Source organism: Manihot esculenta, chromosome 14, assembly GCF_001659605.2.
Source record: "Manihot esculenta cultivar AM560-2 chromosome 14, M.esculenta_v8, whole genome shotgun sequence".
Classification (NCBI taxonomy): domain Eukaryota; kingdom Viridiplantae; phylum Streptophyta; class Magnoliopsida; order Malpighiales; family Euphorbiaceae; genus Manihot; species Manihot esculenta.
In genome coordinates, this window is record NC_035174.2 from 17,609,166 (window position 1) to 17,681,254 (window position 72,089).

A 72,089-nucleotide genomic window follows, 5' to 3' on the forward strand; every position below is an offset into this window, starting at 1 on the left:
GGTTTTAAGCAAGAAAGAAATTAAGTTTTGAATGAAAATAGCCTTGGAGGAAGACCCAGGTTCGGCCGCCGAACCTCAAGTTCGGCCGCCGAACATGCTTGCACTTCGGGTGTGCTTTAGGCCCCCGAAGGCATAAGTGAGGGAAGTCCAGGTTCGGCCGCCGAACATGGCATGCATGCGGAGGCACGTTCGGCTCCCGAATGTGGCCTGGCCAGCCACCTATAAAGGGGTCCCTTAGCCGAAATGGGCGAGCTTTTCTCCCCATTGACGGCCAAGGTGAGCTCTTCGCCATCCCTCGCCGTTTTTGAGTTCCTTCCTTTAGATCTTTCACGATTTTCACTAGTTTTCACTTTGTTTTGAAGATTTTTGAGCATATAGCAAGTTTTGGAGCTTGGAGGTTCAAGGAACTCGATCTCTTCCATCTCCGAGCTAGGATCATTTTTCCTCTCGATCTTCAAGAGGTAAGGGCCGATTTTGAGCTCATTGTATGTTTTAAATAAGTTTTAAGTTGATCTATGGGGTAGAAATACATGTTTAGGTTTTGGTTGGTTTTATGGGTTATGTTAAGTTTTTGAGCAATGTATGATGTTTGTGGTTGCTTGATGTGTTGTAGTTGGGGTTTAAGATAGTTTGAAGCCCCTAGGAGCTTGTATGCTTGAGTATGCATGTTGTAGATCAGGTTTATGCATGTTTGAAAGGTGTGGGAGGCGTTTGTGCATGTTGGAGTTGAGTTTCTGCCACTTTGGAGAAACTCAGGTTCGGCCGCCGAACCCGCTTATGGAGGCAGCCTTCGGCTGCCGAAGCCTGCCCCCGAAAGAGGACTTTCATCTCTGGAGGGCAGTTTCGGCCGCCGAAAGTGCCGCCGAACATGCATGAGTTTCGTCTCTGTCTGGGAGTTTCGGCCGCCGAAGGTGCCGCCAAACCTGCCTGACTTTCGGCTCTGGAAGGACTTTTGGCCGCCGAACCTGCCGCCGAAAGTGCCCTATTTAGCCCTCCTTTGCATGAATTCCTTGATTGTTTTGAGGTGTTTTAGGGGGTTTTTGGGGGATGTTTTAGAGTTATGTTTATGTGTGTTTGGTCCCTCATCTGAGTCCACCTGTGTAGGTTCGGACCCGAGGAACCGAGGAGGTCAGCAGTGCTAGCTGCTTCAGAGTCCTTAGAGCATCAGCCAAAGGTGAGTGGAACAGAACTATGCTTTAAAATTTAATAAAATGTTTAGCATGATCCATGCATCATAAATGCTATGTTTACGTAAGTTGTATTGCATTAGTAATCACGAATATGATGCATTGCATTTTTATTGTTGATGTGGATGGATGTTGGATGACCCACTAGCTCTCAGTATGTAACATATGAAGTCCAGGGCTGCCCATGCCACGCGTCCTGGCACCATGTCATGAAGTCTCGGGCTGCCCATGCCACGCGTTCGGGCAATTGCATTATTGTTTATGGAAATGAGAGTTATTGGCGACAAGTCCGTCCTTGATGTGAAATGTCTGTGCTATGATGTATTCCATGAAAGCATGAATAATTAAAATGTTTTATGGTTCTGCTCACTGGGCTTTTTAGCTCACCCCGTTCCCTTAACCCCCAGGTTTGCAGGTACAGGATAGAGCAGGAGGCCGGATAGAGTAAAGTTTTGGTTATGTAATAGCTAGTAGTGGACATGATGGATGTTGTAATGTAATGTTGAGTTATGTAATGTAATGACGGTATTGAGGTTTAGAAGTGTGCTTGACCCTAGCTGTGTAATCCCTTTATGAATGCATGATCTTTTATTGATGTTTATGTTTTACCAAACTTAATGCATGATTATGGCACCCCATTGGAGCATTGATGAGGACTCCATGGTGGGGTTAATGTTAATGTCTATGTTAATGCATGCACAGGTTGAGTTTGGTTCATGAATGAAAAGAAATGTTTTAATTTTTATGTATGTTGTTGATCATGTATGGGATTAAACAGGTTTACAGGATGTATGTTAGGCTTGCTACGGATCCCGACGGCCTTAACCCGATCTGGATCCTAGCGCCGGTGGCGGTCCGATTTCCGGGCTGTTACAGATTGGTATCAGAGCCTTAGGTTCACATGGTCGGACCTATAGTGTGTCGGGCTCATAGATGTTATAGAAGGTCAAGCATAATAGGAAAGATCATGTCCACTAGGATAGGATGAGTAGTCCTGTCTTTTGATGATGATGTGAAATGCCATGATTATATGCATGAGCATTAATGATATGTTATGTATGCTATGTATGTGATGCGGGTTCATGTGTTCTCACATGAAACATATGATGCTAATGTTTATGTGATGTGTACTGTTTTTCAGAAAACAGGATGAGGGGAACTCGTCGATCTGCACGATTGACTGGAGTACCACCTGAGGATGAGGGCATGAGTGCCCGTCCCCCTGCATTGCCAAGGGCAATGTCTAGCAGGTCTAGCAGGAAAAGAGCAGTAAGAGACCCTAGAAGGTCTTTGGATATGAGCCGAAGTAGATCAGTGAGGGGAACAGTTCAAGGTGGGATGTCAGAGGATGTGGAGGATCAGATGGATGTGGACCAGAGGAGGGATGGCAGTCTCGGAGTAAGTATGTCGGAAGAGGGAATGGGAGAGTCCCAAGGAGGCACTCAGGCCTCGAGATTTGTTCAGCCACCTTACTACCCACCCTTTTCTCAAAACCCCGGGTATTCGATGGGAGGTACATCGGATTACCCCAACTATAACCCTTATCACTCTCAAATGCCATACCCACCTTACTACCCACCATACTCACAGTACCCTATGTATCCACCCCCTCCCTACCATCCAAATCCAGCAAACCCTACCTCGGGGAATGTTGTACCTCCTCCACCCCTAGCAGAACCCACAGTTCCAGAAACCCACATACCTAAACCTAGCTCATCTGAAGGGAGCAAGGTGAAGATAACCGACTACATGAAGCAGGGTGCTCCTCAGTATGACCAAGGGGATGACCCGTTTGAGTACCTTGGAAGGGTCAAAATGATTACAGATGAGATAGGAGCAGACGATAGCAGAGCCATTCAGATGGCTGGGTTCACACTCAAATGCAAGAAGGCCCGTGAGTGGTTTAAAAATTATGTGAACCCGAGGGTGGACAGCATGACCTGGGAGGAGTTTGCAAACGAGTTTGCTGGATGGGCTTTCCCTGATAGCTCCAGGGAATTGAAAATGATTGAGTTTGAACAGTTGAGGCAAACCGATGGGATGAGTGTGGAGGAGCTCACAGACAAGTTTTTGGAGTTGCTGCCGTTTACAGGGCAAACCTTAGATACAGATCAGAAGAAGGCAAGGAGGTATATCATGAAGCTTGATTCCAGGTATTCCTCCTTAATCCAGTCAGCAGAAAGGGAGAGCTTCCATGCCATAGTGGATATGGCCCGGAAAATGGAGGCTAGTGCAATCATCGAGGGGAAGGTTAAACAGTCAGTGGATCAGTCTTCAGCTTCTAAGACACCAAGCAGTGCAAAGTGGGACAGATCCAAGTCCAAAAAGAGCAAGTTCTGGAACAAGATAAAATCTAGTCTGGGAATGGGAGGTGGCTCAAGTTCTGGTTTGGGCGGTCATGTCTGTATGAAGTGTGGTAGACCACACAAAGGAATCTGCCGGGCTGGGACGAACACATGCTTCAGATGTGGACAAGAGGGACATATGGTTCGGGAGTGTCCTAGAGCAGTTTCAGGGGCACAGTCTCAGCAGACGGGTTCTGGTAGTGCAGCCCAACCAGTAGCTCCAGCCATGACTCAGGCAAGTGGCAGAGGCAGAGGGAGAGGAGCAGCCTCTTCTTCAGGTTCCCGGGGTGAAGGTCCATCAGCTCCAGCACGGATCTTCACCATGACACAGCAGGAGGCGAACACATCTAACACTGTGGTGGCAGGTAATCTCATCATTGGTTGTTCTGATGTGTATGCATTAATAGACCCTGGTGCATCTCATTCTTTTGTGGCTCCGAGAGCAGTTGAGAGGTTGGGTTTGATGGTTTCTGGATTAGAGTGTCTCCTATGGGTCAGTGGACCCAAGTGTGACCCGTCAGTGGCAGAGTCAGTCTGCCGGTTTAGTCCAGTGTTTATAGAGGATAGATGCCTGCCAGCCGACCTTGTGGTTCTAGATTTGACAGATTTTGATGTCATTCTAGGGATGGACTGGTTATCTACCCATGGTGCTACCTTGGACTGCTGGGACAAGGTAGTCAAGTTCAGATGTCAGGATGGGTCAGAGGTTGTCTTCAGAGGAGACAGGGGGAGTACACCTAGAGGTTTGATATCAGCCCTACAGGCTCGTAGGCTGCTCAGGAGGGGTTGTCAGGGTTTTCTAGCACATGTGAGAGAGATCGATAGTCAGGTCAAGGAGCCCGCCTCAGTGCCAGTAGTCAGAGAGTTCTTAGATGTCTTCCCAGACGAGCTACCAGATTTACCACCTACTAGGGAGATAGAGTTCGAAATTGAGTTGATGCCTGGAACTAGACCGATCTCTATCCCTCCCTACAAGATGGCACCCGCGGAATTGAAAGAGCTTAAGGAACAGTTACAAGAGTTGGTAGATAGAGGCTTCATCCGACCGAGTACCTCACCTTGGGGTGCTCCAGTGCTATTTGTGAAAAAGAAGGATGGATCCCTCAGACTTTGTATCGACTACAGGCAATTGAACAAGGTCACTACCAAGAATAAGTACCCGTTGCCAAGGATCGATGATCTATTCGACCAGCTAGCAGGAGCAGGTTGTTTCTCCAAGATAGATCTGAGATCGGGGTACCACCAGTTGAGGATAAGGGAAGAGGATGTGCCGAAGACAGCCTTCAGAACTAGATATGGGCATTATGAGTTCCTTGTGATGCCGTTCGGGTTAACCAATGCCCCTGCAGCATTCATGGATCTCATGAACAGAGTGTTTAGCCAGTACCTGGATCACTTTATTATTGTCTTCATAGATGATATCTTAGTGTATTCCAGGAATGCAGAGGAGCATGCCCATCATCTGAGGTTGGTTTTGCAGACCTTGAGGGAACATGGCTTGTATGCCAAGTTCTCCAAATGTGAGTTCTGGCTGAGGAGCATTTCATTCTTGGGGCATGTAGTGTCAGAAAATGGAATCGAGGTAGACCCCAAGAAAATGGAAGCTGTAGCTAACTGGCCTAGACCCACCACAGTGACGGAGATCAAGAGATTCTTGGGTTTAGCAGGTTACTACAGGAGGCTCGTTCAGGACTTCTCCAAAATTGCAGCTCCCATGACCAGACTAACTAAGAAGAACCAGAGGTTTGTGTGGACCGACCAGTGCGAAGAAAGCTTTGAGGAGCTCAAGAAGAGGTTGACTTCAGCACCAGTGTTAGCTCTGCCATCTAGTAATGAAGACTTCTCAGTCTATTGTGATGCGTTCCGTGTGGGACTGGGTTGTGTGCTAATGCAGAATGAAAGGGTGATTGCTTATGCTTCTAGGCAACTGAAGAAGCATGAGTTGAATTACCCTACGCATGACCTAGAGATGGCAACAGTAATCTTTGCACTCAAGATATGGAGGCACTACCTTTATGGGGTTAAATGTGAGATCTTCACAGATCATAAGAGCCTACAGTACATCCTGAGTCAGAGAGATTTGAATTTGAGGCAGAGAAGATGGGTAGAACTACTCAGTGACTACGATTGTAAGATTCAGTACCATCCGGGTAAGGCGAATGTTGTGGCAGACGCCTTAAGCCGGAAATCACTTGGCAGTTTGTCCCATATTGCAGCAGAGAGGAGGCCAGTAGTGAGGGAGTTCTTCGAGCTCATGAATGAAGGTCTACAGTTGGAGTTGTCTGGTACAGGTGCTTTGATAGCCCAGATGAGAGTGGCACCCGTGTTTCTGGAGCAGGTGGCTCAGAAACAGCATGAGGACCCAGAGTTAGTGAAGATTGCCAGGACTGTTCAGTCAGGCAAGGATAGTGAGTTCAGATTCGACAGCAAGGGGATCCTCTGCTATGGGAGCAGACTTTGTGTACCAGATGACATAGGGCTGAAGGGAGACATTATGAGAGAGGCTCATAATGCCAGATACAGCGTTCACCTTGGGGCCACCAAGATGTATCAAGATCTGAAGAAGGTTTATTGGTGGCCAGCTATGAAGAGAGAAGTGGCACAGTTCGTGTCAGCCTGTGAAGTATGTCAGAGGGTGAAGCTGGAACATTAGAAGCCGGCTGGAATACTTAACCCACTATCTATTCCAGAGTGGAAATGGGAGAATATAGCTATGGACTTCGTGGTGGGGTTACCGGCAGTGTCCAACAGATTAGACTCCATATGGGTGATTGTGGACAGACTCACCAAATCTGCTCACTTCATCCTTGTCAAGAGTGGCTATTCTGTGGATAAGTTGGCACAGGTGTATGTTGATGAGGTTGTCAGGCTGCATGGGGTTCCTGTTTCAATAGTGTCTGATCGAGGGCCCCGGTTCACCTCCAGATTTTGGCGGAGTTTGCAGAGCGCTATGGGTACCAGGTTGGATTTTAGCACTGCTTTCCATCCACAGACGGACGGACAGTCAGAAAGGACCATCCAGACAATAGAGGATATGCTCAGAATGTGTGTGCTAGATTTTGGCGGTTCTTGGAGGCAACATCTACCCTTGGTGGAGTTTGCATATAATAACAGTCATCATGCTAGCATAGGGATGGCTCCATATGAAGCTTTATATGGAAGGAAGTGCAGATCGCCTGTCTGCTGGGAAGAAGTTGGAGAAAAGGCCTTGGCAGGGCCTGAACTAGTAGAGATCACCAGCAGGGTGGTGCCCATAATCAGAGAGAGGATCAAGACTGCTGCAAGCAGACAGAAGAGTTATGCAGATGTCCGCAGAAGACAAGTAGAGTTTCAGGAGGGGGATTTAGTATTGCTCAAAGTGTCTCCAATGAAAGGAGTGATTCAGTTCGGGAAGAAAGGTAAGCTGGCTCCACGGTACATCGGACCCTTTGAAATCTTTCAAAAGATTGGGAATGTATCGTACAAGCTGGACTTGCCTGCTTCAATGGAGAGAATCCATCCGATTTTTCATGTTTCTATGTTAAGAAAGTTCGTGTCAGATCCGAGCAAGGTTCTTAGTGAGCCTGATGTGGAGATCCAAGAAGATCTCACCTATGTTGAGCAGCCAGTACAGATTCTAGACACCCAGATTAGAAAGTTGAAAAACAAGGAAATCCCGATGGTGAAAGTCCTTTGGAATCACCACAACATAGAAGAGTGTACCTGGGAGACACGGGAGTCAATGCTCCGGCAATATCCTCATCTCTTCTAAGGTAAGTTTTATGTGTTTTGTGTGTATGTTCATGTCTTATGCTATGCCATGTTTGTTGGTGAACATTCGGGGACGAATGTTCTTAAGGGGGGAAGAATGTAATACCCGGCTAGACTCCAATATCGGAATTCCTACCGTCCGGTGGAATCTCGGATGTCGAAAACCTCTAGAAGGGTAAAACCATGTTTTCATAAAATGTTTTAATGTATTTTATGGTTTTAAGCAAGAAAGAAATTAAGTTTTGAATGAAAATAGCCTTGGAGGAAGACCCAGGTTCGGCCGCCGAACATGCTTGCACTTCGGGTGTGCTTTAGGCCCCCGAAGGCATAAGTGAGGGAAGTCCAGGTTAGGCCGCCGAACCTTAAGTTTGATCGCCGAACATGGCATGCATGCGGAGGCACGTTCGGCTCCTGAATGTGGCCTGGCCAGCCACCTATAAAGGGGTCCCTTAGCCGAAATTGGCGAGCTTTTCTCCCCATTGTCGGCCAAGGTGAGCTCTCCGCCATCCCTCACCGTTTTTGAGTTCCTTCCTTCAGATCTTTCACGATTTTCACTAGTTTTCACTTTGTTTTGAAGATTTTTGAGCATATAGCAAGTTTTGGAGCTTAGAGGTTCAAGGAACTCGATCTCTCCCATCTCCGAGCTAGGATCGTTTTTCCTCTCGATCTTCAAGAGGTAAGGGCCGATCTTGAGCTCATTGTATGTTTTAAACAAGTTTTAAGTTGATCTATGGGGTAGAAATACATGTTTAGGTTTTGGTTGGTTTTATGGGTTATGTTAAGTTTTTGAGCAATGTATGATGTTTGTGGTTGCTTGATGTGTTGTAGTTGGGATTTAAGATAGTTTGAAGCCCCTAGGAGCTTGTATGCTTGAGTATGCATGTTGTAGATCAGGTTTATGCATGTTTGAAAGGTTTGGGAGGCGTTTGTGCATGTTGGAGTTGAGTTTCTACCACTTTGGAGAAACTCAGGTTCGGCTGCCGAACCCGCTTGTGGAGGCAGCCTTCGGCTGCTGAAGCCTGCCCCCGAAAGAGGACTTTCGTCTCTGGAGGGCAGTTTCGGCCGCCGAAAGTACCGCCGAACATGCATGAGTTTCGTCTCTGTCTGGGAGTTTCGGCCGCCGAAGGTGCTGCCGAACCTACCTGACTTTCGGCTCTGGAAGGACTTTTGGCCGCCGAACCTGCCGCCGAAAGTGCCCTGTTTAGCCCTCCTTTGCATGAATTCCTTGATTGTTTTGAGGTGTTTTAGGGGGTTTTTAGGGGATGTTTTAGAGTTATGTTTATGTGTGTTTGGTCCCTCATCTGAGTCCACCTGTGTAGGTTCGGACCCGAGGAACCGAGGAGGTCAGCAGTGCTAGCTGCTTCAGAGTCCTTAGAGCATTAGCCAGAGGTGAGTGGAACAGAACTATGCTTTAAAATTTAATAAAATGTTTAGCATGATCCATGCATCATAAATGCTATGTTTACGTAGGTTGTATTGCATTAGTAATAACGAATATGATGCATTGCATTTTTATTGTTGATGTGGATGGATGTTGGATGACCCACTAGCTCTCAGTATGTAACATATGAAGTCCAGGGCTACCCATGCCACGCGTCCTGGCACCATGTCATGAAGTCCCGGGCTGCCCATGCCACGCGTTCGGGCAATTACATTATTGTTTATGGAAATGAGAGTTATTGGCGACAAGTCCGTCCTTGATGTGAAATGTTTGTGCTATGATGCATTCCATGAAAGCATGAATAATTAAAATGTTTTATGGTTCTGCTCACTGGGCTTTTTAGCTCACCCCGTTCCCTTAACCCCCAGGTTTGCAGGTACAGGATAGAGTAGGAGGCCGGATAGAGTAAAGTTTTGGTTATGTAATAGCTAGTAGTGGACATGATGGATGTTGTAATGTAATGTTGAGTTATGTAATGTAATGACGGTATTGAGGTTTAGAAGTGTGCTTGACCCTAGCTGTGTAATCCCTTTATGAATGCATGATCTTTTATTGATGTTTATGTTTTACCAAACTTAATGCATGATTATGGCACCCCATTGGAGCATTGATGAGGACTCCATGGTGGGGTTAATGTTAATGTCTATATTAATGCATGCACAGGTTGAGTTTGGTTCATGAATGAAAAGAAAAGTTTTAATTTTTATGTATGTTGTTGATCATGTATGGGATTAAACAGGTTCACAGGATGTATGTTAGGCTTGCTACGGGTTCCGGCGGCCTTAAGCCGATCTGGATCCTAGCGCCGGTGGCGGTCCGATTTCCGGGCTGTTACAAATTGCATCCCTATTTGTATGTTTATTCATTGTTGCATCAACATTAAGTTCAAGAAAGAGAGACGTAGGAGGAGTCCAAGCTATTGGTTCTTCCTGTAACTGAGTTGCCACACTTCTTTGATCAATCAAAGGTTAATGTGCTATCATTGCAACAAAGTCTTATTGATGTCTTCTAGCTTTACTCCAGAACAATGAAGGACTAATTCTAATTTCTGAAAATAGAAGTATTTATGCAATTCCGTAAATGTTAGAGAATGAAAGCTGCTACCTGAAGTATTAGTGTATTTGCCCTAGGCCATTATCTTGGACCTTTTTATATGTCGTTTTGGTTATTAATAAAAGAGGTTTTACTATCATTATTATTTATTTGCATGTTACATAATAATGATTAACATTCCTGGTTACTTATTATTATGGTGATAATAATAAAACATTACTAGTATGATTATTGATTGATAATCATGAGATGATTATGTATATGTTGATATAATTCAATAATCATAGATACTTATTAGAGAACAAAGTATTGGATGGACCCGCATTGAGATCACTACATGGGTTATTGTCATAAGTGAATCTCAAAGTAGTTATATCTTAATCCTTTGACTTGAGATTGTCATAGTTTCTAACATAAGGACTGATATGTTTTGACATAACCAAACATTGTCTTTAATCGGATAATCATAAAGGTTATAATTGAGTATAATAGAAATTATATAAAGGATATTGAACAATTAAGATAGAATTTATCCCTCTTTTTGAGAGAGATATCTTTTGGGCCCCTCGATAAGTGAGATTGAGAAATGCATGGTCGTGCTCAAATGAATTGATAGTGTGATCAATATCATTTGATTTTATCAGTCCACTTAAAGATCGAGAAATCATAAGTTTGAACATTATAAGTTTGGCATTGACCATGACTTATGTTCAAACTAGATATCGTGTGACAAAAGCATTAATACATGTTTTATTTATTAGGCTTTATCGGACTATCGATCCTCATATTAGTTGGGTAGTCATAATGTCTTGCTAGAGGCCGCTTATGATTTATGGGTCTTATGGAACTGGACTTATTGCCAAAATTAATGTGAGCCTATTGGGTCACACACAAAAGAACGTTGTTGATGTGTTGTGTCATGTTAATGGGGTAAAAGCCCATTAATATAATTAATAATAATAAATATGTTATTATTATTAATATTAATTATTATTATAAGATAATAATATTTAAAAGATCTGCAGTCTATCTGTAACTGTTACAAATAAAAGATTTTTTGATTTTCTTTATCAAAACAAACTATCACGTAAGATATTTGAGTATCTGTGAGATTGTAATAATTGGTTATGAACACAACTCTTTTACGAAAAGAATTGTGGGAAAATAAAAGACTGAAAACGAATAAAAACCTCTTCTACGAATTGTGGGAGTGACATTTTTGGAGAAATCGTTTTAAGTTGTAGATTGGGGAGCACATAGTTTATCCATCTTTGAGAGAGCTAGCATTCTAGAAGGATAAAAGACTTCGTGTGGATACCATAGAGGGTGTTCATTTCAAAAGCAGCACCATCAGTCCGGAACAGTATCTTCTCGTCGAATCTAACAGGTTAGTCTCTTATTTTTCCTTTCGAAATAAATGAAGCACTCGGATTCTGTAAAGGAAACCAGATATTTTATTTTCCGCTGCGTGTTTTGGATTGCAGTAATTCCTAGGTTTTCTAACATGGTATCAGAGCCAACTTGTACTTTTCGTTTAAGTCAAATATGTCATGGTTGATGTGCTATATGCAATATAAGTTTGCTCGAATGGCATGATAATTAAATTGTTTAGTTCGTTTTACATATGATGTTAAAAACGATATATTTATATGTGATATGAATCCATGATATCTGTAGGTTTTATGTGAAAATCGTTTTCACAAAATATACACACACATATGCGTTACTGTTGTTTGTTAATATGATTAATAGTTTTTACAAAGTATACACACACATATGCATTACTGTTGTTTTTTAACATGATTAATAGACGATGGTATCATTTTCTGTACAGTCAATAATTGTTTGATATGATCAAACAATTAATGATAAGATCAGTAAAATCAATTTAATTGATATGCAGAATAAGAAAATTTAGACAGATTACTACTAATGCGATTAATGGTTCAATTTTTTTAACCAAATAACTTACCTACAATATATATATAGTGCATAATTTTACTTGTAATATTACTTACTGCATTTCTATTGTGAGTAAGTTGCTATTATACTTAGTCGTAAGTAATATTTTTAATTTTTTTTTATCAAATAAACTTACCTATAATATATTATATTGAGTAATTTTCTATGATAATATATCGTTGATAAGAATTTCAATATTTTTAATATTATCTTTTATATCGGTACACCCTAAAATTATGTAAATATTTATTTTAATATTTTTTATAAAATAATATTATCTATGATATTCTTTACGGTTGGTGACATTTCTAATATTTTTATATTTATCAATTATATTATCTGCAAACAGTTGTGTTGTACTTCACATCGACACTTGATGTCGGCTTTTATCTTGTTGTTAGTTGTTATATTAAATGATGCCATATTTTGCAACGAAAATATAAGCAAGCATCCATCTATACTTGGTCAGTAAATTATTAGTTTATTGTTGGTTTATTTTTTCATTTTTTAACTTTATTAATGGTTGATAATCTATCGGTAAAGACCAACGAAACTGACGTCATTGATAATGGCTGTAATTATTTTAAATTTTTTTTTGTTGTGATGGTATTTCCTTATTCCTAATTATATAAAAAAAATTTTCAATAAAAAAATTCTTCTCAATTTTATTTATAACAACAATTATGAATATATATAAATACTATAAAAAAATTTATATAGATATATAATTTGATATTTTATTTGTCTACTATTCATTATTTATAAAAATATATTATTATTTTTATATTTGAAAATATCATTATTTTATTAATTTAATCATTTATCATAAAATAATACTTTAAAATATATATATCATTACTTACAAATTATAAAATTACCTGTAATACAATTATTATAGATTGCAATTTTTAAATTTTTTTTAGAAATATTATATTTTTAAAATTATTATCTTTTTCATTAACATCATTTTATATAATATTATTAATTAAAAACAATTATTTTTTAAGAAAGAATTAAAGTAAAAGTATAAAATTTTATAAGTTATGTTTAATTTAATAACAAAATAATTACTATTTTGTTTCGAACTAAAGAACTGTAAAACTCCCTTAAAGAATTGACGCATTTCTATTTTATATAGCCATGCTTTCACTAATAAGAATTGAATAATTAACCATCAATTAGACTAATTTTATTTATTTTATTTAATATTTTCACAAATTACATTTTAAGTTAATGATTTTAATTTTAATTTTTTTCACTAATTTTAACATGTTATAATTTTTGTTGTTAATATTAAACCAGAACTTTTATCGATTAATAAGAATTGAATAATTAATCATCCATTCGACTTATTTTACTTATTTTATTTAATACTTTCGCAAAATTATACTTGAATTTAATGATTTTAATTTTGAATATTTTTACTAATTTTAACATGTTTAATGCATTGCAATCAACTGCCTTAAATTAGAACATTAAAAGAATTAAATTACATAACATGTGAAAAAGATTTTTTTTTTTTATTAGATCAGTTTTTTTTTTTTTTTTTCTAATCATGCTTGTTGCATTAAAACGACCAGTAGATTAAGTGGAGATATAAACCCAAGTGAAATTCAAACCCCAGTAGAAGGTCCAGTTCAACTCCCATAATCCGCAGGCTCTCAACCCAAATTAGGAGCCACTAAAACTCGAACCAGGCAACCGATCCACCGCCACTCCCCCTGCCTCCACTATAGCCGGAAAAGAAAAAATATTATACCAATTCTCTATTTGAAAATTAACTAAAAATCAAAACTCTTTTTAGAACCTTTCGTTTCAAAAAAAAATATTTTTTAAAAAATATTTTCTATATACATTTAGAACATTTAAAAAATTTAATTAACGAAAAATATTTTTTTAATTAAAAAAAATAAATTATTTTTTACATTTTGATAATTTTATTAAATATTTATATATAAATTTATTAATATATTTTAATTTTTGAATTAAAATTAAATAAAAAAATTATTTTATTGAAAAACATTTTTATAGAAAATATTTTTCATGTAAAAGTCAAATGGAGTCTTAATTTCTTAAAAATATTATTCAGGAAATTTACTCTCTTTTTATATTTTGAGTTGTTTGGATTATTGAAAAAATTGTTAAGTGGAAAGTATTTACTGAAAAGTTAAATCATTTAGAAAATAATTTATTTTTTCCAAAATTTTGAAAATATTATTAAAATCATTAAACTTTTTATACATAAACCTCAGTAATACCATTTATTTTTAATATTGTGAACAAAGAATAAAAAATAATAATAATTTTCTTAAAAAATAAATTTCTTACAAAATGTTTTACAGACAAGTTATTTTTCATGATACAATCAATAAGATTAAGTCATAATATTTTTATAATTTTCAAAATTCATTAAATTTTAATCCAACCCACCCAATTGAATTAATCAGTCATGGAAACCCATTAGTGCATTAGATTGATGGAGTTGCCAAGTGTTGTTGGATCTTGAGTTAAATCTAGCAAATTGTGGGCTTCATCTTCATGAATGTATTAATTACGTGGAAAGACTAGGTTTGCTTTTCAGTTTTTGTCTGAAGAACCTTGTTCTTGGGCCCATTAACCTTTTGAAGATAGGAACTTCTTCAAGCCTATCTATGAATTGGGAAATTGTGTTCATATTTGCCTTTTTATTATTATTTTTTTTTATTCAACATAACACCATTACAGCAGCATATAAAGAGGCACATTCTTGATTGCTTCAACTTTTTTAGTTAACGTTTCGAATTTTAAGTTAGGTAAATGTTGATAGGCGTGCTGACTTGGATTAATTTAAATAATTTTTTTTAAATATATATTGGCACTTCTATATTGATGATTAATTTATTAAATATTTAAGTTAAAATTATGATATATTCAATTTTTAAATTTATAAAAATTATAATAATTAAATATAAATTTAGTCATATATTATCGATAATTTACAAAGAATTATAAAAATTGATTATACACATAGCTAATTGTGTTTTAAATTTTGATAATTATTCTTTAAATTTTTATAAATTCACACGAGTTATATGAATATAACTTTATTATTTTATAAAATTTTAGATTTAATCAGTAAAGTTTTAAGTCAATTTAATATTTTTAATTTTTTAATTATAAATTATTAATAATATATTAATTGTATTTAATTATTATAAATTCAGAGGTTGAATATGTTATAAATTTAATTTGAAGAGATAAATAAATACTTAAGTTTAATATTTTAAAAAGAAAGAGTAAATGATAAACCTGAAATAGTTCATATATTTTATAGTAGGTTTCCTCCGGTTGGTATGATACAAAAATTATGAAAAAATTATTATTTAATTTCTATAATATGAATAAATTTATTAATTAATTTTTTAATTTTAAAAATATATTAAAATATTTTTAACATTTGATGTTTTAAAAATATTTTATTATTTAATTTTTATAATTTTAAAAAATTTATTAGTAGATTTTTTAAATTTTTTTAAAAAAATTACTAATTAAAATTTATTACATGTTATTCAGTACAACCTTTTTTCTAAAAATTTTTTTGATAAACCCATTTCTAATTTTAGTTATTAGAAACATTATAATTCACACCATATAAAAAAAAGAGATGATTAATATGTTTTTAAAAGCCAGCTAAATTTTGTACACAAATTAACTATTATATTATTATTAAGAGAACTAGTGAGAACATTCAGGAGGAAAGCCTTGAGGGAAACGTTTAGTATCAGTGCAATAATTGTAAATCATGTGGTTCTTCTGAACCCAGAGGAGCCTTTGGTGGCTTATTGGATCCAATTGCTGGTGTTGCCAATTGTTATTTGGAGAGCAAGAAGGTCTCCCAGCAGCCCAAGTGCAAGCCTCAGCCTTGAAGTTTCTGTAAGCAGCAGTAAAAGGAGCTAAATTCCAGTCTGTCTTCACAAGGCCACCCCTTGTTGCCCATTGATCTGCGTTCCATATGCTTGAATATATCCTCATCGGCTTCTGCTTTGGAAATGCCACTCCTAGTCCTTCCAAGTTCTTGAACTCTCTCAATGGTGTCCCATCAGCTGAGAAGCTGCACAACATTGAAATAAGGGAGAATTTTTATTTAATCATTTTATTAAAAAAATACATTATTTTATGCAACCGAAATGCAACTAAGAATTTCCCAGGAATAGTCAGTTACTTACATAATGCGCTGAGGATTCCAGAGAATAGAGTAAGTGTGAAAATCAGTAGTGGGATCAAACCATAAGCGAAACTGTTGCTCTCGGTCACCTTTGCCTTGGGTATACACATTTGTATGAACTGTGTAAGGATCTCCACTCACGTTTCCCAAGAACTCAAAGTCTATCTCATCCCACACAGTCCCTGGAGATTTCAACTGAAACAACCAAAACATGAAAAAATGGTCATAAACTCCAGAAACCAATTAATTTAAAATGGCGAAAATGAAAGGCTATATAGAATACATAATATGAAGTGACAGTTCCAGCAGAGTTTCCAGGGACAAGCTTCAGCTGCATATCTATCTTCCCAAACAGATACTCATTCTTTGATTGAAATCCTGAGCCTGAAGCTCTGTCAAGAGACAGAGTCAGAATCTGGCCATTGTTGAGTATGGTTCCTCGGCCACCTCCCCAGGTGATATCGAAATCTTGATCCAAGTTATTGGCAGCTGAAGCAACGAGTGCAGAGAAAATGGAGAATACTGCCAGTTTAAAACTGCTTGATCTACAACAACAGGAAGCCATTGATGTTTTTGAGTGTTGTTTTAAGCAAGTTTGGATGTTGGAGACAAATGACCGGTGTAATGGGTTAAATACATTGTTTTCAAATCGGACCGGTCGATTCAATTCCTATTACTTTATATTTTAAAATTAAACAACTCATAAATATTATCATAAAAAAAATTTATATTTAAATAATTATTTATATAATCAATTTTAAAGAATAAATACTAATATATAAAATTCAAATTCGAATTTAACTAAATTTATAACTGTTACTAATTTCTAATACACTTTTGTATCTTATCTAAATTTATATTAATAGAATTTAACCGGATTAAATATTAAAACACTTAGCTCGTTGCGGTTCTATTCATGTCGGTTTAAATTACACTTATAAAAGGACTGAAAACCAAAATTTGCAGACTGGATAAAAACCCTGTGATCTAGTTGATTTGGTTACAGCTCACACCATTGTTTTTAAATTTGGATATGCGGAATCGATTCAATCGGAAAACTTGAGAATCGAGCCTATAATTAATCTCTTGATTATGAAAAAAAAAAAAAAAAAAAATCTCTTGAAAATTGAAATTGGGTAAAAACCTAATACCCATCTAATGATGGATTCAAAAATTTTATCGAGAGTGGCATAATTTTAATAAATGGTAAATAAAAATAAAATATTTAAAATAAATATATATTTAAAAATTTTATAAAAAATAATAAAATATTATAACTAAATTACAATTTATTTAATTTTTTATTAATTAAAATAAATTAATAACAATTTATTTTTAATATTTACAGATATATTTTTTAATATAAATTAATAATTAATCGATAATAATCCATTTACTATTTTATTATGAAATTAATTTTTAATAATATTTATTATAAAAAAAATTTTATAATATAATTGTGATATCATCCATGGAAAAATAATACTTAATATATTAATGTAATATAATATTTACTATAAAATTTATTTTTTAAAATTAAATTATCTGATTTAGAAATAATATTTTTATTTTATTTTTTAAATTTAAATAATAATTTATTATCTATAAGATTAGGTGCTCTTTTTATTTAAAACTAATTAAGAGAGGTAATTACTTTTTTATTAAAAATAGTATATAAGATTAAATTATGAAAAATTATTTATTGAAATTGAAATTTTAAAGATGAAAAATAAATTTTTTAGATTAAAAAAATAAAAATGAGAGAAATAAAATTAAATAAAATAATTAACATTAAATAAATTAAATAATATTAAAAATAAATAAAGATTTATTTGATAAAAAATTAATTTTATAAAATATAAATACTTTAATTAAATAATTTTAAAATAAAAATTATTAATAGATTTTTTAAATATATAAAAATTTAATAATAACTTTTTCTAATATATAAAACTACTTAAACACTTTCATACAATTTGAAATTTATTGGGAGGCCATGACCCGCTCCGTCACTGCCCCAACTGGGCAATTGATAGTTCAATCAACTTAGTGATCATAGGTTTTCAGCAAGTGTTTGAGATATGAAAGCTTAAATTCAAATCTAATGAATGAATAATATGCTTTTTAATTACTATATCAAATCTTATAATCACATATTATACAAGTAAAAAGAGTTTCAAATGTCTCTTTGTCAAATTTTCTGACATCGTTTTTGTATATGAAAATTATTGGCTAATAATATTAATATATAAAAGGTAATTAGTATAAATATAAACTTAATAATCATATTTATCGAATAATAATAATAGATGACCGCGAGATTTCACGATTCCGGAATAAAATCGAATTTAAGAAGGCAGTATTAGTCCAAAGTCCATGAGATTTCTCCGATAGACCGGTTTAGCACCCTCAGCTCTGCTCAGAACACGCAGAGCGGACCGAATCACTCATAAACTCAGGTCTGATAAAAAAAATTCAGTCCAGTGACGTGACCTACAGCAGGTCCAGTCACTTCGCAGTTTTATCCATAAACACGCCGAAAAGAATTAATATCTTGCGTAAAAAGAGCGTTTAACGTTTTCGTACATACGGATCTATATAACAGAAGCAGATTTTAAGTGTTACTAACAGATAAAAAGAGAAGGAATAAAACGAGAGAATTAATCTCTTTTACAATCAAGTTTAGACAATTATTATAAATCTCATTCTCTCAATTTTAGAAAAGAAAAGGAATAAAACGAGAGAAATACTCCCTTTTACGATCAAGTTTATACAACTATTATAAATCTCATTCTCTCAAAACATTAATAATAATAATAATAATAATAATAATAATAATAATATATCCAAATTAATAGTTACAGTTTTAGTGATATTTTTATTGGTATATATTTAGATCACTATCTCGAAATTTTAAAAATTTAATTACGATGTTGCGGAATGATCATTTTATTATATAGTCAAACAGTAATTATGAGTAAATAATAGTGGTTAGAGAATTACTGTCTCTCTTTTACTGTAGTATAGAGCAATAATTTATTTATTTATTATAATAAATAAAAATATTATTAATATTATAATTTAATTATATTAAAATATATTATGTATTAATAAAAAGAAATTAAATTTTCCTGCAATAATTTTACACTGCCAATTGGCATTGCCTAAACTCTAAAACAATTTTAATATGTAATAATATTTTAAAATTATTTTTAGTTAGGTTTTGCTAAATTTATAACCCAAGTTGGTACATTTTTTACAATTAAATAATTTATAATAAAAAATAATTATCAAATTGTTATTATATTTTTGCCTAATTTTCCATCTAAGTTATCATTAAGTACAATAAAGATGATGAAAATGCCTTAATTTTTATTTCAATTTGAAAAAATTATCCCTAAAATTTCATTTTAATAAGAGAATAGGAATTTGATTTAAACTTTATATTTAAATAATTAAGATATTTTACATTTATTATATACAATAAATATAGTTTTGGAATAAAATATTTATATATTTTTAAATATATTTTACATAAAACGAGCCCTAGATATAATCATAGAAACTAAGTTAAAAAAATTAAAAATATAAACATTAATTCTTATAATTTTAAAATATAATTCTTTGATTACTATAATTTTGAAATCATATTTATTTAATATTTTTAATTTATAAAATAAATTTAAATAATTAACTGTTTAAAAATGTAAAATAAATATATCTATTTTAAGAGATTTAATAATTAATGTAATTTAAATTATGGTGGCTAAATAATAAGTTTGTCTCTTAAAATTTGTAAACTAAGAACTGAATTGTAATAAACTTAAAAAGGTTAATTCACAGTAGAAAAGACGAAAACATACCGACCCGTCATAGTGTAATTAAAGCAAAACGACAAGAAATATGGATGAGGAAATGCTTTTTTGGGAAAGCATTCTTGGCGTTTAAGGGGAGCTGTCTTCAAGCTGTGAACAGCTGCCTTCCATGTCCCTTCCCATATTTATCTCCTTCACAGGTTTATGTAATTTTAATCTTTTATTTTTTAATAAATTATTTTATATTATTTGATTGTAATGCTAAAGGATAAATGATGTTAATAGATTTATGTATAAGAAATTCAATTGATTAATAAAATTTTTGAAATATAAAAAATAATTTATTTTAAAGAAAAATATTAAAAGGAAATTGTTTTTTAAATAGCAAATTACAATTTAATTTTAAAATATTTTAAAAGAATATAATAAATATAAGGATATATTTATAATTTTAAGAAATTTTACTCTCACTTTCCCTTCAATCAACGAGATGAAATTATAAAATTATTTTCTATTTTCTTATTTTTCTTTTGTAAAAATAAAATTATTTTTCTTTTAAATTTCATTTTCTTCTTTATTCTCCTGGTGTAAAGTTATGAAAATATTTTGCGAAACAAAAGAAGCTGGAAAATCAGAAATCAAACAGAGTCAGTTTTCTTTCATTTTATAAAGGAATTATCATTTATTCCCAATATAAAATTTATTAATTAATTTTTCAATTTTAAAAAATATATTAAAATATATTTAATAAATTTTTTATATATTAATTAATCTCTTAATTTTAAAAATATATTTAAATAATTTAAAAAATTTATTAATTAAAATTTAGATTAATTTTAATTATTAAATATTTATAATAAAAATCTAAATATTTTTAATATAAAAGAATTAATTAATATAATTTTTATAAAATTAAGATATTAATTAATAATTTTTTTAAAAATATAAAAATTAAATAATAAAATATTTAATAATTAAAATTAATAGATAAATTAATAAATTTTTTAAAATATTTTTAAAATTAAAAGATTCATTAATAAATTTTTTTATAATATAAAAATTAAATAATAAATTTTTTATTATATATATAATTAAATAAAATGTGTAAAAAGAGAGAATAGGTCAAGTGTTTGCCGCTTGAAAGATGTGATGTGATAGTTATCCAAGTCCAGCATGTGTAATGTGTACAAATTGGCCAACTAAACTCCAAAATTGTCTCCTGTGCATGCACCCACCTCAACCATTTGCTTTCTTTTTGTTTGTTAATGAAATCCCCCAAGAAGTCAATTCAGTCTCTCTATGTTTTTCACATTTTTCTCAAGGCTTGGGTCTGCGCTGTGTCATTGTTGAGTGCACTGCTTTTTTATTTTTATTTTTGTCTTTCTTGTGATATTATTTGAAGAATTTTATTATTTAGTTTAAATAATTTTGTTATTTTAAAAAATATATTAAAATATTTTTAATATTTTAAAAATTTATTAATTAATTATACTATTAATTTTAATCGTCAATAACGTTTATAATATAGTCATTAATGTGGTAAAATTCAAATTTTATAAAAATAACCTATTAAAAAAATAGTGGTTAATTTTACAAAAAATAACTATTAATCAATCCTAATATAATTGTTTTAAGTTATATTTATAATTAATTATATATATATATATAAAAGAAATATGAATGTTTAAATTTAGAAACATCAAAATTATTTTATGGGTAAATTATATTTTTAATTTCTGACTTATAATATAATTAACGGATTAATTTTTATATTTTTAAAATCAAACACTTAAACTCCTTTATTTTTATTATATTCAAATGCACATTTTCTCCATTTATTTCTCGATTGATTCAAAAATAAATGACTATTCAAATCTCTCAAAATTATTTTTTCTTTCTATAATATCCTTATTATATCATATAATATATATAAAATAAATTTTTACATCTAAAATTTTAAATCATTTTTTTTTCTTTTTGATACTATAGTTTTTATGTATAAAAACATATAAGTATGCAGATTCAAAATCTATAATTTTACATCTAAATCCTTCAATTTTTATGTATTAAAATATATCGATCTTTAGATACAAAATCTATGATTTTCTCAAAATTTTCATCATTTTTAATTTTTTTAATATCAAATCAACCTAAATATATAATATTAAATTTTTTTTAACACATATAAAATAATTTAAAATTCTCTGATTTATTGCCATTTTTCAAATTTTTTGAATATAAAATTCAAATAATTATAAACATTACGTCCTTTAATTTTTATATATTAAAACAGATTAATCTTTATATTCAAAATCTATAGTTTTTTCAAAATTTCTATCATTTTTAATTTTTTAATATAAAATAAAACTAAATATATAATATTAACTCTTTTCTTTATATACACAAATACAAAATAATTTAAAATTTTCTAACCGACTATCATTTCATAAATTTTTTGGTATAAAATTCAAGTAATTATGAACATTTAAATCTTTCAATTTTTACATATTAAAATAGATCAGTACTTGAATTTAAAATCAGCAATTTTCTCAAAATTTTCACCATTTTCAAATTTTTTTTATTTTTCACCATCAAAGTAAATATTACAAAATAAATATTTTCATTCATTTAAACCCTTGTGCAACTAAATCATTTTTATTCTTATTATAAGCAATAAAAATATATAAATTAATAATAAAATTTTTAAATTTTCTAATATACATCTATCAACTTGTTATTTTCAAAATAGAGTAACGAGCGACATGAATTGTTTAAAATGTGGTTAATGATCAATACGAGTGGCTAAAGACACGAACAATATGAGCAACGCATATCGAGTGGCAAGCAATAGAAACAATTAATGGTTCGAGCAACGAGCAACTGAAGTAGCGAATGGTGAGTGGTGATCGACAGCGAGTGGCATCGCAAAAATAATTTATATTTAGTTTTATTTTTTTATTTTTAATAATTTAAATTTTATATATTTTAATTTTTATTATATTTGTTGAGTTTAAATCTTAAATTTATTAAAATTTTTATTTATTTGTAAAGATGGAGTTTGAGATTTTTTTCATTTGGATTTTGATAAAATTAAATTTCAGGATTAAAGTGTTAGATTAAAAAAATAGAGGAACAAATATATTAATTATATTATATCTTAAAAATGAAAAAATAATTTTTCCTGGTTTGAATTTTGAATTTATGAAAGTTTTTATTTACTTGATTGAGTTTGAGATTTTTAATTTATTACTTTAATTTGTAAATAGAATTTTATTGATTTGATTTTTTAGAAAGGAAATTATAAATTTACGATAATTAAATTTTAAAAATTAAAAGTGTTAAATTCTAAAAAATATGATTCGATTGTTTTTTTGTCACTTACTATATTTTTATAAAAATTTTAATTTTGACGGAATCAAATTTTAAAAATTAAAATATTGAATTTTAAAAATAAAAAAATAAATATGTTAATTATATTGTATCTCAAGAATAATAAAATAATTTTTCCGCTTCATTTTCATTCTTTGATAATATTGTACAATCTAATTATTTAATCAAATAATTAATTTCTTTTTAATTTAAAAATGCAAATGGGATGGGAAACAAGTTCATTTTCAATATGTAAATTTTAGGATTGTTGAAAAATTAAGAAGAATAGTTCTTCCAAATGAATACAATTCTAGTACTTAATTTTACATTGTATTGTTATTTTTTTTACTAAATTAAAAAGCAATAATTTTTTGTATTTTCAATAGAAATAATTTTCTTATTTTTTTATCTAAAAATTCATTTTCGATGTGTAAATTTTAAATTACTTTTAAAATAAAAAAAAAGAAGAAAACATATATTTTATTTTGAACAAAAGAAACAGTACTAAATAGTGATTTTAACTTTAAAGTCTATCAAATTAAGTCTGACATATGAGATTGGATTAATTCTAACTAATCCCTTTTCCACTTTCCTACATTCATCTCATCTCTATTCTCAACTTGGCTTCATGATCCCTTTTCCACTTTCCCTTTTCCACTGGTATATTTCACTTTAGGCATTCATGATCCCTTTTCCACTTTCCTACATTCATCTCATCTCTATTCTCAACTTGGCTTCCAATGATGTGATTCAGTATCCATTTTTATGACAATACTCTCTTACTTTCCCCACATTACGGATTCTTGTGAGTTCTCTCACCTTTTTATATCATCACAGTTTATACTTAAGAATCCTTTTGCTCTAATTAGAATAAATATGATTCAGTTTAAATTAAAAAAATCAATCGAATTGAGTTAATTCATAAATTTAATTTAATTTTTTGTTTATTTCGATTTAATTTTTATTTTTAAAAATTTTAATTATTTCAATTCGATTTAATTTTAATAAAAAATAAAAAAATAAATCAAGCGATTAGTGATAATAATATATTATTTTTGATAATATAAAAAGATTAGATTATAATCAAAATTAAAATATTTCAATTAAATTTTAGAATATTAAAAATAAAGTGTTAAAAGTTTTTTAAAAATTTTAATCTGATGATCTGAGATCCAGAAAATAAGGTTTTACAAGGGTTCTCTAAAAGTAGCCCAAAAAAGCCCCTTGAGAAGAGAATGTTTCTTCCTTTTATCTGTTTCCATTGTCTGCCAATGACGTGTAACGGCTTGGCTTCCATTGGGCTACATATCTCTGCCATACTGATACGATCGTACGAGGATATCAGATTTCTGCCCCATATGTAACAGCCTTTGATTTTCTCCGGGTGCGCATGCAGATGGTCCCATAAGGCGAATAGGCTGAACTCCTTTCTGGTTCCGAGCCGGACCAGAAGATAAGGTTAAAACTGAGCCCAGAGAGGGTCTGCTCGATGGGCCGTATGGACTTGGTCGGCCCGATTGAGGAAGATAACTGGAGCCCGGTCTTAAAGCTGAGCGGACCGGACCTGGTTCATGCGGGAGACTTGAAGGCCTCCAAATAATAGGCCGGTACTGTGGGCCTGGCCCCAGACCGAGGTGAAGAAATCCAGCGGTCATCAATTGCCCTTTTACCTTTTCGCCAGTTATTGTCCGACTGGCGAGGGGGTAAATACCGAGAATCATTATTGTAACGACTCGAAAACCGATACCCTACCGTAACGGCCCGAACCGCCACCGGCGCTAGGATCCAGATCGGCTTAAGACCGCCGGGACCCGTAGCAAGCCAAACATACCTCCTATCACCTGGTTAAATCCCATACATGATCAAAATTTTAACATAAAAACTGAAACATATGATGTATAGACCGAACTTGACATGTATGCAACAAAACTGAAAACATAAAGAACCCCCCTACTAGAGCCCTCAAAACAACTCTAGCTGGGACAACATAACATACATCAAGCCGGAGTCACATCCAAAGAACCAAACCTACGCATGCATCAAAACCACAAACATAAGACCTCCACTAGGGTCCTCATCAAACACTAGCGTGGTAAACAACACATGCCACCAGTTTAGTTCAAACATAACTCAACACTAAACATAACATACATCATGTACGAAACAGGGACTAACCAAGTCTCAGGGCCAAGCACAGTACTAATACATAAACCAATCTCTACTTTAATTACATTACAATTCATTATCTTGCAATACATTATCTCATTTTACATTACATGTCCACACTAACAGTACTAATCTAATACTATTACAAGACTTTTACCCTTGACGTCTTCCTGAACGACCTCAAACCTGCAACACTAGGGTTAGGGGAGAGGGGTGAGCTAAAGAGCCCAATGAGTAGAAACAAAGAAAACAGTTCATTAATTACATGCTTTCATGAAATGCGTCACAGCACAACTAAATCATATCACGGATTGGACCCAACCCCAAAACATCCCTTCCAGTCTCAGTATGCCCGGCCCGGCTGGGTCTCACAACCTTCGTATGCCTGGCCCGGCCAGGTCTTACAACAACTGTATATGTATGCCTGGCCCAGCCAGGTCTCACAACATCTCTAGGGCTAGTGGGGTCGTCCTTGGTCCAATCTCCATCAACAGTAAAATAATGCAATGCTTCATATTCGTGTAACTAGTGCAATCAACCTATTACATATAAACATGATGCATGAGCATGCTTTAAGCATTTGATTTCATAAAATAAAGATTAAGTTTAGTTCTACTCACCTCTGACAGACACTGAACTGACTCTGCAACTGCTAACACTGATGGCCTCCTCGATCCCTCGGGTCCGGTCCTACACAGATGGACTCGAATGAGGTGCCAACACACATTCTAACCACTCATAAACAACTACCCAAAAACCCCTTAAAACATCACTTAAACATGCATAGAAAACAACCTTGAAAAGGCTGGACAGGGCACTTTCGGCGGCACCTTCGGCGGCCGAACCCTCTCTCCAGAGACGAAACTCGGGCACTTTCGGCGGCACCTTCGGCGGCCGAAAGTCCCACTCTAGAGACGAAAGTCAGGCACCTTCGGCGGCCGAATCCTTCCTTCGGCGGCCGAAAGTCTGCTTTCAAGCCAAAACTCAACTTTCGGGGGGCAAGGTTAGGCGGCCAATCCATGCATCCAAAGGCAGGTTCGGCGGCCGAAACCACCTTCGGCGGCCGAACCTGAGTTCTTCCCAGAAGGGCAGAACTCAGCTTCTCATGCATTCAAGCCTCCCAAACCTTCCAAACACCCCAAAACAAGCACCCAGCCTTACCAAAATATGCATAAACCCTTAACCATGCACAAAGGAGTTTAAACAAGCTTAAACTCCAACAAAGAACATCAAAAAGCATACTTAAATGGCTTATGACCCACATAAGCCAAAACCAACAAAACCACCCAAATCCTCACATACTCTCTCCCCATCATGCATACTCATTCCCACATGCATAAACTAGCTTAAACCTCCTACACATCATCACATAAACATATATAAACATACATTTGCATAAAAACCCACATAAAGCCTAACATGCATATCTACCTATACTTAACCATTAAAACCTCTTAAAACTTCAAAAGACACTAGGAAAGCAAAGATCTACACTTACCTCTTGAAGATCGAGGGTTTGTGCGAGCTCTAACTTGGAGATGGGAGAAACTAACTCCTTGGGTCTCCAAGTTCCCAAAACTTGATCTAAGCTTGAAAAACTCTTCAAAACAACCATGGAGCTCATGAAAACATGAAGGAGATGAAGAAAAACATGAAAATAGCCAAGGGAGGACAAAAACTCACCTGAGCTCGAGAATGGGGAGAAAACTCGCCCATTTCCGATCTGAGGGCCCTTTATAGGTGGCCTGCTGAACCACCTTCGGCAGCCTAACGTGCCCCCTAAACTCATGCATGTTCGGCGGCCGAACTTGACTTTCGGCGGCCGAACCTTGGCTCGTTCAAACAAGACTTTCGGAGGCCAAAAGCGCTCCCAAAACCTTTCCATGTTCGGCGGCCGAACTTCACTTTCGGCGACCGAACCTGGAAAATGCCTCCTTGGTCTTTTCTTTTCAAAACTCAATTCTTTTTCGTTTAAAACCATAAAATTAGTAAAAAAACATTTTAGAAAACACATCTTACCCCTCTAGAAGCCTCTGGCATCTTCAGAATTCCAGATTCCAACGGAGATTTCAACGGAGATTCCGCCAGAAGGTAGGGATTCCGATACCGGAATCTAGCCGGGTATTACATTCTTCCCCCCTTTAAGAACATTCGTCCCCGAATGTTCAACAAACAAACAGGCATAGCATCAATCAAACAAACAAGCAAGCAAAAACCTAAAACCTCTCTCCTAAAAGAGAGACACAGGTACTGCTGGAGTAAGAACTCCCAGGTCTTCCAAACACACCTTTCCATGCTGTGGTGATTCCAAAGGACTTACACCATCAGGATTCCTTGTTCCTCAACTTCCTGACTTATGTGTCCATGATCCGCACTAACTGCTCAACATAGGTGAGATCCCTTGAGATCTCCACCTCTGGTTCTTTAAGAACCTCACTTGGATCTGACACGAGCTTCCATAACACAGGAACCCGGAAATCCGAATGGATTTTCTCCATAGGAAATCACCCTTACTAAAAGAAACACCTTAGCAGTACCCAACCTACTCCTGAACTCCACTGGCTTCCGCTGCGCTTCTCTGATTCTTACTCTTCTCTCTTCATCTTTACTAAGTGGCTTCTTCTCACTGCTAACCCAAAACTCTCTTCATCTACAACTGGCACTGAGGCTGGTTCCTGGACCTGACTGCAAAACTCTCAAACAAGAGCTAGAACCCTCAGACAACCCCTCCTACGTACCCTACGAATCTGACAGGCTGACATCAGACCTCTAGGCATCCCTACTGTGTTGCCTCGGAAGAAAACCCTTGACCCATCCTGTCCTATGAACCTGACTACCTTGTCTCTGTAGACCAAGATAGCACTACGAGTAGAAAAACCCAATCCAACCCTAACTGACGTCCAGACAGCCAAGTCTAGGACCTCAAAGTCGGGTGGAAGGCATCTACTCCCAACTGTCACAGAACTGAATTGGCAGACTGACTCTGCCACCGATGGATCACACTCGGGTCCACTGACCCAAAGAGAACACTCTAGCCCAGAAGCTATCAACTCAACCTCTCGACGGCTCCTAGAGCAACTAAAGAAAGAGAACTTCCAGGGTTCACAAAAACATACACATCAGAACATTCAAAAGTGAGCATACCTGGCACCACTGTGTTCGATGTGTCTGCCTCTTGCTGAGCTTGGGTGAAGATCCGAGCTGAAGCTGACGGACCTTCTTCACGGAAACCTTCAAAAGAAAAGGCTGACCTTCTTCCTCTGCCTCGACCACTAACCTGAACCATGGCTGGAGCTGCTGGCTGAGCCGCTCTACCTGAAGTTGCCCGCTGAGACTGTGCCAACCAGGGCGCAATGGGACACTCACGTACCATGTGCCCTTCCTGACCGCATCTGAAACATAGATTAGTCCCAATCAGACAGACTCCCTTGTGCGGCCTTCCGCACCTCATGCATCTTGAACTGCCTGAGCCAGAGCTCGAACCACCACCTAATCCCAGACTAGACTTCAACCGTCTCCACAACTTCTTCTTCTTCCCCCTCAGGGTTCTGCCCCACTTCTTGCTTTTCGTGGAGGCTGTACTCAGAGTGGAGGGATCAATCCCTCTTGAACCTGAGATTCTGGAATCCTGAGTCTGAACATTCTCCTGAGAATCTCCCATACCTTCTTCTAACACTCTGATTCCCAAACTGACATCTCTTCTCTGAACATCCAACTCCACTTCCCTCATACTAGCTGACATCCTTCTTGGAGCCATTCCTTCTCTGCTTACATCAAAAGACCTTCCAGGGTCCCTTGATGTTCCCCATCTGCTGACTCCCCACGACTGCGCTCTTGGCAGAGCAGGGGGAAAGGTGTCCATACCTTCCCTCTCAGATGGAACTCCAGTCGATTCCACAGATCGACGAGCACCTCGCATTCTGGCTCCTCTGAAGAACAACACACAAGCATACAAACAATCATTAGCATCATACGGTTCATATGAAAACACATGAACCTGCAACATACATAGCATATCATACATAACATTAATGCACATGCATAAAATCATGGCATTTCACATCATCAATCAAGACAGGACTCAACATCCTATCCTAGTGGACATGATTCTTCCTACTGTGCTTGCCCTTCTATGACCTCTAAGCCAACCTCTTTCCGATGTGCAACACACCGTACTCTCGAGGCCCAAAGCTCTGATACCACTCTGTAACGACCCGGAAACCGATACCCTACCGTAACGGCCCGAACCGCCACCGGCGCTAGGATCCAGATCGGCTTAAGGCCGCCGGGACCCGTAGCAAGCCAAACATACCTCCTATCACCTGGTCAAATCCCATACATGATCAAAACTTTAACATAAAAACTGAAACATATGATGTATAGACCGAGCTTGACATGTATGCAACAAAACTGAAAACATAAAGAACCCCCCTACTAGAGCCCTCAAAACAACTCTAGCTGGGACAACATAACATACATCAAGCCGGAGTCACATCCAAAGAACCAAACCTACCCTGTGCATGCATCAAAACCACAAACATAAGACCTCCACTAGGGTCCTCATCAAACACTAGCGTGGTAAACAACACATGCCACCAGTTTAGTTCAAACATAACTCAACACTAAACATAACATACATCATGTACGAAACAGGGACTAACCAAGTCTCAGGGCCAAGCACAGTACTAATACATAAACCAATCTCTACTTTAATTACATTACAATTCATTATCTTGCAATACATTATCTCATTTTACATTACATGTCCACACTAACAATACTAATCTAATACTATTACAAGACTTTTACCCTTGGCGTCTTCCTGAACGACCTCAAACCTGCAACACTAGGGTTAGGGGAGAGGGGTGAGCTAAAGAGCCCAATGAGTAGAAACAAAGAAAACAGTTCATTAATTACATGCTTTCATGAAATGCGTCACAGCACAACTAAATCATATCATGGATTGGACCCAACCCCAAAACATCCCTTCCAGTCTCAGTATGCCCGGCCCGGTCGGGTCTCACAACCTTCGTATGCCTGGCCCGACCAGGTCTTACAACAACTGTATATGTATGCCTGGCCCAGCCAGGTCTCACAACATCTCTAGGGCTAGTGGGGTCGTCCTTAGTCCAATCTCCATCAACAGTAAAATAATGCAATGCTTCATATTCGTGTAACTAGTGCAATCAACCTATTACATATAAACATGATGCATGAGCATGCTTTAAGCATTTGATTTCATAAAATAAAGATTAAGTTTAGTTCTACTCACCTCTGGCAGACACTGAACTGACTCTGCAACTGCTAACACTGATGGCCTCCTCGATCCCTCGGGTCCGGTCCTACACAGGTGGACTCGAATGAGGTGCCAACACACATTCTAACCACTCATAAACAACTACCCAAAAACCCCTTAAAACATCACTTAAACATGCATAGAAAACAACCTTGAAAAGGCTGGACAGGGCACTTTCGGCGGCACCTTCGGCGGCCGAACCCTCTCTCCAGAGACGAAACTCGGGCACTTTCGGCGGCACCTTCGGCAGCCGAAAGTCCCACTCCAGAGACGAAAGTCAGGCACCTTCGGCGGCCGAATCCTTCCTTCGGCGGCCGAAAGTCTGCTTTCAAGCCAAAACTCAACTTTCGGGGGCAAGGTTAGGCGGCCAATCCATGCATCCAAAGGCAGGTTCGGCGGCCAAAACCACCTTCGGCGGCCGAACCTGAGTTCTTCCCAGAAGGGCAGAACTCAGCTTCTCATGCATTCAAGCCTCCCAAACCTTCCAAACACCCCAAAACAAGCACCCAGCCTTACCAAAACATGCATAAACCCTTTGTAACAGCCCGGAAACCGAACTGCCACCGGCACTAGGATCCAGATCGACTTAAGGTCGCCGGGACCCGTAGTAAGCCTGCTATCCTGTCTGTAGACCTGTGAACTCCCATACATGATCATACATTTTCTGTAAAACCATGTGCTATGTTTGTTTGGGGTTTTAGGATAGTTTTAGACCCCTTTGTGCATATATATGTGTATATGCTAGTTGGGAGTAGTTGCTATGCATGTTGGTAGGTTTTTGGGCAAAGTTTGCATGAAACAGAGCAGGGTTCTGCCCTTCGGGCAAAACCAGGTTCGGCCGCCGAAGGAAGGTTCGGCCGCCGAACCCTTTGTGGAGGCAGTTCGGCTGCCAAAGGTTGCCCCCGAAAGCTAGGCTTTCGGTTTAGAAAGGGACTTTCGGCCGCCGAAAGAGGGAGTTCGGCCGCCGAAAGTATGTGAGTTTCGTCTCTGGACGAGACCTTCGGCCGCCGAAGGTGCCGCCGAACATGCATGAGTTTCGTCTCTGGAGTGGGGTTTCGGCCGCCGAACCTGCCGCCGAAAGTGCCCTGTCCAGCTTCCTTTTGCATGTTTTATGTGATGGTTTGAGGATTGTTTAGAGGGGTTTTGGGGAGTTTCTTAGAGATGTTCTTGAGTGAGTTTAGTCCCTCATTTGAGTCCACCTGTGTAGGTACGGACCAGAGGAATCAGGGACATCAGCAGTGAGTTCAGTGTCAGAACCTGCAGAGTCAGTTCAGAGAGAACTACAGGTGAGTGGAATTTAACTTAATGTTTTAATATGAAAACTGATATTTTATCATGCTTCATGCATCATGAATATGCTTTAGGGTGAGTGCATTAGTGTACACAAAGATGATGCATTGCATTGATCCTTGTACTTGGCATTGCTCCTTGTACATTGCTTATGTGAGACGGCACAACCTTTGGCAGCCGAACTGCCTCCACAAAGGGTTCGGCGGCCGAACCTTCCTTCGGCGGCCGAACCTGGTTTTGCCCGAAGGGCAGAACCCTGCTCTGTTTCATGCAAACTTTGCCCAAAAACCTACCAACATGCATAGCAACGACTCCCAACTAGCATATACACATATATATGCACAAAGGGGTCTAAAACTATCCTAAAACCCCAAACAAACATAGCACAGAACACTTAATCATGCTAGAACACCACAAATCACCAAAACCTCACCTACACCTAAACATGCATACTACCCATACAAACTTCATAAAACCTTTCAAAATCATCAAAGAAGCTCAGGATCTTCACTTACCTCTTACACAACTTGAGGATGAAGGATCCTAACGTGGAGATATGAAGAAAAGCTCTTCCAAAGCTCCAAGCTTCAAAACTTGGTTCTTTTGCTCAAAACCTTCATCAATCACCAAAACTCTTAAAACTCTTGAAAGATTTGATGAAAATCATGGAAAACAGGAAAGTCAACGTAGGAGAGGCTGGAACTCACCTCTGGCTGCAAGTGGAGGAGAAATAACCTCCTTCCACCGACCCTTGGCCCTTTTATAGGTGGCTGGCCAGACCACCTTCGGCAGCCGAACGTGAAGCCGCAACCATGCAATGTTCGGCGGCCGAAAGTTACCTTCGGCGGCCGAACCTTTGCATTTCTCCCTTGTTGCTTTTCTTTCAAAACTCAAGTCTTTTAACCCTTCAAACCATGAAAACAAATGAAAAGACTTTAGAAAACATATGCATTACCCTTCTCGAGGGTTCCGACACCCGAGATTCCACCGGACTACAGGAATTCCGATGCCGGACTCGAGCCGGGTATTACACCCTTGACCATGCACAAAGGAGTTTAAACAAGCTTAAACTCCAACAAAGAACATCAAAAAGCATACTTAAATGGCTTATGACCCACATAAGCCAAAACCAACAAAACCGCCCAAATCCTCACATACTCTCTCCCCATCATGCATACTCATTCCCACATGCATAAACTAGCTTAAACCTCCTACACATCATCACATAAACATATATAAACATACATTTACATAAAAACCCACATAAAGCCTAACATGCATATCTACCTATACTTAACCATTAAAACCTCTTAAAACTTCAAAAGACACTAGGAAAGCAAAGATCTACACTTACCTCTTGAAGATCGAGGGTTTGTGCGAGCTCTAACTTGGAGATGGGAGAAACCAACTCCTTGGGTCTCCAAGTTCCCAAAACTTGATCTAAGCTTGAAAAACTCTTCAAAACAACCATGGAGCTCATGAAAACATGAAGGAGATGAAGAAAAACATGAAAATAGCCAAGGGAGGACAAAAACTCACCTGAGCTCAAGAATGGGGAGAAAACTCGCCCATTTCTGATCTGAGGGCCCTTTATAGGTGGCCTAACGTGCCCCCTAAACTCATGCATGTTCGGCGGCCGAACTTGACTTTCGGCGGCCGAACCTTGGCTCGTTCAAACAAGACTTTCGGAGGCCAAAAGCGCTCCCAAAACCTTTCCATGTTCGGCGGCCGAACTTCACTATCGGCGGCCGAACCTGGCAAACGCCTCCTTGGTCTTTTCTTTTCAAAACTCAATTCTTTTTCCTTTAAAACCATAAAATTAGTAAAAAAACATTTTAGAAAACACATCTTACCCCTCTAGAAGCCTCTGGCATCTTCAGAATTCCAGATTCCAACGGAGATTTCAACGGAGATTCCGCCGGAAGGTAGGGATTCCGATGCCGGAATCTAGCCGGATATTACAATTATGACCGCGCCGTCTAAGTATGATTTGCCTCAGAACACCCTTTCACCTTATTGTCATTTCAGATTTCAAATTTCCTCTGTCTTCTCCAAGTTCTTGCATTCCTTTGTTCCCCGAGCACATTGTTGTCTTTGCCTTCCTGTTTTTATTCTCCAGGTACGCCTCTTCTTTTGCCATGGATAGCTCTAGCCTCCCCGATGTCGTCAACCTAGAGTCTAGCATCACCCCGTCCAACATTAGGAGTTTCATCTCCAGGGAATACCTTGATACCTCTTTTTCACATCCGGGCTCCTTACCAGAATGAGAGGATCGTTCTCCCTGATCCTTCTCCCCCTGGCCTAGTCGACCCTCAAAGGTACGTCAGTCTAGTCTTCTTCCTCAAGCAGAGGGAGTATGGTTTGTCTTTCCCCTTTTCTCCGTTCTTCAAAGAGGTCTTCCGGTATTTCGAGATCACTCCTCGAATGCTAACCCCTAACTCCATTCTTTTCATGTCTTCCTTCGAATCTGTGTGTCTGAGCTGAGGGTTCACACCCACGGTTCATCTGTTCGTCAGCTTCTTCAGGTTGGTCAAAGCGAGCCAAAAATTTTACTACTTTGCCCCTCGAGGAGGACTGTCCATCTTCACGGGCTATAAGGACTCTATCAAAGGCTGGGTAAAGGGGTTTTTGGTGGTAGAGTTGAAGAAGGAGACGGGGTTGGCTTGGGAGTTTGATCTCCCCTGGGAGGATGTCTCTCTGGGTTGCAATGATCTGCCCCAGTTGAGCCTTTCCGACCAGGTCGGATACCTTCGACTGACTTCTGTAGACAAGAAGTATGACGTCGAAAAGTGCTTGTTCGCATCCAACCTTCGGGATATTAAGGACGTGGGTATCTTATTTTATCTGCCTGCGTTAATTTTGTCTTTATGACGTTTTGCTGAAAATGGTCCTAACCTGTCTTATTTTTATGGCTCTTGCAGCTTCTTCAGTGAAAATGGACCAGATTAAGCCCCCCAAGAATCTTGTGCTGTCCCGGGAGAGCATGGACGCTGCTCTGGATGCCTTCCTGGCTGGGCAATCCGTGAGGGAGGCTACTCAAAGGGTGGCCGAAGCTATCTCTTCCAGGTCGGCTATCCGACCTCCTCCTCCTCCTCCGGTCTCCTCTCAGGCTCCTAGACCGAGCTCTCAACGTAGCAAGTCATCTCGTCCCTCCAGCCGCAGCAAGTCGGGCTCGGCTCACCAGTCCTCTCAAGCCCCCCGGCCTCGACATGCTTCTACTGAGAGGATGGGAGAGGCTCCAAGAGTTATTTCTGAAGTGGCTGAGGATGCCGGGCTGGCGAGGATGAATCCTGTCCTTCCTCCTGTGGATGCTTCTGATGTGGGGCTCGAGGTCCCCGCTGTTGCTGAGGAGGACATCCCTGAGGTGAGGCTAGAGGCCCCCATTACTGAAGAGGAAGCTCCAGGGAGAAGAATGGAGGCTATTCTTGTGGAAGAAGATGTCCAGGAGGCCCCTACTGGAGATGCCCCCTGCTCCTGAGGAGGTTGGATCCGGCCCTGTTAATGAAGGAGGTGTCACAGAGAAGGCTGGGGACAAGCGTCCTGCCCCCCTTGCAAAGTCCGCCCCAGCTCCTGCTCGGAAGAAATCCAGGGCTTCCAAGGGATCAGCTCCAGCTCTCCCTCCTATTGGAAAGAAAAAGGAAGCTTCCAAGGGATCAGCTCCAGCTCTCCCTCCTCTTGAAAAGAAGAAGGATGTCCCTGTGATACCCCTGTTGTTTGCTCCTGACAACGACATTTTGAACGCGGAGGACATCACTCATCAAACTCCGGCGAGCGTTGTAGCGGAGATCTTGCGAGAGCGGATGTTTGGGGGAATCACGGAGGCTTCAGACTCTCGTCTGCTTGCTTTGACCGGCCATTTGGCTAGCTTCACACGAGAGCAGGCAGCATTCCGGTCTCTACCTCGAGGGGAGCTCGGATATAGGATCAGGGAGATGCTTCTGATGGTAAGTCGTTCGTTCTGGTTTCTGCTCGTATTCTAGTTTTCTTTGTTTCTTCGTTCTGACAATTTTCTCTTTTTGCACTAGGTGATGGGCCTCTTTATGGAGGTGGATGCTCATGACCACTCTCTCCGGGAGTCTGTGGATCGCCGGATTGAGGAGGCACGTCTGGAGGAGAACCTGTCAGCAACTAGTGATGCCCGGAGCAATCTAGCCGCGGCCCATGAGCATGCCAAGTCCCTAGAGGCGGAGTTGTCTCACGCCTGGAGGATTCTTAAAGAATCTGACGAGAGGGCAGCTGCTGCTGAGGTCCGCTGTGAAGAAATCCTGAAGCAGCTGTCCTCCACGGTGGATGCCCTTCGTGAAAGGGACGAGGCTATGAACTAGAGGGACGAGGCCCAGCATCAGTACGAGGCCTTGAAGGTTGATTTTGAAGGAGCCCAGGCTCGTCTTAATAAGGTGGAGGTCCAGAAGGAGGGGGCGCTAGCTCGGGTCGAGGTTCTCGAGCAGGAGCTGAGTAAGAGTTCAGATCGCATCAGAGATTTGGCCTCAGCGGTAGAGGAGTCTAGACTTCTCAGTCAAGGGCTCCGCCATGAGGTCACGGCTTTGGAGCATAGATGCTCGACCCTGCTCGAGGACGCTAAACTTGCCGAAGATAGGATTCAGCTGGAGTGTGAGAGGCGTCTGAGGGAGTATAAAGAGTCAGCTGAGCTGAAAGAGAAAATTCAGCAAGCCTGTGAAGCTTACCTCAAGAATTACAAAGAGTCCACCGAGTTGAAGACTGAGATAGCTGAGGCTTGTGAGAGGCGACTTGCGGAGTTCCAAGGCTCTAATGAAATGAAGACTGCCATATGGAATAAGGGGTTCCGCATGTTCTTCTTTGGGTATAACAGAGGTCTAAGGATAGCTAGATACAATCCCTCCACTCCTTTGGCCAAACTCCCAGGTGCTGAAGAAGACTCTGATGGAGAGGAGGTACTTTATGGGGAGGATGACAGACCTCTGCCCAAAAGAGCTTCTCGCACTGTAGCTGGGCCTTCTGAGGCAGAACCCGAGCTGGGGAACGACGATGCTGGGCCTCGAGGGCAGGAGATCGTGCCTTTCGTGGGCACTGGGGGGTCTGAGCAGGAGGACGCTGGGCCTCCCATGGACAGCAATGTAAACAATGTAAATATAGATAATGTAGATGATAGTGCTCCTAGACATGTAAGTCCTTTAAGGATGGTTTTTCCTCCAATAATCCTAGATGATTAGACTGTAAATTTTCTTTTTCCTTTAATGAAATTTAATTTTCTAACTGTGTTGGTACTTTGAGTTATTTTATTCGTTATTTATTCCTCTGACTTCATCAGATAATCTGTCGAAACCTATTGAGTTAATGCATTAAGAAATAACACCTAAGCCACATTCCCAGCGATAAACACTTGCCCTTTTGGCTTATGAATTTCTTTAATCTTGCAAAGGTATTCTTATCCAAAGGCTTTTTCCGAGCTGGATTTACTTTAAGGGTAAATATTTTTAAGCTGTATTCTTTCACAGGTTCTGACCTCATTGGGTCTTTACCCCGAGCTCGGTTTTTAACAGCTGACTTAACATCTTTCATTTTCTTTCCATTATTTCATTCATACGAGCTTAGGCGTGCAGCCTTTATAACCAAAGTGAAATGTATCACGTACCTTTTAAAGTGGTGAGCAGAGCTGGCCTTCTTGTTTTTAGTTCTGTTCTGACAAGAACTGAAGCTAGGGCTTTAACTGCTCACGCCATTGAATTTCCTTTTAGTTTATAGGAGGTTTTTTGTCTTCGATTTGTCTTTGAGCTCTCTGAGCTCGGTTCTCTCTTGCTTGGCTTTTCGAGTTCGTGTTTTCAGGTCGGCACTTTTGGCCTCTTGTCGTCCTTCATCTGATGATTCAGTTTTTGGGTATGCCCTGGCTGGGTTCTTTGTTGCTTAGATCTTCCTCTAGGTTAGCCGAGCTGGTTTAGTGCCATCAATCAATCTTTGGGTCGGTATCTTACTAGCCTGTAATCCGAGTTCGGATTTAGACTTTTTATATCTGCTTTAGCATATTCTTGAGGTCGGCATGGCGCTTTGCCTCTTTTGGTTGTCGTATGAGATCTGAGTCCCTTTCTCTTAGGGCCTGAGCTCCTTTGGGAGGTCGGGGCCTAACTTCGCTCCGGGAGATCTTGGGAATCTTGCCGGCCGTTATGTGCCAGGAGATCTTGGGGATCCTGGACTTGTTGTTCTGGGAGATCTTGGGGATCCCGGTCTTCTACCTCCCTGAGGTCTCTATGTCTCAGTGAGGTCTTCTGATGCTAGGAGATCTTGGGGATCCTGGACTTGTAGTTCTGGGAGATCTTGGGGATCCCGGTCTTCTACCTCCCTGAGGTCTCTATGTCTCAGTGAGGTCTTCTGATGCCAAGAGATCTTGGGGATCCTGGACTTGTTGTTCCGGGAGATCTTGGGGATCCCGGTCTTCTACCTCCCTGAGGTCCTGGGCATTTATGCCTGTTTCATTTTTGTTTTTTATTTCTTTCATGAAAGCAATGTGAGTAGAGACAAATAATGAATTGGGATGATAATCAACGTCTATTTTATTATCATGCTTTAAAATACAATAGGTCTTTTATATTTAATAACACCTCAGGGGAAGTACCTTTTCAAGTGCTGGATATTCTAGTCATGGGGCTCAGGGTTTCTCTGCACATTTTCAATTCGATATACTCCTGGCTTGACCACCTTTGCTATTTTGAATGGGCCCTCCTAGGTCGGCACCAACTTGCCTACTGTCGCTCTTTTTCCTGTAGCTTCTAGGTTTCTCAGGGCCAGGTCGCCCACCTTCAGGATTCTTTCCCTGAGCGTCCTCCGGAGAGAAAGTGATAGCCACTGGATTGTGTTCGTCGACCTTTATGACTTCGACATTGCTACTTTCCCCATCTCGGCTCCTCTTCTTCCCCCTTCAGCTCATCCGACCTCCTGTGCCTCCAACAATCATGTTGATGGTCCCACTGGACCCATCATTCACCGGTCCGGCTCCCGTTCTCCTCTGCGTTTGGGCTGCTGGGGTAGGCTGAGGACTTTGTCCCTCCGGTTTCTTCACAAAGTTCTTGAGGTGTCCCCTCTTTATCAGCCTCTCGATCTCAGCAATCAACTGAAAGCAGTTATTGGTATCATGGCCGTGTGTGCGGTGATACTGACAGTACTTGTTAGGATTTCGTTGATCTGCTTCAGTTCTCATAGGTCTGGGCCATTGTAGGAACTCTTTGTCCTGGACGGCCATGAGCACTTCGGCTCTAGAGGCATTGAGTGGGGTCGGCTTCTCTGGAACCCATGGAGGGAGTGGATTCTGCTCTGAGACCCAAGGAGGGAGGGGTCTTTGGTCCCTTCTCTCCCATGGTTGTCTGTAGGGCTCAAGTTTCCTGCCGTGCTTCTTCTCGTTTCTCTCCGGCCTCCTTTCCTCCGGGGCTTTCCCCTTATCTGCCACTCCCTTAGCAAATCTGCTTGTTACCAAGGCATCATCCTGCCTTATATACTTTTCAGCCCTCTTCATCAGCTCCGCCAGTGAGGTGGGAGGCTTCCTACTCAGAGAGCCAAAGAACTCAAGTGAGGTCATTCCCTTCTGCATGGCTTCCACCGCTCTACCCTCGTCTAGCTCGGGGATCTGCAGGGCCTCCGTATTGAAACGAGTGACGTATTCCCTGAGCGATTCGTCCCTTCTCTGCCTGATTGTCTCTAGGTAGATCGTCTTCCTATCTGCAGGCACCCCGGCGATGAACCGGCTGATGAAGCGAGTGGCCAGATCTCCAAAGCTTCTAATACTTCCGGTCTCGAGGCTATTAAACCACGCCCGTGCTGGCCCCGAGAGCGTCGTTGGGAACACTTTGCACATCAAGGCATCTGACAAAGTCTGCAACTCCATGAAAGCCTTGTAGTTCAAGACGTGCTCCCGGGGGTTTCCAGCTCCGTCATATGCGGCCATAGGCGGCATCATAAATTTTTTGGGGACGATCTCCTGCTGCACCCACTTCGAGAAGGGTGAAGAGGTGGGCAGGAGGGTTTGATTTTGATCTTTCGTTCCCAACTCAGCCAAGAGTTGCTCTCTCATCTTTTGCAGCTTTTGGTCTATATTCTCCTCCTCCTGCCTAGGTTTCTTCTCCTGGCGGTACTCCTCTTCCTCCGCCTCGCTTCTCGTCCACTTGGTTGTTCCGGCAGAATAACTGTCGGCCTCATCATTCTCAATCATTTCCCTCACCCTCCTTCCATGAACTCGGGCCTCCGATTCTTCCTCTCCCCCGGTTCTTCGCCCCCTTTCTCCGGTTTCTCGGTTGACGGCTTGAGGGTGATTGAAGGTAGGTTGAGGTTCATTGGTCTGGGGTTCTTCTACTACTGGCAGCACATTCGCAGGGGTGCTAAGGCCCCTCTGTTGCAACATCTGCCCAGCCAGTGGGCGGTGTTTTGTAACTGGAGGGCCATGGCTTGGAGGTTCTGGTTGGATAAGGCAGCTCCAGACATGTTCCCTACCGGGTTTGATGAGGGGTTGAAGGGAATGGGTGGTTGATTATTTGGAGTTGTAGGACTGGAAAAAGAGAATTGCTGCCCCTCTTGGGCAGAGCTAAGGTCATTGGGAGTGTTAAGATTGCTGTTTTCATTGTGGTTAGCCATCGTGGATCTTAGTGGGTGTATTTAGAGTGGAACTCCAGCGATGAAAAGATCTCCTTCGTTCCCACAGACGGCGCCAATTGATGATATGAGATCCAGAAAATAAGGTTTTACAAGGGTTCTCTAAAATTAGCCCAAAAAAGCCTCTTGAGAAGAGAATGTTTCTTCCTTTTATCTGTTTCCATTGTCTGCCAATGACGTGTAACGGCCTGACTTCCATTGGGCCACATGTCTCTGCCATACTGATACGATCGTACGAGGATATCAGATTTCTGCCCCATACGTAACAGCCTCTGATTTTCCCTGGGTGCGCATGCAGATGGTCCCATAAGGCGAATAGGCTGAACTCCTTCCTGGTTCCGAGCTGGGCCAGAAGATAAGGTTAAAACTGAGCCCATAGAGGGTCTGCTCGATGGGCCGTATGGACTTGGTCGGCCCGATTGAGGAAGATAACTGGAGTCCGGTCTTAAAGCTGAGCGGACCGAACCTGGTTCATGCGGGATACTTGAAGGCCTCTAAATAATAGGCCGGTACCGTGGGCCTGACCCCAGACCAGGGTGAAGAAATCCAGCGGTCATCATAATCCATCAAATCAAATCAAACCGGTTGATTCAAATTAATTTATGCTCAGAATTAGTTCGATTTAATTTTTATAAATACTAAAATTTTAATTTTTAATTTATTCAATTCAGTTTGATTTTAAACTAAATTGATTAATACTCACGCTAGCTCCAAAAATTGAAATTTTACATGTTTTTGTTATAGTATGTGTTAATTCATAAATATAAATTCTTTGTCACAATAATTAAAAGAAAAAAAATTAATGAGTTTTGATTTGATGATATTAAAATTATTTTTTAAAATCATTATGTTTTAATTTTGAGTTAATAATAGTAATAATATTAATATTAATATTAGCAAGAGGAGGAGGTGGTTAAAAAAATAAAAGTAAAGTAAAATGCAAAATATTTTAAGAATATGAAATTTCTTTTGGGTAAAACTAAAATTAGAGTAGAATCCATAGGTAAATAATTGGTTTGCTATTATAAAGAGAGTCTAATGGTGAAAAGTTAAAAGCATAATGGAAAAAAATATAAAATAAAATAAAAGAAAAAGTAAAATATTTTTTTTAAAAAATATGAATTTTCTAATAACCAAGTACATATTTATGCTATTATACTAATTGAAATTCTATCATTAAATAAATTAAAAATTTAACTTATTGAACATCCGTTACTTATTAAATATTAAATATATAAAAATCATAATAATTAAATATCATATTTTTATTCATTTTATTTTATATATATATTAAAAAATATTTTTTTATTAATTTTTTAATTATACTTATTTTAAAAAATATTAAATTTTATTAAACATTAAAATTAATTTAAGAGTTTTCTTAAAAAAATTAAATAGAATTATAATATTTAATTTATATATTATTATAGTGTAAAAAGAAAAGTGAAAAATAATTTTAAAATAAATAAAAAAAGACAAAAATTATGGAATAATGGAATACAAAACTAACTAAAATGTTAATGGCTTGTAAAAAAAATCATAAATAACTTGGTTATTATTATTAATTAAACTATAAATTTTTATAAATTCATAAAATTATTATAATTTAATTTTATCAATTTATAAAAATTTTAAGCATAATTAGAAAATAATATGTGTAATCAATTTATTTTTTTTATAAATTATTAATAAAATAATTAATTTATATTTAATTATTATAATTTTTATAATCAAAATGTTCAATAAATTACTATTTTAATTTATATATTTAATGGATTAATTCTAACTAATATTGGAATATAAGTGACTATTCAGATCTATAATTAATTTATTTTTTATTATAATTTTTATAAATTTAATTATTTAATAAATTATAATTATAATTTAAGTTTTTAATGAATTAATTTCATTTAATATAAGTATATAAATATTTATTTTAACATATATAATTCTCTAATGCCTTTGATAAGGTATGCACTCTTGATGATAGCAGTGGTTAGTGTGTCATCATAACGGTGTGCCATGAAAGGAAGTGTAGCCATGTCCACCAACAAAGGCCCAACCCAATAAACCATAAGTCCTATGCCTCCAATTTTTAACATTTAAATTCATTATCCAATAATTTTAGAATCCATTTAATTTTTTTATATTTTATTAATACTTTATATAATCTTATAAAAATATATTTTATATTAAATTAATTATTTATATAAACATATCATCATTTTATATATAAAGATAAAGTTGAGTAGCTGAACAGAGTAGTGGATTTTCCTTTAGTATAATACAAAAGAGCTTTTTATTTATGGAAATTTATTTATACACAATACAAACTGCACGAAAAATCCCTTTTAATGCATTATTGGTACAATCTTTTCTTATCAGATAAAAGAATTAATATAAAAGCCTAGAATAAAGTGGAAGTTTCTAGAACAGAATTAAACTCCTAATTCTTATTTACAACAGTGCATTCCAGAGGAAGGCCCTGAGGGAATCTCCTAGTGTCAGTGCAGTAATTATACACCATATAATTTTTCTGAACCCATTGAAGCTGCTTTTGACTTGTAGAATCAAGCTGCTGTGAGAACCACTGGTTATTAGTGGAGTTGCTGCAAGAAGATGCTCCATTAGACCAAATGCAAGCATTGGCTTTGAAGTTTCTGAAGGTGGCAGTGAAGGGTGCTTGTGTCCAATCTGTCTTCACTAGTCCTCCTCTTGTGGCCCAATCATCTGCATTCCATAAACTTGCATACATCCTCATTGGTTGGCTTTTTGGGTAGGGCACACCTATTGATTCCATGTTCTTGAATTCTCTTATTGGTCTACCATCAACATAGAATCTATCCATCAACAAAAATCACAGGTTAATTAATTGAAAAAATAAAAAAAATATAACGTAATTTCACTTATTTTATTTTAAAATTTATAATTTAATTTGTATCAAAATAGTAATTTATAATTTAATTTGTATCAAAATAGTAATTTATTGTATTTCACTTATTTTCCCATTTTTTATAAAAATTCTGACAATCTACACAATATGGGTTGGAATATACTTACACAATAAGGCCTGGATTCCAGAGGATTGAATAGGTATGAAAATCAGCCGTTGGATCAAACCAGAGGTAGAATTGTTGCTCTCTGTTGCCTTTACCTTGAGTATAAATATTTGTATGGAGGAGATAAGGATCACCACTAAGATTCCCCAAAAACTCAAAGTCTATTTCATCCCAAGAAGACCCTTGTGAATGGAACTGCAACATATAAATTTCCTTCTCTCAGTATTACATACAAACACATAGAAAACCTAAAAAATTTAAAAGAGATGGGAGGGATGGCGCTTACGTAGAAGGTTGTGACAGTCCCTGCAGAGTTGCCAGGGACAAGCTTGAGTTGCATGTCGAACTTGCCAAAGAGATACTGATTCTTGGATTGGAAACCTGAGCCAGAGGCTTTGTCGAGAGAAAGTGTAATGAGATTGCCATTGTTGAATATCTTACCTCGCCCATCTCCCCATGTGATGTCAACATCCTGGTAAAAATTTCCAGCAAAAGCAAGCACAAGGGAAGCCAATAGAAGCAGCAATAAAGGATTTGGTTGAGAATGAGAGGCAGCCATTGAAGACTAAGCAATTTTTTTTTTTAGTATTTGACACAATGGGATTCTTCAACTTTGTGGGTATTTATATGGAATTTAGCTTAGGAATGTTCCCAGCAATATAGAATTTGGGTGGTTGTAAAGAAATAATAAGCCGACAACTGGATGGCAGGAAAATTGCACGCTGTAAATGGGCCATAGACAATCCACTAGAAGCAGCAGCTTCTGGGAAGGCATTTTTTTAATGGTGGGCAATGGCAGGCTTCCTCGGTTGAATCTGTCTACCTACCCCAGAGACAAATGTTCACACTCAATAATCCTGTGTCCTTTGTTATTAAGTAATTCATTCTCTAGTAGTTTACTGTAGGCACTCATTGTATGGGGCAGGCCCTGACTTGAACGCTTCCCAAGTACAGGAACTCATTGGGATAGATCTTAGTGCTCTAGAAAGTTCTTGCCAAGGCTGTGTTCTAATAAAGTTTTGTGATAGTATTTAATGTTTAAATTAAATCAAAATATTATATTTATTATTTATTATTAAGTGACTGTTTATTTATAATGGTGTTGGAAGATTAAACAAATGGTTAAAATTTAATGCTTAATATATAAATTTTCGATTATTATCATTTTTTCATTATTTATACATATATTTTTTTTATTTTATATTTAAAAATTATTCATACTATTTTTTTCATAAAAATCATTAATAATTAATATTACTAAAACAGTTACCGCTATTATAATAACTAGTATGCCCAGGAAGGTACTTATGGAGTTTTGACTTGCTAAAATACCATTCACTTCGCAGCCCACGTTTCAATTTGCAACAACAGCCTGATGTGGTGTACGTGGACAAGACTAGGAAATATTATTTTGTCTAAGGTTAAGGAATTGGTCCAAGGGACAATTCTCCTGGGCTTCCACTATAATGTCTGAGATATCAAGTGGATGTAAAATAATATATATTTGCCAAAGTGGACTACTATAACAACTGTGTGCTAGCTGTATATCACCCATCATGCATTGTAACAGTTGATGAGTTCAAAATTCTGTGTACAAATTTAGCTCTAATACCACATCACCAAAACCAAAGATAATTAAATAATAATAATTGAAAAGAAAAATCCAGAATAAGTCCTTCAAGGAAACTAAGTAACCAAAAAATAAAAGCTAAGTCAATGTCATTTAACTAGCTAGCAGGCCTTAAGAAAGGCGATCAGGCTGAAATCTTTTAGGATCATGATCATGGTCTTCATAGGGCAAGGAACCAAAGTTATCAAGTGAAGGTGACAAAACAAGGTTTTCCAGCCTTTGTACAGTCGAAATATCCTCTGAAAGATTAAGATATTCATTTGCAGGCTGCTCATTGCTGTAATGACTCTGCATGAATGGAAATTTTGATGAAGAAGGATCCATTAATGGCTGAACAGAATTCTGATAATAAAGTAGCCCGCCCATTGGAGTAGTGTTAAAAGTTTCAGCAACAACATTAGCAGCACCATTCATAAGATAGCGAGGAGCAAAACCAGCATTTGAATTGAGATAACTCATGTCCATCCCTGGATTATAATTCCCTGCAGCCATGACAGGCATTGTAATTTGGCTGGGTTCAGGCTGAATCATTACATTTTCTGCAGGTTGATGATCATATTGTACTGGTTGATGATATTCCTTCATTGCTTGATCTCGTGGCCTTGGACCTTTGAAAGATCTATCAAGCTTCTGATAAATCCTGCACAAGACAAAGTCATCAAGCTGCCACAAGAAACTAGGTTAATATTCCATTAGCCATGCATAACATTAAAGAACTGAAGAAGAATTAATTACACAGACCTTCATATCGCCTTCTCTTTTTCTCTTAGAAGGAGCATTGACTCTAAATTCATGCATGATCCAATCAGTTTTGTCACCTTTTGGAGGTTTCCCTTTGTAGAAAACTAAAGCCTTCCTGAATCCAACTTTAGTTCCTTTAAAAATAATAGGCTTATCAGCTCCGGTAGCCTTCCAATATCCAGTTCCGGCAGCTCGATTTGGTCGCTCTCCATTTGGGTACTTTCGATCTCTTGGTGTGAAGAAGTACCATTCTCTTTCGCCATTTGGTTTGTAATGTGCTGCAAAATTTACCAACAACGATATCATTTCCTTCAAAAAAGAAAAAAATTTCATACAGATCCCTCTCTTATTTTTAATTTATTTTTTTATGTTTTTATATTTATCTGTTTATATTATTTCTTTTTACGTTGTTATATTTTTATTGTTTTATATAAATTTATATGTCAAGTTCTTTTTTGTTTCTTTTTTTTTTTTTTCTGATCTCGTTCAAATCAATAAACAAGGAAAGAAATTCAAGTAGAAATTTAACTAAATATCATGCAAACTTCATCGTAAATAAAAAAAAATCAATTAATAAACAATCATCGTAGAAAATTGAAATAGAATAAGCAAAAATAAAAACCCTAAAAAATCCGATAAAATTAAAATACCTGCAAGAGTCTGAGGATCAAATTTATACAACTTAACCTCCTTGATTCTATTAGGTGGCAAAGGCTTATTCAAAATCTTTCTTTGCAGGTAATAAACAACAAGCTCTTCATCGTAGGGTTTGAATCTATACCCAGCAGGAAACGAATCAAAATAAGCATTTTTTTCATCATCTGAATCAGTATCCTCAGGGAGAAGATCATCATCACAAACAGTAAGAATTTGATTGCTCTGATTAATCACAGGATCAAGAGAAGCATCAGCTGTATTAACGTAGTTTGCAGCATGAGAAAAAGAAGAAGAAGAAGGATACATAGGGTTTAGGTCATAATTTGTATTATTAGGGTTTGTTACAGCAAACTCTTCCCGCATTTGTTGGTCCTCCATTGTAGGAATCTGATGAGAAAAAAGAGAGATACAGAGAGAGAGATTCTTATAGAAATTTATGGGATTAGATTATACTCAAACGAACAACTACAGAAGGAGATACTATCTGGTTATCTGTAGTTTATCCCGAATAATTAATCATCAATCTATAATGATAATTCTATTTATAATATCCTGATTGAGGAGAAGTTCTTGTTCTGTTGTAACTCTATGTTCAATTGAAATACTGATAACATCAAAGTTTTGATTGAAGTAGAAATTTAAAATTTAAAAATATTATTGTATTAATTGTTGGAAGAAAAAAAAATTGGTTGTTATCTTTAAGTCTCTCTTGATTTTTTTTAAATAACATTATCTGGATTTAATTATCATAAAGAAAAATTAGTTTTTACGACTAATTAAGAATCATAAAAAATAAAGATAAAATTGAAAAATCTAAATGATCAACAAAAAATAATATTATTTTTTTGAACTTAAAAAATGAATATTAATTTTAAAACTAACTAAAATGTGCAATTTAGAATAGATTTATTTTATTTTGTTAAAGAATAATGCTAAAAAATATTAGTCCAATAAAACTACATCTATTTTTTTTTTTTCAAAAGTGGAGTTCATGGATATTGAAAGAAGTCGTCCTAAGATTCGTTACAATAACTAGAATAACAAGGGTCTCAAATCCACTGACCAAAACAAACCATAGTTAGAAAACAAAGCCCTTAAAAAAATGAAATTTTTTGAACTTTAAAATGATTATTAATTATTAAAACTAATGAAAAGTGCAATTTAGAATAGATTTATTTTATTTTTTAAAAAATAATGTTAATAGAAAAAAAAAAAAATCTTAAGCCCCATTACAGTAACAAGAACGAGAATCTCAGATCCAATCATCAAAAGCATGCTATGACCATAAAGGAAAGCCTTAACCAAATCTATAATCAAGTCCAATAATAAAGCCCATAAGAAAAAAGAACATGCTGCAGCAACAAACTTTTTTAAGCAGTAGCCCATAAAATAAAAAACTTGCATGCAATAAAAGTATAAACCTCACTGTCAAACAGTCTAAAACAAGGCTAGAAGCATTCAGATCTTCTGCAATAAATGGAGATGGTAAGGCTTTTTCAGCGTTCACTCACACTTATTAAGTTATTTAATGGATAATCTTTATCTGCAATTTCTCAATCACTGGGATGCACAATATTCTGTTAAAATTAGAAAAATTAACGAATTAAATTAATTTAAAAATTCAGTTTAATTTTTTATTTATTTCGATTTAATTTAATTTTTAATTTTAAAAATTTTAATTTTTTCAATTCGTTTCAATTTTTATCAGAAAAAATCGAAAAAACTAAAACGAGCCAATCAGTAATAATAGGATATTATTTTCAATAATATAAAAGATTACATCATATTAAAATTAAAATATTTTAATTAAATTTTAAAATATTAAAAATAAAGTGTAAAAAATAAAAAATTTAGTAAAAATTTAAATCGATCAAATAAAACTGAATCAAACTAAATCAGATCAATTCGATTTGATTCGATTTTTGACTAAAACCAATTTAATTTGATTTTCATAAATACCAAAATTTTAATTTTTGATTTATTCAATTCGATTCAATTCTAAATCAAACCGGCCCAATACTCACCCTATCAAACATCACCCAATTTTAATTTATTTCTTAATAATTAATTTAATTTTAATTTAAAAATCATTAAACTTTCAGATTAATTCAATTAAAATATTTTTTATTTTTTTTATATAACTTCATCTTTTTTAATTAAAAATTAATAAATTTTAGATATTTTCACTAATAATAATATATTTACATTAACAACATTATATATAAAATTAATTTTTATTATCTCTAATTATTAAATATAATTTTTTAATTCATTTAAATAGAATTAAGTTTTTTACTCTTCTTATTTATTTTTGATATTAAATAATAAATAAATAGTTGAATATTAACTAAATTATAGTAATTCATAAATTTTAAAATATTACCATAAATATTATAAATTTTAATTGCAATTTTATTTTGTTGAATATAATTGTAATTACTATTTTAATATTACAAATATTATAAATAGCATTATTAAAAATAATTTAAATATTTTGTTGATTAAAATATTTATTGAATAATTTATATTTAACATGTAATAAATAAAAATAAAATAAAATAATAAAAATAATTAATTTAATAGCAAAATTTTTTTTTTTTGCTTTTATTTGCATACTTTATAAAATGTTAACTTTTAATATGGTTAAAAAAATTTCATAGATTAATTAGACAACAACTGAACTAGCTAAAATGAATAAATTTATCAGTAAAAAAAAATAACTCTTTAAAGTTAATATATTTAATAAATAATATTTTAGTTTAAAATTTAAAATTTTTTGATGTTGAAACTATTAATAGGTATTTTTTAAAAAAGAAAAAAAGATTGGAGAAAGATTATTCAAGAAAGTGAACGATTTTTTATATTTTTTTAATCCGAAATCTATAATAACAAATAACATGTTTTTTAATAAAATAAAATTATGTTTCAGTTTTATCATCCAAGGGATGTGCATAATGTAAATATTTATATTTTTATAGGTGGGACAAAAAAATTTTTAGATATAATTTTTACAATAATCGATACTAAACCATTTATTCCTTTTGTTTAGATAGAGATATATAATTTGACCAATTCTTACTTTTGCTCTCTTTAATTTAGAAATGTTGATGCTCTTTGTTGTCTTATTTTTATTTCTAACAAAACTCTTGAGTTTTTAGAGATATATATATATATATAGGGAGTGTGCAGTTTAGGCTTGTTATATATATATATATATATATATATTTTTTGAAGTATATATATATTTATATAGAAAATTACTATTAAGTATTTAAATTTTTAGAAAATTCTATAACTCATTTCTATTTAAAATTAATCAATTAAAATATCATTGTATATTATAAAATTAATCTTTTTAAATTTTGTATCAAAGAAATCCTTAGTATAATTGACTAAGTAAATAATACATATAATTATAAAGATTAAATAATATAAATAATTTAAGATAATTAATGATTTTTTGTAAGAGAATAACCAAAGAATTTAATTTTATAAAATATAAGAATATTTTATTTGAATAAGTTTAAAATAGAAATAAACTAATTAATTTTATAAAAATTTACAAATTTAATAGTAATTTATCAATATATATAATTAAATATTTTATTTTAGTTACTCTAATTAAACCTTTGAGGTATAAGAAAAGCACAACATTTCTTTTTTCACAACTATCAATTTATTCTCTATAAAATTGTGGTAGTTTTTGAAGAGTATCACAGCATAATCACATGAACACTCATGAACACTGCAATATATATTATTATAAGAATTAAAACGGGATTATGGTTCCATTTATTTTATAAAAACTATATTGTTTAAATTATTTTTCATATTTTTTAATTAAAAAGAAAAATTAAATTATTTTAAATAATAATTTTATATTTTAAAAAGAAAAAATAATTTTTTAAAATTTTAAGAATTTATTAACATTATTATATATAAACTATCATAATATCATTTATTTTTTTAAATTACAATAAAACAACATAAAATATATTTCAAAAAAATATTTTTTTAAAAATATTTTCTATACATAAATTATTTTTTAAAAATAAATGAAGCATATATTATTTTTATTGGTTTCATTACTGTTCTTTATTAAGAACTACACTCAAATTCTTTTAAATTATTTATTTTATGTTATTTTTATCTTTTAAATATATATACTTTAATATTTTTTATTTATCAATTTTTAAAATAATTTTGGTGTTATTAAAATAACTTATAGTCCTTTTACCTGCATGATACAATCATATGATATAGACTTTTTATGTGTGTATATATATATATATATATATATATATATATGAGAAATTATTAAAAATTAATATAATATTTTTATAAACTATATGTAAGATAGTTTTAGATTTAAAATGAAAAATATTTTTAAATATTCTTATGAACTATAATATTCTTATAAACTATATTTAAATATTTTTTTTTAAATTTATATAAATTTAAAATTTTTAAGCTTTTTGTAAATAAATTATTTTAATTAAGTTTTTATTTTATTATAATTCAAATAAAGCAAAAGGTATTTCCACCTTATAAATCTAAAAACTTAAAATAATAATTTTAATATGTGATGCAACATTAAATGCATTTTTAACAATAAACTTAAAAAAAATTAATTAATTTGTATTAAAATTGATTTCAAAAATAAAAAAATTATAAAAAGTTACTTTCACTTTATAAAACAAAAAAACTAATATAATGATTTTAATATACTATGAACATTTCATATTCTTTTAAAAAATAAAATAAAAAATATTTTTCCTTTTAAATTGATTTTTATAAAAAATAAAAAATTAAAACTCATTAAATTTTAATTAAATCAATGACTTTTTATGATGTAAAAATTAATATTTATGTGAAATAATGATAAATTTTAATTTTTAAAAGGATACATATTAATAAATTTTCAATGAGAAAAAACGAATTTAACATAATTAAAAAATTTTAGTTAATATATACTTGGATAATATAATTTATAAAATCAATAATATGTATATATATTTTGCAAACATTATATAAAATGATAATTTAAATATTAAAATAAGATAGCAAGAATTTTTAAAAATAATTATAGAGACTAATAATTAGACTTTTTCCTTCATAATAAAGTAATTTTTATGTCAGTAGAAATAAGAAAAAATTTAAAATAATATGATAATTTTCATAGTTGAAATAAATTGTTTGAAAAATAAAATCAAAGAAAAAATAAATTCAAACTCCTAAAAATGGTCTTAGCAATGAGAATAACTAAGTTTATGAGGATTAAAATATTGTTGAATTTATATTAATAAATTCTTGCAAATATTTTAAAATATCTGTTTCTTAGCATTTTTTTTATTCAAGTTGGGTTAATTTTTATTAGATTTTTAGTATAAATTGATTTTTTTTTTTAACAAACATGTATTGATGTTTTAATTTTTTCAGCTTTCTGAACTAGGATCTAAGTCTTTTAATCATTAAAAAAAGATTTTGTTATGAAAAATAAAAATTACAATAAAAAATTTTATTTTTTAAAAAAAAATATTAAGAAGCCCGACTAATAAAAAAGAAAATGAACACCAATTAATCAGAGAGGATACTAGCAGTAGAAGTTGAATGAATATGTTTAGAAAGTTTTTAATTTTTTGTATATTTACTTTGTTTGTCATAAATAAAATTATATTATATTTTAAATCTATCTTTTATTTTTTAATTTTATTGTTTACATAGCAATTTTTTTATTTGATTGGATTATATAAAATAAATTATATAAAATTAGATAAAAAAACCAAATTTATAATGATTACCAACCACTTTTGATAAAGTTAGTATATAACAAAATTATTTTATTTTTAGACAATTTAAATTAATTTTGTAAATATAACAGGTTGATTTATTATTATTATTATTTAAAGTGACAATTTATTTTCGGTGATTGCTTTTTGAAGTTCTAAATAAAGTTAAAAGAATTTAACTCCGTTTATTTAAAAAAATTATTAATTTAATTTTATTTATTTCACAAAATATATTTTTTAAAAATATTTTTTTTTACTTTTTAATATTTAAAATACTTAAAAAAGTTAATGAAAATATTTTCTTAATTAACAAAATACATGAAAAATTACTTACTCTTTCTAAAAAAATAAATAAAAAATTCGCTAAAAAAATTTTATTTATAACTTATATATAAATGTATTTATTTTTTAATTATAATAAAATAATAAAAAAAAATATTTTTATAAATAGTATATTACATGAAAAATATATTTTATTAAAAATATTATATATATACAAATTATTTTCCACAGATAACATAGTTTAAATGTTATTTATATATTCTTGCTTTGATTAGGAGGTGCATTAAAATCACATAAGATCCTAACTAGAAGGTTTATTCACATTATTTTATATTTTTAAATAAATATAATATAATTTATAGTCTTTATATATATATATATAATTAACAAATGATTAGAAGGTGATAAAATTAATAGAAATTTCTTTATTGTTCAATGATTGAAGATCTAGGTTAGATCTACACCAGAAAAAAAATATATATATATATATATACATGAAAATCATTGAACAATAATAGATCTAAGTAGTCCGTTCTAATTAGATCTACACAAAAGGAAAAACAAAAGAAATATTTAGTATTTTTTATTCGTCTAAATATCTAGAATATTATAATTATTTTAAAACTATTATTTTGTCTTACAATACTTGTTTACTTCCTTATATTTAGCTGAGTTAGAAATCCTTTTTCCATTTCAATTCAGGTGGAATTGAAATACTAATAACATCAAAATTGAATTAAACTTGAAATTTAAAAGTTAAAAATATTATAAAAATAAATTTAATTAAATCTTTATATTTTTTTTAAAAAAAATCAAATAAGATCAATTCAAATTATTTAATCAATTAAACCCATATACTTTTATTAAGAGCCAAATAAAATTTAATATAATATAATTTTATATTTTAATAATAATTTTTTTAATTTAAAATATAAAAAATTGAGTATTTTAGTTAAAAAAACACATAGATATAATAAGTAATTTTTAAAATTATAAAAATAAATACATTTGTTAATATATATAACCTAGAAACCTATGATAACTGTAACAAAAAAAAATTTTAATATATATAACAACATTAATGTTAAATGGTCCCTTCCAATAAAGCTATCATCTACAAAATGAAAAGGAAAATAAAAGAAATAATTACAATATCACCCAACAATGAAAGGGGCACTCAAATATTAAATAAGAGAGGAGATCAATGAAAGGGGCACTCACATATTAAATAAGAGAGGAGATCATTTTAATTAAAAGATAAAAAAAATCTAAAAGATCTCACTCTACATATAGAAAGAGGAGATCCTAAAAATCATTTTACTTTCCTAAATATCTATAATTGTATAATTATTTTAGAAGTTTTTTAACTTTGTTAGCATTAATATAAGAGTACTTATTTTATTGTGTTAAATAGGAACATAGAATAAATAAAATAGAATAAATAAATATTAAATTTTAAACAATAATATTGTAAAAACCAAATCACAAATCTGAAACTTATCAACATTAATAAAATTTTACTTATTTTGTGGATGCATGACCCTATTATATGCATTCTAACATTATATTTATTTTTATTTTTAATTTGATAAATATGCAGCAGAAATGGTATTTCAAACTACACTTATGATATTTTTTAATAATTTATATTTATATGTGAGTGAAAAAGAGAAGAATTATTTGGATTAACCAAAATACCTTTAGTTAGAAGGATAATTACAACAAGTTTTTTTTTATTAAAAAATATTTAATTGATTAAAAATATATAATAATATATTATTATATAATTTAAAATCTTTAGTTTGATGGGTTAGATGAGTTTTTAGTTTGATTTTAAATTTCACTTCATTAATAATAAGATTTTTTATAATTTTATTTTAAGTTTAAAATTATAAAGTAAAAAATCTTTATTTGAATAGATGAAGATCCTATTTAATTTTAAACTCTAAATTTTGTAAGGAATATACTTTCATTATAATTTTTTAAATTCAATTACCATTATAAATTTAATTTTAGGTTTGAGTTTAAAAAGAGTTTTGATTTTAAGTGGTCGGGATTAATAGGGGTTACTAATAATAATAATAATAATAATAATAATAATAAATCCTCAAAAAAAATTAATTATTTCAATTCATTAATTTTTTAATACTTATTTATTAATCTATATTACTTTTATTATTATTTGTTAATAATAATTTATATTTTATTAAATTAAATATTTTAAAGACTTTAAAAAAATTATTATAAAAAATTAAAATCATCGAAGTATTTATTTTTTGTAGATGGATAGAAATAAACTCAATCACATAATTTGATATTTTCTATCTTTTTCCTCCCTATTAGTCTCTCTTTTTCTTTATCTGTTTTTAGACTGAAACTTTAATCAATCTAATTTAAAATTGAATCAATAAAAAAATAAAGACTGAATTTCATTTAAAATTATTTCATTTAAAAATTAAAACTAATCGGTGCATAACTATATATATAATTAAATTGATATGAATTAAATTTTTTATTTTAATTTAAGTAGTAGACTGTGTTGAGTTTTTTTCTTTAATATTTAAATACATGTTTAGAGATTATATTTTAGAGATTAAATAATTTTGTTATTTATTATAATTAATTGAATTATAATAATAAAATTTTAAGAGAGTGTCAAATTTTTATGATAATTCATATTTATATCATATACTTTAATTTTGAATAATAAAATTTAATTTTTTTTAATTTTTTACAATTATAATTTAAGAATTAAATTGAATTTAAAAAAGTTACTGACAATCTAGTACTTAAAGTTTTATATTATTAATAAAATATATAACCCTTTAATTTAAATTTTATATTAAAATTAAATATCTCTCATATTTATTATATATAATATTAAATATATTATAAATAAATTTATATACCATATGATTAGCTTCTAATAATTTCTCATACATATATATATGTATGTATAAATAACGTATATACCATATGATTATATGATGCAGTTAAGGGCTATAAGTTATTTTAACATGACCAAAACTATTTGAAAAATTAATAAATAAAAAATATTAAATTATATATATTTAAAAATATAAAAGTAATGTAAAATAGTTTCAATTTGTAATAGTCTGGGAGAAATTTCAGTGCAATTCTCGGTGAATGAAATCAATATAAATAAGATTTATGCATTATTTACGATGTGAATGAAAATGAGGTGAATTACGATACATCAATTTAAAAATAAGATAGTTGATATCTGTGAGTGCACTCCAATAATGCTCAAACGGATAAAATAAACGTATATATTATATTATTTTGAGTTTAGAATAAATGTATAAAAATATATATGTTAAATTCTATATATATTTACTTTTATATTATAAAAAGATAAATTGATTATCGGAGAGGAGATCTTGTGTTTATAGAGTCAGTGGGGATCTATTAAATTATATATACTAACGATAATTTTTCATGAATACTGTATCTACTTAAAGAGGGCGAGTCTTAGTGAAGTATCATGTATTAGGGTGATTTGATCTTTTTTTTGCCTGAACACTCCATCAACTCAGAAAATGATGAGTTTTATCTAATTTTTTTTATAGACGAGATCTCTGTAACTGCATGTCAATTTATTAGATTTTATCATGTAATTAAATTTTATAGTAATAAACTAATAACGATTATTATGTCGTATTAATTTACTTTTGAAAATAATTTGTATATAAAAAATATTTTTCATGGAATATGTTTTTAGAAGAAAATATTTTTTTTTTAAATCTTATTTTGTGTTTTTTTATTGTAATTCATAAAATAAATGATGTTATGATAATTTATATATAATAATGTTAATAAATTTCTAAAATTTTAAAAAATATATATATTTTTTTAAAAAGATAAATTAAATTTTCTTTTTAATTAAAAAATATAAAAAATAATTTAAAAAAATATTTTCATGAAATAAATAAAACATAAATTTAATTTTAATTCTTATAATAATATATATTGCAAGTGTACATGCGATTATGCTGTGATACTCTTCAAAAACTACCACAGTTTTATCGAAAATAAATGGTTACTTGTTAAAAAAAAAAAATCCTTTTTTATACCTCAAAGATTTAACTAAAGTACTTAAAATACAATATTTAATTACATATATTGATAAATAATTATTAAATTCTTAAATTTTTATATAATTAATTAATTTATCTTATTTCAAAACTCAAATGAAATATTATTATATTTTATAAAATCAAATTCTTAGTCCTTTGCTAAAAAAAACCCGTTAATTGCCTTCAATTATTTACATTGTTTATTTCTTATAATTATATATATTATTTATTTTGTATAATTTTAAATATTCATATTATTTATTTTTTGATAAGATTGAAATAAATTGTCTAACAATTTTTTTATAAAAAAATTAAAGAGTTTGTTTTATAAGATACCATGACATTTTAATTGATTGATTTTAAATAGAGATGAGTTAATGAATCTTTTAGAAATTTAAATACTTAATTGTAATTCTCTTCTATATAAACCAGCGCTCTTTATTATATGAGCTCTAAAAACTCAGAGTTTTGTTAAAAATAAACACAAGACAGCAAAGGGAATCAACATTTCTAAATGAGGAGAGTAAAGATAAGAATTGGTCAATCATATACATCTCCTCAAACAAAAGGAATAAATCTTTTGGTACCTATTTTTTCCCTTTCCCTTTTCTTTTTCATTCTTGTGGTCATCTCCTCCCCTTCTATTATTAGCTTGACACCATCCTTCAATCAAATTAGAATTGTCCCTTTGTTCTGTTGTTTTCGCCTTCAATCAAAACATCATCAACTATGAAGGAATCAAATTCAAATTTACAATCTGAAAGTTTGAGGAAGATATCACCTTAGATGGTTTCTGTGGCTTGAGGGTATGCATGGATGCCATTGAATATCTTTAACTTTAGATACCTTCCAGGACTTTGACTTAGATAATTTTGTTTTGTCCAGTATGACTGTTTGCTAAGCTTTTACATATTAATGATACAAGCGATGAAGACTCAACTGCGAATTCTGGTTTCAAGTGTAGTTATAATGGCAACAATGAGAGAATCAATGGGATTTTTATATCAGGAAATGCATATACACATAGTAAATTGGCTGGAGAATAAAGGGACATTGATGATGCATTGCTGGTCAAAAGACAATTCATTAGGAACACATTACCTTGAATATAAAGAAAATTTTCAATGGCAATTTTCCAATGAATTATTTTTTGGACATACAAAATATGAATGCTATTTAGAGTTTTATAATGGAAGCTTGCCAAATAGAGGCCATTTTGTAGTTTATGATAGCAAGAAAAAAACTAGAAGACGTGATTGCTTTAAGCATTGCATGTGGGGAGTTGGAGTTTATGGTCTTTATGCTTTTGATGAGATTGATCAAAGATGGGATTACGAGATTCCATGGCCTAGTAAAAATACATTTGAATAATATCATTAATATTTCTTATTGTATTTCTTCAATTTTGGTTAATTTATAGCCTAATAAATTTTGAGAAATTCTTAAAATATAATTATTGTATATAACGAAGGTATTATACCATTCATTATAATGAATTTTATATAATTTTATTATAATTAATAGTTAATATGTAATGGTAATTTTTATTTTATTTTGATTTATTTATCTTCAGGTTATGAACTATTTTAACTATGAGGTTATTTTTTTTTTTTTTGGGTTATTTTTTTAATTTCATTAATAAAATTTCACTGCTTACATTAAAAAAACTATTTACTTTTTTTATTGCATTGAAACATTAAATAAATAACACATTCAAAATACTATTATACTGATATTTTGGCCTAGTTACTTAAAAAAAAAAAACTCAAATTTTCTCTCCTATTTTGATCTCATTTCAATGTTTTAATTTTAAAAAAATAATTCCATTTTTTAAAATTTTTACTATTTTATCCAATTTTTGAATTGGAGTTAAGAGAACCTGAGAAATTTATGATGGAATAGTGATACAATCTTATATAAAAATGGTATTAAAGAAGTTAACATTAAAAATTAACAATTCAATATGGTTTTTTTTTTCTTTTTAAGAATATAAACATCAGTTGTTTTTTTTTTTTTTTATGCCAAGGAAGAGGATACCTAATAGACAATCTAACTAATTAATGAATAAATTTAGGGGTATATAGACCCTGACAATCCAATTGAAGGAGAGGTACGACATCACTAAGAGAATATAAAAAAAGGTAAGAGTTTTCGTTCAACACCCATAGTTTTATTTGCCAGCCAATCCACTATTTGGTTAGCTTCCGAAAAATATGTTGAAGAGATATCTGTCAATCACGACCAAGGAATTGCTTGCATTGCAACAGTAACGAATCCAGCTTCAAATGAGCTTCCACAGCTGAGGAGAGAAGTCAAAGAATTATGAGTGAATCCAGCTCAACCACTAATTTTTGACAACCACTATTCCAGACAATATGTAAATCATGTAATAAAGCACAAAGTTCAGCTTCCATGGAAGTGCATAATTTGAGACATACGAAGAAACCCTTTAACCACCTGCCATGATTGTTATGAAAGACTCCACCACCTCCACCACGGCCCGGATTTTCCTTGCATGCTTCATCAATGTTAAGCTTCCACCATCCAAATTGAGGTAGCTGCCATGATACAACAAACATGATATGCTTACGGTCTAGACTAAGGTTCAAATGGTTCTGCCAAGCCTGGAAGTTAGTAAATACTTATTGTTTGATGCTAGCCATGCAAGAGCTATCGATGTAAGTTATTCCTTTCAAAATCCAATCATTTCACCACTTCCATAAACACCAAGTCATAAACCAGAGTATGGAGGAAGAAGATCCTTCCAAGGCTAAATTCGACGCAATTGTGTCACCATGAACAACCCAATCAGCATTGGACACGTGAAAAAAATTCAGAGCAGAGGCTCGGTTCTATATAACAATTCAAACACGTCTAGCAAAGTGAGTCTCGTAGCACATGCAGTACTGTTTCACAAGCATAGCCACAACGCGGACAAAAGCCGTCAGACGTGAACCTCCGCTTGAGTCGCTCCTAATTAGTCATAAGACGCCCATTAATTACTGAAACTTTGATGAAAAGAAGAAAAAGAGAGTAGAAGATTTGAGAGAAAATGCTTGATAATTCCCATCAAGCCAATTGAGGTATATATACTACTTACAAGAGTACATACCAGGTAAGAAAATAAATTAATTCCCTAATTATAGCTTAATCATATCCCAATCATATCACACAATCATATCCCTAATTTTCACTACAAATCTAGGCTATTTACAGAAATAATCTCAATATACATAAATAATCTCAACACTCCCCCTTAGGCTGGAGCGTACATATCATATGCTCCAAGCTTGTTACAAATATACTCTATTCGTGATCTTCGAAGTGATTTTGTGAACACATCAGCTAGTTGATCATTTAAGTTGACAAAGCTAGTAGAAATGCATCCGGACTCAATCTTTTGCCTAATAAAGTGGCAACCCACCTCTATATGCTTCGTCCTCTCATGAAAAACTGGATTTGATGCAATATGGAGGGCAGCTTGATTATCACATATCAACTTCATTTGACCAGTATCGCTATATTTCAATTCCTGAATGAGTTCACATATCGCTAAAGCCATAGCTCGATATTCTGCTTCTGCACTTGATCTTGCTATCACACTCTGTTTTTTACTTTTCCAGGATATAAGATTCCCTCCAATCATAATACAATATCCTGAAGTAGATCTTCTATCTGAAGGAGAACCTGCCCAGTCTGCATCAGAATAGCCAACAATTTGTGAGTGACCCTTGTCCTCATAGAGTAGTCCTTATCCTGGAAATCCTTTGACATATCTAAGAATGCGAGTGACTGCATCCCAGTAACTACTGTATGCAGGGGCGGAGGGAGGAGCTTCCCTTTGGTAGGGCACCGCTGCGCACTGCTGCGGCACCACCGGCTGTGCCGCTGCGGCACCTTCATCCCTCTTCAAAGCATTTTCCGGTCGCCGGTACGGCACGTGCCCCCCCTTGCCGTACCTTCCCTCCGCCCCTGACTGTATGGATTTTGAAAAAATTGACTAGCTACACTTACAGCAAAGGAAATATCTGGTCGAGTGATAGTGAGATAATTGAGCTTGCCGACCAGTCTTCTGTATCTAGCATGGTCTTTAAGTGGTTCCCCCTGTTTAGGAACCAGTTTGACATTTGGATCCATGGGAGTATCCACATGTCTACAGTCTAACATGCCTGTTTCTTCCAATATGTCCAAAGCATATTTTCGTTGAGAAATTGCGATACCTGTTTTAGACTGTGCCACTTCAATCCCTAAGAAATATTTCAATTTTCCAAGGTCTTTAGTTTGGAAATGACTGAACAAATGTTGTTTAAGCTGAGAGATTCCATTATGATCATTTCCTGTAATGACAATATCATCAACATAGACCACCAAGTAGATGCATCTATTGCCATTATGTCGAAAAAACACGAAATGATCAGAATCACTTCGAGACTGTAACGACCCGAAAATCCGGACCGCTACCGGCGCTAGGATCCAGATCGGCATAAGGCCGCCGGGACCCGTAGCAAGCCTACTATGCATCCTATACAGTCGGTATAATCCCAAACATGAACAAACATTTCCATAAAACATTTAAAACTTTACCTTTAACCAGCTTGACCTGTGTACGCACTATGACTGAACTCATAGAATCCCTAGGGTCAGCATACCCTATGTCAAACTCGGTCCAACACATGCATCAACATAAAAAAAAAACTCATGTACAAAGGGATTATCCAACTCGGGCCAAGCACAATACTATAACTCTGAACATATTACATAGTATCATTTTACAATACAACTCTTTTACATCATTACATAAACTTACGTTACATCATGTCCACTACTATTCTTGTAATACCCGGCTAGACTCCGATATCGGAATTCCTACCGTCCGGTGGAATCTCGGATGTCGGAAACCTCTAGAAGGGTAAAACCATGTTTTCATGAAATATTTTAATGTTTTTGATGATTTTAAGTAAGAAGTAAATGAGTTTTTGAATAAAAACACCCTTGGAGGAAACTCAGGTTCGGCCGTCGAAACTCAAAGTTCGGCCGCCGAAACTCAAAGTTCGGCCGCCGAACATGCATACACTTCGGGAGTGCTTTAGGCCCCCGAAGGCCTAAGTGAGGAAAGTCCAGGTTCGGCCGCCGAACCTCAAGTTCGGCCGCCGAACATGGCATGCATGCGGAGGCACATTCGGCCCCCGAACGTGGCCTGGCCAGCCACTATAAAAGGGTCCCTTAGCCGAAAACGGGCGAGCTTCTCCCCATTTTCGGCCAAGGTGAGTCCTTCCGCCATTCCTCACCATCCTTGAGTTCTTCCCTTCAAATCTTTCAAGATTTTCACAAGTTTTTACGTTGTTTTGAAGATTTTCAAGTTTAAAGCAAGTTTTGGAGCTTTGAGGTTCAAGAACTCAAAATCTCCCACCTTCGAGTTAGGACGTCTCTCTCTCGATCTTCAAGAGGTAAGAGCCGATCTTAAGCTCATTTCACGTTTAAAGTAAGTTTTATGCTAGATCTATGGGGTAGAATGCATGTTTAGGTTTTAGTTATGTTTATGGGGATAAATGTATGTTCATGAACAATGTGGCTTGTATTGTGCGTTTGATGTGTTGTAGTTGGGGTTTAGGGTAGTTTGAGACCCATAGGAGCTTGTATGCATGTTTTGGTTGAGCTAAATGCATGATGGTTTGAGTTTGGAGGCGTTTGTGCATGTTTGAACCAAGTTTTTGCCCTTTGGGAGAAACCAGGTTCGGCAGCCGAAGGGACTTTCGGCCGCCGAACCCCCTTGTGGAGGCAGCCTTCGGCTGCCGAAGCTTGCCCCCGAAAGGAGACTTTCGTCTCTGTCTGGGAGTTTCGGCCGCCAAAAGTGCCGCCGAACATGCATGAGTTTCGTCTCTGTCTGGGAGTTTTGGCCGCCGAAGGTGCCGCCGAACCTGCCTGACTTTCGGCTCTGGAGGGACTTTCGGCCGCCGAACCTGCCGCCGAAAGTGCCCTGTCCAGCCTTTCTTTGCATGTTTTGCATGGATGTTTTGAGATGTTTTAGAGGGTTTTTGGGGGATGTTTTCAGAAGTCATGTTATAGTATGTTGGTCCCTCATTTGAGTCCACCTGTGTAGGTTTGGACCCGAGGAACCGAGGACCTCAGCAGTGAGTCAGCTGCTTCAGTCAGTGTCAGAGCTAGCCAGAGGTGAGTGGAACAACTTTTATGTTTTTAAATAAATAAATCAGTTTTGAGCATGTTCATGCATCACGGATGCCATGTGATATCTTAGGTTGCTTGCATTAGAAATCACAAATATGTTGCATTGCATAAAATGTTGTTGATGTGGATGAATGTTGAATGATCCATTAGCCCTCATATGTTATGACATGATGATATGATATGGAAGTCCAGATGTGGCCTGCACTACGCCCCTGGCACTATGTAAGAGAAAGACCGGAAGTGGCCTGGACTACGCCCCCGGCACCATGGAATATGTATGTTATGTTATGTTATGTATAAGAGAAAGACCAGGTGTGGCCTGCACTACGCCCCTGGCATGATTGGAATATGTAGAGGGCTAAATGGTGACAAGTTCATCCTTGATATGATTAGTTGTGATGTGATGCATTCCATGATAGCATGTGTTTTAAATGTTTTATGATTCTGCTCACTGGGCTCTAGTAGCTCACCCCTCTCCCAAATTCCCCAGGTTTGCAGGTACGGGTTAGACAGAGAAGTCAAGAAGAGTAATGAAGTCTTATGCATGTAATAGTTAGGAAGTGGACATGACAGATTGTATAATGATGTATAGATATGTAATGTAATGATATTGAGGTTAGAAGTGTGCTTGACCATAGTATATTGTAACCCCTTTTTGACACATGATCTTAATGTTATTGATGTCTATGTTTAGCCAACTCAACACATGTATATCGCCCATTGGGGCATTGACGAGATTCCACAGAGGGATCAATGTTTATAGTTATGCTTATGTTCAGTGCATGCACAGGTTGAGTTTGGTGTATGAATGAAGGAAAATTTTTAATTTTTATGTATGATTGGTGATCATGTATGGGATTAAACAGGTTTACAGGTTGCATGTCAGGCTTGCTACGGGTCCCGGCGGCCTTAAGCCGATCTGGATCCTAGCGCCGGTAGCGGTCCGATTTCCGGGTCGTTACAGAATGGTATCAGAGCCCTAGGTTCATATGGTCGGACCTAGAGTGTCGGGCTCATAGATGTTATAGAAGGTCAAGCACAATAGGAAAGGTCATGTCTACTAGGATAGAATGTGGAGTCCTGTCTTACATGATGATGTGAAATGCTATGATATGAATGATATGCTATGATGTGTGATGCGGGTTCATATGTGCCCACATGAACCATATGATGTTAGTGTTTATGTGATGTGTACTGTTTTTCAGAAAACAGGATGAGAGGAACTCGTCGATCAGCAAGATTGACTAGAGTACCACCTGAGGATGAGGGCACGAGCGCCCGTCCTCCAACATTGCCTAGGGCAATGTCTAGTAGGTCTGGTAGAGAAAGAGCAGTAAGAGACCCTAGAAGGTCTTTGGATCTGGGTAGAAGCAGATCAGTCAGAGGAACAGTTCAGGGAGGAGCGTCAGAGGACATGGGGGATGATATGGATGTAGAGCAGAGGAGGGATGGCAGTCTGGGAGTCAGTATGTCAGAAGAAGGAATGGGAGAATCCCAAGGAGGCACTCAGGCCTCGGGATTTGTTCAGCCACCTTACTACCCACCCTTCTCACAAAACCCTGGGTATTCGATGGGAGGCACATCGGACTACCACAGCTTTAGCCCTTATCCCACACAGATGCCATACCCACCCTACTACCCACCATATTCACAGTACCCAAAGTATCCACCTCCACCTTACTATCCAAATCCAGCAAACCCTACCCCAGGGGATGCTGCACCTCCTCCTCCTCCAGCAGAAACAGCAGCCCCAGCTACCCAACCTCCTAGACCTAGCTCAGCCAGTGGGAGCAAGGTCAAGATGACCGACTACATGAAGTTGGGTGCTCCCCAGTATGAAAAAGGGGATGACCTGTTTGTGTATCTGGAGAGGGTCAAGGTGATCACAGATGAGATTGGGGCTGATGATAGTAGAGCCATTCAGATGGCTGGGTTCACACTTAAGTGCAAGAAGGCACGAGAATGGTTCAAAAATTATGTGAACCCGAAAGTGGATAGCATGTCTTGGGAAGAGTTTGCAAACGAGTTTGCAGGATGGGCTTTCCCAGATAGTTCAAGGGAGCTGAAGATGATAGAGTTTGAGCAGTTGAGGCAGACTGATGAGATGGGTGTAGAGGAGTTCACAGACAGATTTTTGGAGCTGTTGCCTTTTGCAGGGCAAAGCCTTGACTCAGACCAGAAAAGGTCAAGGAGGTATATCATGAAACTCCACTCCAGATATTCCTCTTTGATCCAGTCAGCAAATAGGGAGAGCTTCCATGCCGTAGTGGATATGGCCCGGAAAATGGAGGCCAGTGCCATCGTTCAGGGGACAGTTAAACAGTCAGTGGCATAGCCTTCTGGTTCTAAGACCCCAGGCTCTTCTTCAATGAGTGCAGCAACTTCAGGTAGCAAGAAGTGGGACAGAGGTCCCAGGAAGTCTAAGAAGAACAAGTTCTGGAACAAGGTTAAGTCCAGTCTGGGACTAGGGAGTGGCTCAAGCTCTGGTGCAGATAATGCAGTTTGTGCAAGGTGTGGTAAGCCACACAGAGGAGTATGTCGGTTTGGGACGACGGCCTGTTACAGATGTGGTCAGGAGGGGCATATGTCTCGAGATTGTCCAAGAGCAGCCCCGATGGCTCAGTCCCAGCAGATAGCTTCAGGCAGTGTAGCGCAGCCAGCAGCTCCAGCCATGACTCAGGCCAGTGGCAGAGGCAGAGGGAGAGGGGCAGCCTCTTCTTCAGCGGGTTTCAGAGGTGAAGGTCCATCAGCTCCAGCACGGATCTTCACGATGACTCAGCAGGAGGCAGATGCATCTAACACCGTGGTGGCAGGTAACTTAGTCATTGGTTGTTCAGATGTGTATGCCTTGATGGACCCTGGTGCATCTCATTCTTTTGTTACACCGAGAGCCGTCCAGAGGTTAGGGTTGATGATCTCTGAGTTAGAGTGTCCTCTCTGGGTCAGTGGACCCAAGTGTGATCCATCAGTGGCAGAGTCAGTCTGCCAGTGTAGTCCTGTGTTTGTTGAGGGAAGATGCTTGTCCGCCGACCTTGTGGTTCTAGATTTGACAGATTTTGACGTCATTCTAGGGATGGACTGGTTATCTACCCATGGTGCTACCTTGGACTGCAGGGACAAGGTAGTCAAGTTTAGAGGTCAGGATGGGTCTGAGGTTGTCTTCAGAGGAGACAAGAGGGGTACACCTAGAGGTCTGATATCAGCTCTTCAGGCTCGCAGGTTGCTTAGGAGGGGATGTCAGGGGTATTTGGCTCATGTGAGAGAGCTTAGCAGTCAGGTTAGAGAGCCCGCCTCGGTGCCAGTGGTTAGAGAGTTTCTAGATGTCTTCCCAGACGAGCTGCCAGGTTTACCACCTGCTAGGGAGATAGAGTTCGAGATAGAATTGATGCCTGGAACCCAACCGATCTCTATCCCTCCCTACAGGATGGCTCCAGCCGAGTTGAAGGAATTGAAAGAACAGTTGCAAGAGCTGGTAGACAAGGGCTTCATCCGACCGAGTACCTCACCCTGGGGTGCTCCAGTTCTGTTTGTGAGGAAGAAGGATGGATCCCTTAGACTTTGTATCGACTACAGACAGTTGAACAAAGTCACTACCAAGAACAAGTACCCTTTGCCAAGGATCGACGATCTATTCGACCAGCTAGCAGGAGCGGGTTGTTTCTCCAAAATAGATCTGAGATCTAGGTACCATCAGCTGAGGATTAGAGATGAGGACGTGCCAAAGACGGCTTTCAGGACCAGATATGGGCATTTTGAGTTCCTTGTAATGCCGTTCGGGTTAACTAACGCCCCTGCAGCATTCATGGACCTCATGAACAGAGTGTTTAGCCAGTACCTGGATCACTTTGTTATCGTCTTCATAGATGATATCTTAGTGTATTCCAGGAATGCAGAGGAGCATGCCCATCATCTGAGGTTGGTTCTGCAGACCTTGAGGGAACATGGCTTATACGCCAAGTTCTCCAAGTGTGAGTTCTGGCTGAGGAGCATTTCCTTCTTGGGGCATGTAGTGTCAGAAAATGGAATAGAGGTGGACCCCAAGAAGACAGAAACTGTGGCTAACTGGCCTAGACCCACTTCAGTGACAGAGATCAGGAGTTTCTTGGGTTTGGCAGGTTACTACAGGAGGTTCGTTCAGGACTTCTCGAAAATAGCAGCTCCTCTGACCAGACTAACCAGGAAGAATCAGAAGTTTCTGTGGACCGACCAGTGCGAAGAGAGTTTTGCAGAGCTTAAAAAGAGGTTGACTTCAGCGCCAGTTTTAGCTCTGCCATCTTGTGATGAGGACTTTACAGTCTTTTGTGATGCGTCCCGTGTGGGACTGGGTTGTGTACTGATGCAGAATGAGAGGGTGATTGCTTATGCTTCTAGGCAGCTGAAGAAGCATGAGTTGAATTACCCCACACATGACCTTGAGATGGCAGCAGTAATCTTTGCACTCAAGATGTGGAGGCATTACCTCTATGGGGTAAAATGTGAGATCTTTACAGATCATAAGAGCCTGCAATACATCCTGAGTCAAAGAGATTTGAACTTGAGACAGAGGAGATGGGTAGAGCTGCTGAGTGACTATGATTGCAAGATTCAGTATCATCCGGGTAAGGCGAATGTCGTGGCAGACGCCCTAAGCCGGAAGTCACTAGGCAGTCTATCCCACATCACGGCAGAGAGGAGACCAGTGGTGAAGGAGTTTTACAAGCTCATTGATGAAGGTCTACAGTTGGAGTTGTCTGGTACCGGTGCTTTAGTGGCCCAGATGAGAGTGACACCTGTGTTTCTGGAGCAGGTGGCTCAAAAACAGCATGAGGACCCAGAGTTAGTAAAGATTGCCAGGACTGTTCAGTCAGGCAAAGACAGTGAGTTCAGATTTGACAATAAGGGGATCCTCCGCTATGGGAGTCGATTGTGTGTACCAGATGACATAGGGCAAAAAGGAGACATTATGAGGGAGGCTCATAATGCAAGATACAGCGTTCACCCCGGAGCCACCAAGATGTACCAAGATCTGAAGAAAGTTTATTGGTGGCCAGCAATGAAGAAAGAAGTGGCACAGTTCGTGTCAGCCTGCGAAGTGTGTCAAGGGTGAAGCTGGAACATCAGATGCCGGCTGGAATGCTTAACCCGCTACCTATTCCAGAGTGGAAATGGGAGAATATAGCTATGGACTTCGTAGTGGGGTTACCGGCAGCGTCCAACAGATTAGACTCCATATGGGTGATTGTGGACAGACTCACCAAATCTGCTCACTTCATCCCTATCAGGAGTGGCTACTCTGTGGACAAGTTGGCGCAGGTATATGTGGATGAAATCGTCAGACTGCATGGGGTTCCGGTTTCGATAGTGTCGGATAGAGGGCCCCAGTTCACCTCCAGGTTTTGGCGGAGTCTGCAGAATGCCATGGGTACTAGGTTGGATTTCAGCACTGCCTTCCACCCCCAGACTGACGGACAGTCAGAAAGGACCATCCAGACTATCGAGGATATGCTTAGAATGTGTGTGCTGGACTTTGGCGGTTCTTGGAGGCAACATCTACCTTTGGTGGAGTTTGCCTACAATAACAGCCATCATGCTAGCATCGGGATGGCTCCATATGAAGCTTTATATGGGAGGAAGTGCAGGTCACCTGTTTGCTGGGAGGAAGTTGGAGAAAAGGCCTTGGCAGGGCCTGAGCTAGTAGAGATCACCAGCAGGGTGGTACCCATAATCAGAGAGAGAATCAAGACTGCTGCAAGCAGACAGAAGAGTTATGCAGACATCCGCAGAAGGCAGATAGAGTTTCAGGAGGGGGATCTGGTATTGCTCAAGGTGTCTCCAATGAAAGGAGTGGTTCGCTTTGGGAAGAAAGGTAAACTAGCCCCACGATACATCTGACCCTTTGAAGTCTTGCAAAAGATTGGGAATGTGTCGTACAAGCTGGATTTACCTGCTTCAATGGAAAGAATCCATCCGGTTTTCCATGTTTCCATGTTGAGAAAGTTTGTGTCAGGTCCGGACAAGGTTCTTAGTGAGCCTGATGTGGAGGTCCAAGAGGATCTCACCTATGTTGAGCAGCCAGTACGGATCATAGACACCCAGATCAGAAAGCTAAGAAACAAGGAAATCCCGATGGTGAAAGTCCTATGGAACCACCACAATATGGAACAGTGCACCTGGGAGACACGGGAGTCCATGCTCCAGCAATACCCTTATCTTTTCTAAGGTTAGTTCTTGTATGTTTCATGTATGATGTGTGTATGCCATGCTGTGTGTTAGTTGAGGAACATTCGGGGACGAATGTTCTTAAGGGGGGGAGAATGTAATACCCGGCTAGACTCCGATATCGGAATTCCTACCGTCCGGTGGAATCTCGGATGTCGAAAACCTCTAGAAGGGTAAAACCATGTTTTCATGAAATGTTTTAATGTTTTTGATGATTTTAAGTAAGAAGTAAATGAGTTTTTGAATAAAAACACCCTTGAAGGAAACTCAGGTTCGGCCGCCGAAACTCAAAGTTCGGCCGCCGAACATGCATACACTTCGGGAGTGCTTTAGGCCCCCGAAGGCCTAAGTGAGGAAAGTCCAGGTTCGGCCGCCGAACCTCAAGTTCGGCCGCCGAACATGGCATGCATGCGGAGGCACATTCGGCCCCCGAACGTGGCCTGGCCAGCCACTATAAAAGGGTCCCTTAGCCGAAAATGGGCGAGCTTCTCCCCATTTTCGGCCAAGGTGAGTCCTTCCGCCATTCCTCACCATCCCTGAGTTCTTCTTCCCTTCAAATCTTTCAAGATTTTCACAAGTTTTTACGTTGTTTTGAAGATTTTCAAGTTTAAAGCAAGTTTTGGAGCTTTGAGGTTCAAGAACTCAAAATCTCCCACCTTCGAGTTAGGACGTCTCTCTCTCGATCTTCAAGAGGTAAGAGCCGATCTTAAGCTCATTTCATGTTTAAAGTAAGTTTTATGCTAGATCTATGCGGTAGAATGCATGTTTAGGTTTTAGTTATGTTTATGGGGATAAATGTATGTTCATGAACAATGTGGCTTGTATTGTGCGTTTGATGTGTTGTAGTTGGGGTTTAGGGTAGTTTGAGACCCCTAGGAGCTTGTATGCATGTTTTGGTTGAGCTAAATGCATGATGGTTTGAGTTTGGAGGCGTTTGTGCATGTTTGAACCAAGTTTTTGCCCTTTGGGAGAAACCAGGTTCGGCAGCCGAAGGGACTTTCGGCCGCCGAACCCCCTTGTGGAGGCAGCCTTCGGCTGCCGAAGCTTGCCCCCGAAAGGAGACTTTCGTCTCTGTCTGGGAGTTTCGGCCGCCGAAAGTGCCGCCGAAAGTGCCGCCGAACATGCATGAGTTTCGTCTCTGTCTGGGAGTTTTGGCCGCCGAAGGTGCCGCCGAACCTGCCTGACTTTCGGCTCTGGAGGGACTTTCGGCCGCCGAACCTGCCGCCGAAAGTGCCCTGTCCAGCCTTTCTTTGCATGTTTTGCATGGATGTTTTGAGATGTTTTAGAGGTTTTTGGGGGATGTTTTCAGAAGTCATGTTATAGTATGGTGGTCCCTCATTTGAGTCCACCTGTGTAGGTTTGGACCCGAGGAACCGAGGACCTCAGCAGTGAGTCAGCTGCTTCAGTCAGTGTCAGAGCTAGCCAGAGGTGAGTGGAACAACTTTTATGTTTTTAAATAAATAAATCAGTTTTGAGCATGTTCATGCATCACGGATGCCATGTGATATCTTAGGTTGCTTGCATTAGAAATCACGAATATGTTGCATTGCATAAAATGTTGTTGATGTGGATGAATGTTGAATGATCCATTAGCCCTCATATGTTATGACATGATGATATGATATGGAAGTCCAGATGTGGCCTGCACTACGCCCCTGGCACTATGTAAGAGAAAGACCGGAAGTGGCCTGGACTACGCCCCCGGCACCATGGAATATGTATGTTATGTTATGTTATGTATAAGAGAAAGACCAGGTGTGGCCTGCACTACGCCCTTGGCATGATTGGAATATGTAGAGGGCTAAATGGTGACAAGTTCATCCTTGATATGATTAGTTGTGATGTGATGCATTCCATGATAGCATGTGTTTTAAATGTTTTATGATTCTGCTCACTGGGCTCTAGTAGCTCACCCCTCTCCCAAATTCCCCAGGTTTGCAGGTACGGGTTAGACAGAGAAGTCAAGAAGAGTAATGAAGTCTTATGCATGTAATAGTTAGGATGTGGACATGACAGATTGTATAATGATGTATAGATATGTAATGTAATGATATTGAGGTTAGAAGTGTGCTTGACCATAGTATATTGTAACCCCTTTTGACACATGATCTTAATGTTATTGATGTCTATGTTTAGCCAACTCAACACATGTATATCGCCCATTGGGGCATTGACGAGATTCCACAGAGGGATCAATGTTTATAGTTATGCTTATGTTCAGTGCATGCACAGGTTGAGTTTGGTGTATGAATGAAGGAAAATTTTTAATTTTTATGTATGATTGTTGATCATGTATGGGATTAAACAGGTTTACAGGTTGCATGTCAGGCTTGCTACGGGTCCCGGCGGCCTTAAGCCGATCTGGATCCTAGCGCCGGTAGCGGTCCGATTTCCGGGTCGTTACAATTCTATTACACATCAAAACCATAGCCATAGCCTGGTGACTTCCTGAACTATCTCCGACCCTGCATACCTGGAGTTAGGGGAGAGGGGTGAGCTGTAAAGCCCAGTGAGCAGAAACCATAAAAGAAAACAGTTCATTTTGAAGTATGCTATCATGGAATGTATCACATCATAAACATATCACATCAAGGATGAACTTGTCACCAATAGCCCTCAACATATCGTAATATGTCCAACTATACCAGGGGCGATGAGGCCACACCTAGTATTCGCTTACTTAACTCATATCATAACATGTCCAACTACACCAGGGACGATTAGGTCTCACCTAGTCTTCGCTTACATATAGCATAGTACCAGGGGCGACCTGGTCTTTCTATCTCATATCATACCATGTCATATCATATCATATCATATCGTACTGAAGGCTAGAAGATCATTCAAGATTCATCCACATCACTTTCATCATATTATGCAATGCAACATATTCGTGAATTCTAATGCAAACAACCTATTACATAACATGGTAATCATGATGCATGAACATGCTTAACAT

The 72,089-nt window shown here is 35.8% G+C and overlaps 3 protein-coding genes across 3 annotated transcripts; all 3 read right to left on the minus strand.

The window, feature by feature from the left end:
* Positions 1 to 15,393: 15,393 nt before the first annotated feature.
* On the minus strand, positions 15,394 to 16,530 carry LOC110631163 (xyloglucan endotransglucosylase/hydrolase protein 24). The gene is made up of 3 exons (XM_021778897.2): positions 16,226 to 16,530; positions 15,944 to 16,137; positions 15,394 to 15,828 (listed from the first exon to the last, which is right to left on the minus strand). The coding sequence occupies exons 1-3, from the start codon at positions 16,505 to 16,507 to the stop codon at positions 15,453 to 15,455; spliced, it is 852 nt and encodes a 283-aa protein (XP_021634589.1). The 5' UTR covers positions 16,508 to 16,530; the 3' UTR covers positions 15,394 to 15,452.
* Positions 16,531 to 42,825: 26,295 nt separating this feature from the next.
* Positions 42,826 to 44,153, minus strand: LOC110631132 (xyloglucan endotransglucosylase/hydrolase protein 22). Its single transcript, XM_021778857.2, has 3 exons — positions 43,837 to 44,153; positions 43,552 to 43,745; positions 42,826 to 43,331 (listed from the first exon to the last, which is right to left on the minus strand). The coding sequence occupies exons 1-3, from the start codon at positions 44,107 to 44,109 to the stop codon at positions 42,938 to 42,940; spliced, it is 861 nt and encodes a 286-aa protein (XP_021634549.1). The 5' UTR covers positions 44,110 to 44,153; the 3' UTR covers positions 42,826 to 42,937.
* A 1,138-nt stretch (positions 44,154 to 45,291) lies between these two features.
* LOC110631131 (putative NAC domain-containing protein 94) lies at positions 45,292 to 46,956 on the minus strand. The gene is made up of 3 exons (XM_021778856.2): positions 46,572 to 46,956; positions 45,922 to 46,199; positions 45,292 to 45,843 (listed from the first exon to the last, which is right to left on the minus strand). The coding sequence occupies exons 1-3, from the start codon at positions 46,954 to 46,956 to the stop codon at positions 45,292 to 45,294; spliced, it is 1,215 nt and encodes a 404-aa protein (XP_021634548.2).
* Positions 46,957 to 72,089: the final 25,133 nt, after the last annotated feature.

Excerpts from the sequence above, each read along its gene's own strand:
- LOC110631132 (XM_021778857.2), bottom strand. The coding sequence starts at position 44,109 with ATGGCTGCCTCTCATTCTCAACCAAATCCTTTATTGCTGCTTCTATTG. Across the intron at positions 43,746-43,836 it reads GGACTGTCACAACCTTCTAC|TTCCATTCACAAGGGTCTTC; the intron begins GTAAGCGCCATC and ends TATATGTTGCAG. Across the intron at positions 43,332-43,551 it reads TGGAATCCAGGCCTTATTGT|ATTCTATGTTGATGGTAGAC; the intron begins GTAAGTATATTC and ends GTTGATGGATAG.
- LOC110631131 (XM_021778856.2), bottom strand. The coding sequence starts at position 46,956 with ATGGAGGACCAACAAATGCGGGAAGAGTTTGCTGTAACAAACCCTAAT. Across the intron at positions 46,200-46,571 it reads TGATCCTCAGACTCTTGCAG|CACATTACAAACCAAATGGC; the intron begins GTATTTTAATTT and ends TAAATTTTGCAG. Across the intron at positions 45,844-45,921 it reads AAAGAGAAGGCGATATGAAG|CTTGATGACTTTGTCTTGTG; the intron begins GTCTGTGTAATT and ends TTCTTGTGGCAG.
- LOC110631163 (XM_021778897.2), bottom strand. The coding sequence starts at position 16,507 with ATGGCTTCCTGTTGTTGTAGATCAAGCAGTTTTAAACTGGCAGTATTC. Across the intron at positions 16,138-16,225 it reads GAACTGTCACTTCATATTAT|TTGAAATCTCCAGGGACTGT; the intron begins GTATTCTATATA and ends TGGTTGTTTCAG. Across the intron at positions 15,829-15,943 it reads TGGAATCCTCAGCGCATTAT|CTTCTCAGCTGATGGGACAC; the intron begins GTAAGTAACTGA and ends AATGTTGTGCAG.